Source organism: Halichoerus grypus, chromosome 15 (genome assembly GCF_964656455.1).
Source record: "Halichoerus grypus chromosome 15, mHalGry1.hap1.1, whole genome shotgun sequence".
Taxonomy (NCBI): Eukaryota; Metazoa; Chordata; class Mammalia; order Carnivora; family Phocidae; genus Halichoerus; species Halichoerus grypus.
Genome location: NC_135726.1, coordinates 50,242,329 through 50,306,952, shown reverse-complemented (window position 1 = coordinate 50,306,952; position 64,624 = coordinate 50,242,329). Strand labels below are relative to the sequence as shown.

The 64,624-nt window shown below is 41.1% G+C and overlaps 2 protein-coding genes across 9 annotated transcripts in view; both read right to left on the bottom strand.

The window, feature by feature from the left end:
• LOC118536646 (uncharacterized) overlaps positions 1-13,557 on the bottom strand; it is a 17,001-nt gene extending 3,444 nt beyond the window's left edge. The window contains exons 1-5 of one of the 4 annotated variants that reach the window (XM_036093642.2): positions 13,448-13,465; positions 9,498-9,589; positions 7,005-7,046; positions 6,709-6,835; positions 6,076-6,168 (exon numbers count right to left, since the gene is read on the bottom strand). In XM_036093642.2, the coding sequence (XP_035949535.1) occupies positions 6,076-6,168; positions 6,709-6,742 (127 nt within the window). In that variant the 5' untranslated portion in view covers positions 6,743-6,835; positions 7,005-7,046; positions 9,498-9,589; positions 13,448-13,465. Of the gene's footprint in view, positions 1-3,438; positions 3,567-6,075; positions 6,169-6,708; positions 6,836-7,004; positions 7,047-9,497; positions 9,590-13,447 lie in introns of those variants that run through there. The other 3 variants (XM_036093641.2, XM_078062616.1, XM_078062617.1) reach the window with 3 other exon arrangements.
• A 20,034-nt stretch (positions 13,558-33,591) lies between these two features.
• On the bottom strand, positions 33,592-57,537 carry LOC118536645 (uncharacterized). Of its 5 annotated transcripts, none has more exons than XM_078062594.1 (9): positions 57,325-57,537; positions 54,556-54,690; positions 53,679-53,737; positions 46,342-46,499; positions 46,182-46,250; positions 44,628-44,676; positions 40,794-40,920; positions 39,465-39,560; positions 33,592-36,178 (listed from the first exon to the last, which is right to left on the bottom strand). In XM_078062594.1, exons 6-9 carry the CDS (start codon positions 44,640-44,642, stop codon positions 34,350-34,352), a joined length of 2,067 nt encoding a protein of 688 aa, XP_077918720.1. In that variant the 5' UTR covers positions 44,643-44,676; positions 46,182-46,250; positions 46,342-46,499; positions 53,679-53,737; positions 54,556-54,690; positions 57,325-57,537; the 3' UTR covers positions 33,592-34,349. The 5 variants fall into 5 exon arrangements, with proteins under 5 accessions (XP_077918720.1, XP_077918721.1, XP_077918722.1 ...); XM_078062595.1 differs by having other exon boundaries at positions 54,619-54,690; XM_078062596.1 differs by having other exon boundaries at positions 54,623-54,690.
• Positions 57,538-64,624: the final 7,087 nt, after the last annotated feature.

Genomic DNA, 64,624 nt, shown 5'->3' with positions numbered 1-64,624 from the left:
ATTGAAAACTGCAGCCTTTTAGTCAGCTGTAAAATAAATTTAACATCATGCAATAAGCATTTAGGAAAAAGGGACAGAAACTATCAGAGCATCACCACTCACAGGAGTGGGGTGACTGCATGAATTGTCTTACAAAGTCATACATATAAATCTATATATGCATGAAATATTTCTTTTGGATACACTGAAAGATGCATTTCTTAGTAGGGCTTGTGTTCTCAAGTCTGAAAACTTAGTTCAGGAACTCAGCAGGTCTTTCATTAAACAAATTGTTCATATGGAAAGGTAAGCCCTAAGGGTGAAAACTTGGAAAATTATTAATAGGTGAGTGTGTACCTCTTGGTAGATACTACTTTATGGTTCTATTTAATAAACTATCCCTTTATAATAGTTTTCTTTGGGGCACCTGGGTAGCTCAGTCAGTTAAGCATCTGCCTTTGGCTCATGTCATGATCCCAGGGTCCTGGGATCAAGTCCCGCATTGGGTTCCCTGCTCAGCAGGGGAGTCTGTTTCTCCCTCTTCCTCTGCCCCTCTGCCTGCTTTTGCACACATGTTCTCTCTCTCAAATAAATAAATAAAAATCTTAAAAAATAATAATAATAGTAGGGGACTTTAACACCTCACTTACATCAATGCACAGATCATCTAAACAGAAAATCAACAAGGAAACAATGGCTTTGAATGACTCACTGGAACAGATGGATTTAACAGACATATTAAGAACATTCCATCCTAAAAAAATAAAGCAGACATTCAGAATACAAAATGTATAATTAAAAAAAATAAAGAACATTCCATCCTAAAACAGCCAAATACACATTCTTTTCAAGCGTACATGGAACATTCTCCAGAACAGATCACATATTAGGCCACAAAACAAGCATCAACAAGTTCAAAAAGATCAAAGTCATACCATGCATCTTTTCTGACCACAACAATATGAAACCAGAAGTCAACCACAAGAAAAAATCTGGAAAGACTACAAATACATGCAAGTTAAATAACATGCTAGTACACAATAAATGGGTCAACCAAGAAATAAAAGAAGAAATAAAAAGTACATGGAAATAAATGAAAACACAACTGTCCAAAACCTTTGGGATGCAGAAAAAGCGGTTTTTTTTTCTTTAAAGATTTATTTATTTGAGAGAGAGAGTGAGAGCACAAGAAGTGGGGAGGGGCAGAGGGAGAGGGAGAAGCAGGCTCCATGTGGAGCCCCATGTTGTACTCGATCCCAGGACCCTGGGATCACCACCTGAGCCAAAGGCAGACGCTTAACCAACTGAGCCACCCATGCGCCCAGAAAAAGCAGTTCTAAGAGGGAAGTTTATAGCCCTATAGGCTGACCTCAAGAAGCAAGAAAAATCTCAAACAACCTAACTTTACACCTTAAGGAGCTAGAAAAGGAACAACAAACAAAACCTAAAAACAGCAGACAGAAGGAAATAATAAAGACTAGAGCAGAAATAAATGATATAGAAACAATAGAACAGATTAATGAAATCAGGAACTGATTCTTTGAAAAAAAAATCAATAAAATTGATAAGCCTCTAGCTAGACTTATCAAGAGAGAAAGAGAAAGGACTCAAATAAATACAATCACAAATGAAAGAAGAGAAATAACCAATCACAGAAATACAAATAATTACAAGAGAATATTATGAAAAACTATAGGCCAACAAATTGGACAATTTAGAAGAAAGGGATAAATCCCTAGAAACATATAACTTACCAAAACTGAAATAGGAAGAAATAGAACATTCGAACAGACCAATTATCAGCAAAGAAATTGAATCAGCAATCTAAGAAGTCCCAACAAAAGTTGGGTTCCCAACAAAAGTCCAGCACCAGACGGCTTCACAGGCAAATTCTGCCAAACCAAACTATCCCAAAAAACAGAAAAGGAAGGAAAACTTCCAAATTCATTTTATGAGGACAGTATTAACCTGACACCAAAACCAGATAAAGACACCACACACCAAAAAAAAAAAAAAAAAAAAGAGAGAGAGAGAGAACTACAGGCCAATATCTTTGATGAACACAGATGCAAAAATCCTCTACAAAATATTAGCAAACTGAATCCAACAATATATTAAATAAATCATTCACCACAATCAAGTGGAATTTATTCCTGAGTTGCCAAGGTCATTCAATATTTGCAAATCAATCAACGTGGTACATCACATCAATAAGAGAAAGGATAAAAACCGTATCATCATTTGAATAGATGTGGAAAAAACATTTGACGAAGTACCACATCCACTCATGGTAAAAACCCACAACAAAGTAGGTTTAAAGGGAACACAAAGGCCATATATGAAAAACCCACAGGTAACGTCATCCTCAAAGGGAAAAAACTGAGAACTTTTTCTCTGCAGTCAGAAATAAGAGAGGAATGTCCACTCCCACCACTGTTATTTAACATAGTACTGGAAGTCCCAGCCTCAGCAAGTAACGAAAAGAAATAAAAGGCATCCAAATTGGCAAGGAAGAAGTAAAACTTTTGCTATCTGCAAATGATATGATACTATATATAGAAAACCTGAACAACTCCACTGAAAAACTGCTAGAATAAATTAATTCAGTAAAGTCACAGGATACAAAATCAATGTACAGAAATCTGTTGCATTTCTACACACCAATAATGAGGCAGCAGAATTAGAAATTAAGGAATCAATCCCATTTACAATTGCACCAAAAATAATGATACACCTAGGAATAAAGCTAACCAAAGAAGTGAAAGATCTGTACTCTGAAAATTATAAAACACTGATAAAAGAAACTGAAGATGACATAAAGAAATGGAAAGACATTCCATGCTCACAGATTGGAAGAACAAATACTGTCAAAATGTCTATACTGCCCAAAGCAATCTACACATTTAATGCAATCCCTATCAAAATACCTGTCAGAATGGCTAAAATCAAAAACACAAGAAACAAGTGTTGGTGAGGATGTGGAGAAAAAGGAACCCTAGTGCACTGTTGGTGGGAATGCAGACTGATGCAGCCACTGTGGAAAACAGTATGGAGGTTCCTGAAAAAGTTAAAAATAGAACTACCCTACAATCCAGCAATTGCACTATTGGGTATTTACCCAAAGAATATGAAAGCACGAATTCAAAGGGATACATGCATCCCTACGTTTATAGAAGCATTATTTACAATAGCCAAATTATGGAAGCAGCGCAAGTGTCCATCGACTGATGAACAGATAAAAAAGGTGTGGGGTGTGTATGTATGTACTGTGTGTGTGTGTGTGTGTGTAATGGAATATTATTCTGCCATCTAAAAGAATGAAATCTTGCCATTTGCAATGACATGAATGGATCTAGAGAGTATAATGCTAAGTAAAATAAAATAAGTCAGAGAAAGACAAATACCATATGATTTCACTCACACAGGGAATTTAAGAAAGAAGACAAATGAGTGGGGCACCTACATGGATCAGTTGTTAAGCGTCTGCCTCCACTCAGGTCATGATCCCAGGGTCCTGGGATTGAGTCCCTTGTAGGGCTCCATGCTCGGCGGGAAGCCTGCTTCTTCCTCTCCCCCCGCTTGTGTTCCTGCTCTTGCTCTCTCTCTTTCTCCGTCAAAAAAATAAATAAAATCTTAAAAAAAAAAAAGACGACGACAAATGAGCAAAGGGGGGGGAGAAAGAAAAAGAGATAAACCAAGAAACTATAGAGAACTTATGGTGACCAGAGGGGAGGTGGGGGAAGTGGGGGGGGTGAAATGGGTGATGGGGATTGAGGGCACTTGTGATGAGCATCAGGTGTTATATGGAGGTGTTGAATAACTATACTGTGCACCTAAAACTAATATAACACTGTATGTTAAATAACTGGAATTAAAATTAAAACTTAAAAAAAAAAAAAAAGTTTTTCTTCCCAGAAATGACTATGCCCCCTACAAAAGGAAAGCCTACAGGGAAAGCATGCTCCTTGGTGTGGTCACAACCACAGCGCTTGGAGGTTTCCTTGGGATCTGGGTCAAGTGCTCACACAGAAACACACAATCACACTTCAAGTCATCTAAATAAGTAAAAATTGGACAGGTAGCCATTTGAAGACAAGTAATATTCCTCAATTATCTTCAGTTCATTCTGGTTTATGGTCACTTATTAGCTGTTGCCATGAGTCATGGAGTGATTGGTGAAAAGGAAGCCTATGCCCTGGTTTCTTACAAGGCTTCTGGCCTGTTTCTTTGAAAATAGGATGGAAAAACTTTGGATATAGATAAACTTGTCTTTTGCACCAGATTTTTAAGTTGCAAACTAAAGACCTTTAGTGAGTTGTGGAATAAATTTAAAAGCCTGTAATAAGCATTCAGAAAAATAAACTATCCTGCATCACCAGCGACAAGAAATACAGTTAAATTCTCCTATCCGTTAATTCATTCGCAAAGTCAATAAATATTTACAGGTATCTGCCACATCCCTCCACTAGTCTAGGCACCAAGGACACACCAATAATCAAAACAATTAAAATTCTCCTCCTGCAGGGGCGCCTGGGTGGCTCAGTCGTTGAGCGTCTGCCTTCGGCTCAGGTCATGATCCCGGGGTCCTGGGATCGAGCCCCGCATCGGGCTCCCTGCTCAGCGGGAAGCCTGCTTCTCCCTCTCCCACTCCCCCTGCTTGTGTTCCCTCTCTCGCTGTGTCTCTGTCAAATAAATAAATAAAATCTTTAAAAAAAAAAAAATTCTCCTCCTGCAGATTATACCCACTGAGGAGAAAGAAGTGAGAAGTAAACAAAAACGTATGAGACACAACAGAAGCCAAGAGGAGTAAAGACAGCATTGTATTTTACATAGAATGGTCAGAAGGCCTGTGTCATGGTATTAAAACCCAGCAGAGACCTGAACAAAGAAGAGAAGAACCCGTAGGATTTTTGGTGAAAGACTATTTCAGGCTGAGTGAAGAAGGACTCCAAGGGAGAAGCTTCTGTAACAGACTTAATAATGGTTCCTGAAAGATGTCCATGTCCAATCCCCAGAACCTGTGAACATGTTATGTTATGTTAACTGGGTTGCAGATGCAATGGAAGGTGCTAATCAGCTGATCAGAAAAACAGGAAGATCATTCTGGATTATCTGGGAGGGAGCAATGTCATCAGAAGGGTCCTGAAAGGTAGCAGACAGAAAGGAATGCAGCCTTGTAGACACCTTGATATTATCCCCGTGAGACGTGTCAGAGTTCATACCTGAAGAACAAAAATACAATAAAAGTTTACTGCTTAGTCTGCTATATGCACAGTAATTTGATAAGGCGGCAAGAGGCAATGTACAGTATCCTTGGAAGGCCTGAGTAATAGCAGGGAGGACAACATGGGTGGAAAAATGGGAGTGAGAGTGGTGCCTGGCTGGCTCCATCTGGAGAGCATGAGACTCTTGATCTCAAGGTTGTAAGTTCAAGCCCCACGTTGGGTGTAGAGATGACTTAAAAATAAAAAAACCTTGAAAAAAATAAAAGGGGAGCAAGAAAGAGAGGACAGAAGATGTATTCAAAGGAGAGGGACTGGGGATGCAGAACAGACTCCAGGGGATTCCAAGAGCCACTTTAAGTGGTTTTAACTTTAAGGCGGGGGAAAAAAAGAAGCCATCATGGATGTTTGTTTGTTTTTTTTTTTAAGATTTTATTCACTTATTTGAGAGAGAGAGAGAGGGAGCATGAATGGCCGGGGGGGGGGGGAGGGAAGGGCAGATGGAGAGGGAGAAGCAGACTCCTCGCTGAGCAGGGAGCCCGAAGCAGGACTTGATCCCAGGACCCTGAGATCATAATCTGAGCCAAAGGCAGACGCTTAATGGACTGAGCCACCCAGGTGCCCAGACATAATGGATTTTGACCAGAGGAATGGCAATCTCAATTACATTGCCTAAGGATCACTTTGGCTGCTCTGTGGAAAACAGGTGTAGGACGGGAAGGGTGGAAGCAGGACAACCCATACAGAGGCTGTTGTAATAATCCAGGAAAGAGGTTTGGCAATTTACAACAAGGTGATGGAAATAAGCATGAAGAAATGTATGTCAAACAGACGGGAGAGTTGCCTCCAAGACTCATGGTTACTTGGTTCTTACCTGAATTGCCTTTTCTTTGGGTTGCTAACTTCACCATCCAAAACTTTTCTTCTCTTACCAAGTGGACCACATCTCGTTTAAATGGTTGATGCCCTGGGAGCACACAAAGTCATATGTTTAAAGTCAACACACTCTAGGGAAAATTCACTGGAAAATGGGGTTCCCACTACATATTCTTCAAGCAATCAGAAGCAATGTTTTTCAAACCTTTGTTTTCATGACCATTTGAAGAAATATCATTTGCCAAGTCTCCTACACATATACAGAATGAGTTAGGAAGTACTTACTCTTCTTTGATTTTTTGGAAGAGTGAGAGAAGGATTGCTATTATCTAATTTATTTATTTCATTAAAAGTTGATAACAGGACTCATTATACTGGTTTTATAACTCATGATAGGGTCAGAAATACATGAGGCAGAGCTGTATACCATCCATTTACTTTTCTTAAACAAAACAAAGATTTGCCTGTTGTTAAAAAAACAAATAATGCTCTCTGTGAGTCCCACATATATTAGGAAAATCAGATCCCCAAACTCAGAGAACCAGTTCGAGGGCCCCAAAGCCTTGAAAACCCAAGGATACGAAGCCACTCCTGGAACTAACATTCAGTAATAGAGGGCTGATGTCCTCACCCACAGAGACCAGGTTCCCGAAGTTCTCCAACATCACGTCTCGGTACAGCTTCCTCTGGGCGGGGTCCAGCAGCCCCAGCTCCTCCTCCGTGAAGACCACGGCCACGTCCTTGAACGTCACCGTCTCCTACAACACCGAGCACATGTTGTCTCAACCTTACAACCGACCTTCGCTGAGAGGGACAGCGCTAAGAGATATATCTTCTTATCTGTCACTTTTACTCAACAGAATGGCTAACATTTCTGACCCTTGGTTTCCTGTGTGAACCTGAGTAGGTTTCTTATATTTTACATACCTAAGTGGAAGATGAAATCAGGAACCCCCTTATACAGCAGCTCTAAGGAGTAAATGCAGAGACAGAACTAAGTGCATGGCAAATCCAGCAAGCCTGGATGTTTTATTTATATTATTTTTATTTATTTTTTTTAAAGATTTTATTTATTTATTTGACAGACGGAGATACAGTGAGAGAGGGAACACAAGCAGGGGGAGTGGGAGAGGGAGGAGCAGGCTTCCCGCGGAGCAGGGAACCCGATGTGGGGCTCAATCCCAGGATCATGACCTGGGCTGAAGGCAGACACTTAACGACTGAGCCACCCAGGCGCCCCTTTATTTTATTTTTTTTAAAGATTTTATTTTTATTTATTTGACAGAGAGAGAGAGAGCACAAACAGGGGGAGCGGCAGGCAGAGGGAGAAGCAGGCTCCCAACTGAGCAAGGAGCCCGATGTGGGGCTCGATCCCAGGACCCTGGGATCGTGACCTGAGCCGAAGGCAGACGCTTAACGACTGAGCCACCCAGGTGCCCCAGGCCTGGATGTTTTAAACTAAGGTTATACCTCAGTTTATAACTGGAGGCAACCAAGATGTCGCTTAGGTGGTAAATGGATAAACTGTACATCCCGACCAGAGTATAATTTAAGGAATAAAAAGGAAAAAGAGCTATCAAGCCATGAAAAGACATGGAGTTACCTTAAATTCATATGACTAAGTTAAAGAAGTCAATCTGAAAGGCTACATACTGTATGAATCCAACCATATGACATTCTGGAAAAGGTAAAACTATAGAGACTACAAACTATGGAGTCTGAGAAAAGATCAGTAGTTGGCAAGGGTTAGGGGAAGGGAAGGATAAATAGGTGAAACACAGAGGACTTTTAGGGCAGTGAAACTACTATGTAGGATACTATAATGGTGGGGCCACATCATTACAAATTTGTCCAAACCGACAGAAAGAACAACATCAAGAATGAATCCTAAAGTAATCTATGGACTCTGGGTGATAATGATGTGCTGATGGAGGTTCATCGACTGTAACAAGTGTACTACTCTGGTGGCGGATGTTGACAATGGGAGAGTCTGTGGGTGTTTGGGGGCAGGGTGGGAAATCTCTGTACTTTCTGGATTTTACTGTGAATGTTAAACTGCCCTAAAAAATAAAGTCTATGTATATACACATATACACAAACCTAAGGTTATACATTACTTTGAAAAAACTAATACATGACAGAATAAAAGCAGATCAGTAGTGACATGCAGGGGATGAATCAGATGTAAGACAGAATCTAGCTCTTCCTGTGTGAAAATCTCCAACGAGACTCGCATAAAGCAGCAGTTAGAGCCTATTGCGCTGTGGCGTATTTGAATATCTTATCTACAAAACTCTAACGTGGCATGTATCAAATGTACTTTTTCATTATTGAGCTCCTAATACATTGAGGAGAAAAAATAGGTAGCTTATTCGGAGAAGTGATTTTTTGCAGAAAAAAATTGTAGGTAGGAAAACGATCACTGCAGTGCTGCTTCAAACAATCAAACTCCTAAGCCACCTTAATGTGTAAGAGCAGTAAGCAGTTAAAAATTGAAAATCATATCAATTTAGGGGCGCCTGGGTGGCTCAGTCGTTAAGCGCCTGCCTTCGGCTCAGGTCATGATCCCAGGGTCCTGGGATCGAGCCCCGCATCGGGCTCCCTGCTCGGCGGGAAGCCTGCTTCTCCCTCTGACCCTCCCCCTGCTTGTGTTCTCTCTCTCGCTGTGTCTCTCTCTCTCTCTGTCAAATAAATAAATAAATAAAATCTTCAAAAAAAAATCATATCAATTTAATAGAAATACGATGTAACCACAAATAACGAATGTTCTATGTTAAACCAAGAAGCACAAGTCAATATTAGATGTATATCATGAATATTAATAAATCTATGAATATACATAAGAAAGTATGAGAAAATAAAAATAGTTAATGTGTCACTGGTGAAGCAAGCAGAACTGGTCATTCCTAGTAATTGGTCCACATTAATTTTTTTTAATATATATATATATTTTTTATTATGTTCAATTAGCCAACATATAATACACCATTAGTTTTTGATGCAGTGTTCAATGATTCATTAGATGCGTGTAACACCCAGTGCTCATCACCACACACGTTTATTTTTGAAATAAAATGAATAATGACAAAATTATTGCTAAAAGCAAATACAGAGTAAAGAGGTCATTTAGCTTGGTGTTCTCCTTGAGTCACCCCAAGAAATGAAAAAAATATGTAACTTTTTTTTTTGAGAGAGAGAGAGAGCTGTAGGGAGGGGCAGAGAGGGAAAGAGAGAATCCCAAGGAGGCCCCTGGCTGAGCACAGAGCCAAGGCAGGGCTCGATCTCAGGACCCTGAGACCATGACCTGAGCCGAAATCAAGAGTCAGACGCTCAACCAAAGAGCCAGCCAGGCGCCCCAATACGTAACATTCTGAGTAGTGAAATGGAATTTTAACAGCAAGAAAGGCAAGCCATATGCACCTTGAATGTGGTCATTTTTTTCTTCCTACTTCTGGAGAGGTAGATTCCTGGAATACGGAGTCCTGGCAAGGCAGACCTGGGCCTGGTCGTGTCTGGAAAGGCAGAAAAGGACATGAAAGGGTGCCCAGGGATGATGCTCGCCTACATGAATGCTTACTGTGAATTAGCCAAGGAGCCCCTTCCTTGGGATGGCTGTTGCTGTCCACAGCGCGAAGAGCAGATCATGGCTACTCCATTCCTACACAACACACACACCGCTTGTTGTGTGTTGCCTTGTGCTATCTTGCCTTGCTCCCAAGGTAGCAGTTCAGATTCTGACATGATGGAAACTGACACAACGTAATGCATCAAGCAAGAATCATCTCTGGGGCAACAATATCTGGGCTCAAATCCTACCTCAGCTTCTCAGTAATTGTATCATCTTGGATGAATTAATAACATCTCTTTTCCTCAATTTTGTCATCTGTACAACTGGGACAATAATATTTCCAACTCATGGAACTGTTGAGAGCTGGACAACACTTGGAATACACTCAGGGTTTCTTACTTTTGTAGCTCTAATAAAAAAAAAGATGACATTCTGCAATATGAAATTGCTCTTATGCATGTGATTTCTACCAAAAGACATTGTAGGATACCTGACTGAAGCTCTGACGTTGATTGTCCTGTTGTGTGAAGGTCACTTGTAACCTCTGAAAAACCAGTTAACTCTGCCTCATTGTCTTCCCTAATATTGTGTTACCTTAGTGATAATTTTTAAATTGTTGTGGACCACGGTTTTCCCAAACAACAACAACAATAACAACGGTTTCTAGTATCTATTAAGAAAACACAAGATTCTGGGGGGTGGGGTGGGTGGGGACAGTATGATGAAGCCAATCTGGAAAACAGTTTTGGCAGTTTGTCAAAAAGTTAAACCAAAAGCTACCAGTCAGCCAAGCAATTCTACTCCTCGGTATCTACCCAAGAGAAATGAAAACCCATCTCCAAACAAAAACATATACATATGTATTTATAAAACTGTTATTCATAAGAACCCCAAACTGGAAACTAAGATGTCCACCCATGGGTAAATGGACAAGTGTGGTGTGTCCACACTGAAATATTAATGGGCAATAAAAAGGAATAAAATTATGATGTATACAACATGGATGAACCCTGAAAATATCACAAGTGAAAGAAGCCAGTCACAAAAGACCACACCTTGTATGATCCCATTTAAATAAAGGGTTCACAATATAGAGACAGAGAAGAAGTTAGTGGTTGTCCGGGGTTGTTGAGAACAGACATTAACTATAAATGGTAACAAGGGGTCTTACTGGAGGAATGAAAATGTTCTAAAATTGAATTATGGCTAGAGCTGCACCCCTCAATGTTACAAAAATCACTGAATTGTACACATGCAAAGGGAAAATTCTGATACGTAAAATCGAGATCAACTAAGTTGTTTTTAAGAATTGTCTGAGAAGCAACATCTCATTTAAGTTAACAAACCTGAACTGAGTCCATATAAAATTTATATTTGACTGAATGAAAAGAAAAAGAGAGACAAAAAGGGATGCTGATCTTTACAGCAGAAAGCCCAATAATAAAACACATCTCCCCACTGGAAACTTTAATTACAAAAAGAAATATAGTAACTTCAGTGGTAAAATGGCACAGACATCCCCTTCACCAAGTGAACAAAACTGACATCACCAATATAAAAACCAAAATATGTCCTTCAGCTCCTGTTATGTTGATTGAAAAGGCCACGTCACCACTTCTGTGGAATCCCTGACAATGCATAATCTGAATCAAACTGTGAAATCTATCACATAAAATTCAAAAGATGGGCTTTCTCTGATACGACTTGCCTACACATCATGAACAAAAACATCACGAACAAAATAATGAAGGATGAGGAATCATTCTGGATTAAAGGAGACAACAGAAAACATGACAGCAAAAGGCAGCCCACAAAATTGGCTTTAATCAGGAGAAAACAGTTATAAGGATTTTAAATGAAAAACAGAACACATTTAAGTATGGACTGAGGGTCAGAGAATAGCACATTAACAATGTAATTTTCTGACTTTGATCTAGATACTGTGATTATAGAAGAGACTATCCCGATTCCTAGAAAATAAACAGTGTTTAAAAGAAAAACACAGGCCTAAAATGGCATCACTAGGCCAAGTCACCAAACTGGGGCTTAATGACTAACCTAACTGCAGTTTCAACCTCCCCCAGAAACACAGTGCTAACCAGTCACTCAGGAATTTTCTGATAAGCACCTATGAAGTTAATCTGACCACAGGCCCTCTCCATCCCTTCAAGATGAGGTAATCTGCGTAAGATCCTCTGCTCTTCCCTCCAAGGGAAAGTGGCCTTGCTTGAAACAATCCTTTCTTTCCTCTTGCTAATAACTTCCTTGTCCCACCCTCCTTCCTACAAAAACCTTGCATTTTGTACAACTCCTGAGCTGCCTTCTACTTGCTTTATGGGATGCTGCCCAGTGTATGAATCATTTAATAAAGCCAATTAAGTCTTCAAATTTAGTCAGCTGAATTTTTGTTAACAATACAAATACTTCGGGACATAGAGGTATCGTCTACAGCATAATCTCAAATTCTTCGGGGGGGAGAAAAAAGAGATGCGTGAAGGAAAAAGGGCAAGGGCAGTTGACAGCTGGAAGCAGCTAGGCCTTGGTGTTTTCACCTCATCATAAATAATTTCAAGAATATCAGCAATTTTCAGACATAACTACTTAGTGTCAACGGTGCAACAAGAAAGGCAGTCTTTTTTGACACAAAGGCCAAGGACAGAAAGGAGGCTCTGAAACACCACAATTATGTCTTTGTCCCTGAGAAATCAGGAGATACTCTGCCCCCGCCCCGCCCCTCCTCCTTTCCAGCCAGGAATGGTTTGGGAGTGTTAACCTTAAAAATAAAACTGCCAGTTATGTTACTGGAATAGCAGAAAATCGCAATCCAGGACAAGCAAGATATGGCAAAAACACTGGCAAGTCCACAGAACAAAGGAGAGGAACACTCTTTTAGAGGGTAAAGGGAGAACTTGGGAATGCTGTCATAAAGAAAAAGTCCATTGGAGCAAACGGGGGCTTGGAAGTATAGTGGCTTTTCATTGGCTGAGTTTTGACAATCTCTCATTGGCTGGGCTGACGCGGGGCGCGGGGGGGGGGGCGGGAAGCCATTCTTCCTCCCTCTGGGATAGTAACTAATAGCTAAAATAGTATCAGGTGGTCTCTTCCAAGTGGGTCTGCAATCGACAAGAGTCATGGTAGGGTATGAGCGCTTTCCCCCTGCCAGCCTCGGACTCCATTCTAAAGGAGGTTTCCCTTTATTAATTTTACACAGGAGTAACTCCTCAGAAAGGGTTCGGGACTATCAAGCTTCCTATAGGGATCAAAAAGAAGTGCCAGGACTCACTGCAGCCACGATATTCGTGGCTGTCCGGTTACTAAGCACTTAAAATTAGAGTCTAATACCAAGAGACCACCATTCACCACGCGGCAGGAAGTGTCCTTAAGACTTTTATTTATACCATCTCGTTTGATTCTCAAACCACTGGATTATAGGAAGGTAGGAATGTCATCCCAATTTCACAAAAAAACAAAAACAAACAAACAAAAAACCCACCCCCCCCAACCCCCGAGACAGAGAAATTTAAGTAAATGGCCCAATGAATGTTCAACCACGCGACAAGGGCAGAGCGAGGGAAAGGTGGGCGGCCTGGGGAGGCAGGACCGCAGGCGGAGAGTCCGGGAGACCCTCCACCAGGCCATACGCTGCTCAACCGCCTCAAACGCCAAGAGGGTCCCTGGAGGGGAACGCCACTCCAGCCCTCAAGCCACCTCTCTCGCGCGCAGCTCTCCCCCCCAAATCAATGGCCAGTGGTACTAGCACCCAGGGAAGTTCAGGAGGGTCCCGAAACCAGAACCCACTTACCACAGCGACCGGAGAGCCCGCAGCCGAGCCCGCAACGGAGCCGGGAACAACCTGGCCAACTGAGCGGAAGTGCCTGAGACCGCCCCGCCCCAAACTCCGCTGGGGATCGACTACCCAGAATTCCTCTCTCCCGGCTGCCTTGCGGAAGTACCCGTCGCTACCGAACTGGCGGACTACATTTCCCAGAAATCCGGAGAACACCGGCCCCATTCCCACCCTCCCCGGCCGGAAGTGCTTGCGAATCCTGGGAGATGGGGCTCTCTAGTTCCCACAATGGTCGTGGGGGCTGAGTTCGTGTTGTCCAGTTCTTGGGCGATAACGTGCGTTCCCATACTGGGGCTAGAGTTCACCTCTCCCGGAATCTGGCATCATAAAATATTCTGTTATTTAAGCTGCTATTAGTTTTGTCTCTACAATAATAGCAAACCTAGCTAATATATCACTGGAAATGTTAGTCTGAAACTGCAATGATGAACTTAAGATCTTCAGAAGAATGCACAAGGTCAAGGCTTAAGAAGCTGTACATTTGGAAATCTACACAGAACTGTTGAGAAAAACACTTTAAAACTGTATTACAAAATTCATGGGCCCAAGAGAGGTATGGTAATTTGGTTGATTCTTTATTACCTCTCCCACAGGAGTCTGAATCACCCAAAATCCACGAGTCACCTCCATTCTGTCAGTACACTATCACGTGATGGTCTAAAGAAATATTGTGCCACAGAGAAGCGCCTTTAACAGGAATAGCCAAGGCACCTCAACAGAACCTCATGGACACAAGTCTTGGAGTTTCCTGGGATATTTGGTAGACCACTCAGATGGAATAAAGGCCAGAGACAACGCCTGAAGGACAAACAAGATTGGACACACACGGGTCCAGATCCTGGCTCTAGGCACCCCAACTGGACAACACTCACTACCAGTAATGACCAAATTCAGGCAGCAGAGGGCAACATAAAAAAAATTGGCACTGCATAGTGTGGGCCTTCTCGAGGCACAGGGCCTGGCCCTATCTACTTGGATCTAAGAGCTATACAGTCTCCTTCATTCTAACTGACAATCTCACCTCCTTAAGCACATATAGTCTTTTATTTTTATTTAAATTCTAGTTAGTTAACATACAGTGCAATAGTGGTTTCAGGAGAATTCAGTGATTCATCACTTACATACAACACCCAGTGCTCATCGTAACAAGTGCCCTCCTTAATACCCATCACCCATCTAGCCCATCCCCCACCTATCTCCCTCCATCAACTCTCAGTTTGTTCTTTATCATTAGGAGCCTTTTATGGTTTATTTCCCTCTCTCATTTTTCCCCCTCCTGTATGTTCATCTGTTTTGTTTCTTAAATTCCACATATGAGTGAAATCACATAGTAATTTGTCTTTCTCTGACTGACTCATTTCGCTTAGAGTAATGTACTCTAGCTCCATCCACATCACTACAAATGGTAAGATTTCATTCTTTTGATGCCTGGGTAATAGTCCATTGTTTTTATTTATATACCACATCTTCTTTATCCATTCATCAGTCAATGGACATTTGGTCTCTTTCCATAATTTTGCCATTGTTGATAATGCTGCTTACAAACATCAGGGTGCATGTACCACTTTAGTACATATAGTCTTAGAAGCTGCACAGCTATGAGTATCTTCATCTATGATGTCAGCCCTAGCCTGACATCACCAAAACTGGCCTTTAAAAAGATTGGGCTTATGACAGAGAAATTCCACTCCCAATACCCAAGAGAAATTATACCCAAGAGAAATTAAAACATATGTACACACTTGTACAAAAAATATTCATAGCAGCATTATTCAGAATAGCCAAATTATAGAAACAATCCAAATGTCCAGTAACTGATGACTAGATAATAAAATGTGGTATATTTATACAATAGAATCTTATTCTGTGATTAAAATATGAAGTACTGATTCATTCGAGGGTTAACCTTGAAAACGTGCTTAGTGAAAAAAGCTAGACACAGTAAAGAATGTATTTGATGATCCCATTTATATGAAATGTGCAGAAGACATCAGTCTATACAGGAAGATAAGTTATCAGGGACTTGTCCATTGGGAGTGGAAAATGGCTGCTAATGGATGGGGGCGGGTGTTGGTGGGCTGATGAAAAAGCTCTGGAATGAGATAGTGGTGATAGTTCAAATCTTTGTGAATATACCAAAAGTCATGCAATCATACACCTTACAAGTGTGAATATTAAAGTATGTGAATTTATCTCAATTGAAAAAAAGATATTGGCCTCTTTGAAACTGTTTCCCACTGACATGTTACTATGGACTGAATTGTGCCCCTCTGCCATGCATATGTTGAAGCCCTAAACTCCAGTGTGACTTATTTGGATATAGGGTTTTTAAGAAGGCAATTAAGATTAAATAGGTCATTAGAGTGGGGCCCCAATATGATAGGATACAAACAAATGGAAAAGTATTCATGTTCATGGATTGGAAGAATTGATACTATTAAAATATCAATATTATCAAAAGTCATCTATAAATTCAATGAAATCCCTATCAAGATTCTAATGGCAATTTTTTTTACAGAAGTAGAAAAAACACTCCTAAAATTTATATGGCACCACAAAAGACCCCCAATAGCCTGAAAAAGAAGAATAAAGCAGGAGGTAACACATTTCCTGATTTCAAGCTATACTATAAAGTTATAGTCATCAAAACAGTATGGTGCTGGCATAAAAACAAATAGATCAATGGGACAGAATTGATAGCCCTAAAATAAACCCAAGCATATATGGTCAACTAATATTTGACAAGGGAGTCAAGAACATTCAATGGAGAAAAGACTTTCTTTTCAATAAATGGTGCTGGGATAATTGGATATTCACATGTAAAAGAATGAAACTGGACCCATATCTATACCACTCACGAAAATTAACTCAAAATGAATTAAAGACTTAAATGTAAGAAACTCCTAAAAGAAAACAGGAATAAAGCCTCTTAACATGGGTCTTGGTTATGATTTTTTGGATATGACACTTAAAGCACAAAGAACAAAATAAAAAATAAACAAGTGAGACTATATCAAACTAAGAAGCTTCTGCACAGCAAAAGAAACCATCAACAAAGTGAAATGACAACCTATGCAATGGGAAAAAAAAATCTACAAGCCATATATCTGGTAAGAGGTAATATCCAAAATAGATAAGAACTCATATAACTCAATATCAAAACAAATGAACAAGCCACCCCCCTCCCAAATAACCTAACTAAAAATGGGCATAGGACCTAAATAGACACTTCTCCAAAGAAGATATACAAAATACCAACAGGTACATGAAAAAACGCTCACTTTTACTAGTCATTAGTAACACCCCAATTAAAATCATAATGAGATATCATTTTGTGCATGTTAGAATGGCCATCATCAAAAAGACAAGAGATAACAAATGCTGGCATGAATGTGGAGAAAAGGGAACAGCTGTGCACTGTTGGTTAGATTGTAAATTAATACAGCCATGGTGGAAAACAGTATGGAGGATCCTTAAAAAATTAAAAATAGAGCTACTATATGATTCAGCAATTCCACTTCTGGGAATATATCCAAAGGAAATGAAAACACTAATTTGCAAAGATATCTGCACCCCCATGTTTGTAGCAGCATTATTCACAATAGCCAACACAAGGAAACAACTTAAGTTTTCATCAATGAATGAATGGATAAAGAAGTTTGGGTGTATATTTACAATGGAATATTATTCATCCATAAAAAGAAATGATCAATGCTCGCTTCAGCAGCACATATACTAAAAAAATAAATGGTGAAATCCTACCATTTGCAACAAAATGGATAGATTTTGAAGACATGCTAAGTGAAATAAGTCAGAGAAAGACAATTACTGCATGATTTCACTTATATGTGGAATCTGAAACAAAAACAAAAATCTAAAACAAAAAACAAACTCATGGAAAAAGGGAACAGATTTGTGGTTACCAAAGGCAGAGGATGGGGGGTGGGGGGAATTGGAGGAAAGTAGACAAAAGCTATAAACTTCCAGTTATAAGATAAATAAGTACTGGGGATGTAATGTATAACACGACTATACCTAACACTGTCATATAATATATAGGAAACTTCTTATGAGAGTAAATCCTAAGAGTACTCATCACAAGGAGAAAATGTTTTCCTTTCTTCTATTTATGCGAGAAGATGGATGTTAGCTAAAGCTATTGTGGTAATCATTTCACAATATAGTAAATCAAACCATCACACTGTACACCTTAAACTTATACAGTGATGTATGTCAATCATTTCTCAATAAAATTGGGGCTAAAAAGAAAATAAATATTTGGTTAATATGTATGTGAAAATATTTATAACAAAATAATGAATACTTATAACTATTAGAGTTATCATTGTTGGAACTGATGTAATAATGTTATCTACAACTATCACCTTTCACTACTCATTCCATATTCCCCTTACTCTCAGAAAACACCTCAGTTCATTGTGGTTCTTTTCCTATTCTTTTCCTAGTGGATGAACCAAATTCTCATTCTTAAAGGTTTTGAGACATTAACAGTCCTGCCTGAATTGTGCTGTTGTATTTTTCCATTGGTGTTTAATCATAAGACATGGTGCTTTTAAGAGACACCCTAAGTGATCTCTTGCATTCTGGACATACTCTTGCTTACCTCCACTGTGTTACAGCAACTCAATTCTCTCATTGTTATCAGGATCAATTACCCAGCCAGTAAAATAACCCCCTTCTTTGACTATTCATTCAGAAGTAAGAGACATCAAGTGCCCAGTTGGAAGTATCAAGTTCAAATTCAATGGAATCATTACTGTGTCTTCTGATGGATTCATTCATTCCCTTGGAAATAAGATCTCTATAGAGCTTGTTCATGGAGACAGGAAGCAAAATATTTGCTATTGGATCACTTGAAGTAATAGTGAGTGGAGCCACTCAAATTTCTACCCCTGGATTCCTGATCTTGTGAAACTTGTTTATGGGTAAAAGAGCACCATATTCTGGGCACTGATTTAAATCATATACAGCATCTATGAGGACATTGTTCCAGCCCAACAAGATACTGCCACCTACTTGGTAATGCAATTAAATTTTCAAAAGGTTAGTCCATTTTCTATCAATTCAACTACTTCAAGGTAATGGGGAACATGATAGAAACAGTGCATTCCATGAGGATGGGCTCATTGCCACACTTCATTTGCTATGAAGTAAATCCCTTATCAGAAGCAATGCTGTGTGCAGGTTCCTCAAAAAAATTAAAAATAGAACTACCAGTAATTGCACTACTGGGTATTTACCCAAAGAATATTAAAACACTAATTCAAAGAGATATATGCACCCCTGTGTTTATTGCAGCATTATTTACAATAGCCAAATTATGGAAGTAGCCCAAGTGTCCATCAATAGATGAATGGATAAAGAAGATTGATATATATATACAGTGGAATATTATTCAGCCATTTAAAAAATGAAATCTTGAGACACCTGGGTGGCTCAGTTGGTTAAGCATCTGCCTTCAGCTCAGGTCATGATCCCAGAGTCCTGGGATTGAGTCCTGCATTGGGCTCCTTGCTCAGCGGGGAGCCTGCTTCTCCCTCTGCCTGCTCTGCCTGCAGCTCTCCCTGCTTGTGCGCTCTCTCTCTCTCTCTCTGACAAATAAATAAAATCTTTTTTAAAAATAAAATAAATAAAAAAATGACATCTTGCCATTTGCAACAACATGGATGGATCTAGAGAGTATAATGCTAAGTAAAATAAGCCAGTCAGAGAAAGACAAATACTATATGATTTCACTCATATGTGGAATTTAAGAAACAAAACAAAAGAACAAAGGGGAAAAAAGAGACAAACCAAAAAACACTCTTAACTATAGAGAACAAACTGATGGTTACCAGAGGGGAGGTGGGGGATGGTTGAAATAGGTGAAGGAGATTAAGAGTACACTTATCTTGATGAGCATTGAGTAATATATGGAATTGCTGAATCACTATATTGTACATCTGAAACTAATATAACACTGTATATTAACCACACTGGAATTGAAATAAAAATAAATTTTAAAAAAAGAGAGTTAATGCTGTGTGGAATCCTACAATGGTGGAAAAGAACTGTTAGAGTACACAATTGGTAGTTTTGGCAAAAGCACTACAGGCCTGGAAGGTGAATCTATTTCCAGAGTGTCTATTCAATTCAAAACAAGGCACTGCCCCTTCCATGATGGGAATGGTCTAATGGAACCAAACTCCCGCAGGTAGTTGCAAAATCATCCTGGGGAAAGGAGCTATATAAAGGAACCAGTGTTGGTCTCTGATGCCGGCAACTGGGCACTCAGCAATGGCTATAGGCAGGATGGCCTTGGTACATGGAAGTTTAAGTTGCTGAAACTGTGGTTTAACCTCCATTCCTGCCATTATAGCCACTTGGCTCATGAGTTCACTGGGCAATGACAGAAGTAGCTGTTGACAAAAGCTAAAAGGTGGCAACACACTGGGTCAAACTACTTACTTATTAAAACCCTCCTCTACTGAAAGTACCCTATGGTGGCCATTTACATGGAGCATACTTATCTTCACATTCTTTCCCCACTCAGTGGCCTATCCAAATTACCTCTCCCTTAGGATCCTGTGCAACCAATTTTCCAATCACTTATCTTTGAAGAACCTGAAAGTCCAGCCAAACCCTTGGCCATCACCCATGAAACTATATAGACTCTTAATTCTAGCCATTTGTTTCTTCAGGCCAAATGCGCAACCAAGGTACACTGCTCAAAGTTCTGCCCACTGGAAGGATTTCCCTTCACAACTGTCCTTCAGGGATGTCTCAGAAAGAGTGTTTCAGTTGAACAATTTCAGGTCCGTGCCTACATATCACACAGAACCATCTGCAAATTGGTCAGGAGTGAGTTTTCCCTTCCTCACCTGGCTAGTCATACGGAACTTTCCGTAAAACCATAGAGGCACACTGGGAGAAAGTAATGTAGCACAAGTATGGACCATGGGCATTTGGGCCATTTACTGACGCTTTCAATGCCTCATATATACTTCCATTTACTCCTCATATATATCTCTCTTTCATTTGATAATGGAGTGCTTCTGTACATGCCCACATCTAAGCCTACATTGGTAAGATGACACCTAGTCCATGAAAGCAAGGTCAGGGTATATGGTAACTTATATGGTAACTTGGTAGCCCATGGTTAACTATTCAGCCACTACTAAAGTGCAATAGTAAAGCAAAAGCTGTTTCTTAAAGAGAAGATAGGTGTGTCTGTAGAGGATGCAGGGGTTTGTGCCAAAATTCTAAGGGTCTGTGCTATGAATCATCTATAGGAGCTGACCAAACATTAAAAACACCATTTCTGTCTGCCACTGACATTTCAAGAACCCTGGAATCTGCTGGATCATATGGCGCAAGTGGCAGAGCAGCTTATACAAGGCAGCCTAGACTTGTTGAGAGCCTTCTTCTCCTCTGGGCTCCAGTCAGAAAGTTTTCAGGTCACACAAAAGAAGAACAGAGTAGCACCCTGCAATGAGGAATATGCTTGTTCAAGAATCTGAGGGAGCACACTAGGCATGGTGACTCTCTTTTGGTTGTAGGAGGGGCCAGATGCAACATGTCCTTTACTTTAGAAGTGGTATTTCAACATGCCAACACCAATGATCCCCCTAGAAATTTTACTGAAGTGGAAGGCACCTAGATTTTTAGGGAATTTATTTCCCACCCTCTGGCATGCAGTCTTACCAATATGCCTAGGATAACAGTGACTTCCTGATCACCAGGGCCAATAAGCCTCAATCAATGTGCCAGTTCAGAACCAGGATCCAGCAATCCCAGGTAAATGGTCCCTTTGGGGGAAGCCTGGGAAAAAAGATTAAAATTGCAGTAGTTGGCAGGGTAGCAGAGTACTTACTCAGGAAGATGCAACCTTTCCTTAATTCAATAAATTCTGGGTGTTAAAACTGGCTCATGTCTGGGTGCTGTTTAAGAGGTAGTTAATCTCTGTTTTTGGTAGATGCAGTTGGACTTCTGTCCAAATGACATAGAACTATTCCATTTATACACATCAAATAAGAATTTAGTATTCTTCACACCTATTTATTTCAGGGACATTAAGGTCAATAGCCAATGTCATATTATCAGGCTATTCTGAATACCACATAGGCTCTGCTGTCCATTAGAGTATCCCTGTCCAACTTGTCTTGGGATTAAATGCCACCACTTGGCTGATATCACACTAGGATCCCATCATTTAATTTCATTTAGGGATCCCAGTTCAATGGCGTTCCCACTGTAATAACTCATCTGCAGAGAAGAACAAACCTTGAGCTCTTCAAAGATGCTGAGATTCCTCTCACAAATTCCTTCTCATGGTGAATTATGATTTCTCTATTCCTCCATGGTGGGTGAGCATGTCTAACATGATAAATCTGCTCTAACATTCAAATCTCCCTATGACTTTGATCACTTTCCTCTACATTGTACCAAAGAAATTCTGGAATTTCAACTCAACTTACCGTAGCTACATCTCCTTCCATTTTTTTCAAACTACCAACCAACTAAACAACCAAAAAAAAAAAAAACTCTTTTCAACTTATGGAGCTAAAATATTGAATCCAGAATCTCTGCTTAGTGAGCCTATTTCAGTATATTCATCTCACCCAATTTTATACTCCTTGTACATGATCCATATCCCTAAGATCCATTCCCAAACACGTTCCCAGATTTGTCTATATAAATTGAAAAATCATGAAATTCTCTTCATGTGTGGAGTGCCACCTCAGTGTCACATTTGTACCTAAGTCTTTGGTACCAGGTGTGACTTGAATCTAAGTATAGGTGTGGAAGCAAAGAAGTGTGGCAGGATTTGGTCCTGAGGAGAATCAGCAGTGTCTTTCACGGTATCTATTTCAGAGGAAACCACTGCATGTTATTCAGGCATAAAAGGGCCAATTTCCTCAGGCAGTAGTGGAATGGCTGCTTCTAGTGGCAAGGACAACTTTGCAAAATTCAGGGGTTTGAGGGTAATCACTCATGGACAAGTGTACATTTGTAGGTATTCCGTATTCCCAACAGAAAATTTCCAGCACTGTTGGAGCAATACATCTGAGAACAGATGCATTAAAGAGGATAAGAACATTTTCACTTTACCTGTGTCACATCTCCTCCAAGACAGCAGGTCTCACTGCCAAGAGAGATCCCACTGGCCTCCAATTTCTCCCATGTGGGAAAGTATGATCATGTGAGTGGGTACTCGGCTTCCCTAGCTGTGTGGGATGCTGCTCAAGAGGCTCATTTCTTTCCTGCTCTACCCAGAACACTGAGGTGATCTGCATGGTTGAAGGGTTGGGAGAGGCTGGGAGCACAGCAACCAGGGCTTGGAACTCATAAAAGGTACACAGATTCTACTAAATTCTTCACAGACTGTCAGGAAGCCTGCCCACAAGCTGCTGTTGGGGATGACTTTCCTGCAGTTCCGCAAACTGCCTATTGGCACCCCCAACCCTCCACATGCTTCATTTCCTCTACCTTGTGACTAGCTCCCTGCACCTACCCCAGCAGATGATAAGCATGAGCCTTTGCAGACCTCTAGCAAACACACATAGAAAGCCAGCCCAATTCTGCAGGATTTGGAAAAGGAACACAAACATAAGCACTTCAGGGAAAAACCATACGGGGAAAAAAGGGAGGCTCTCAACACCAATCCTGGCTTTGTGGGGTAGAGAAAAGGCATACAATCTTGTAAATGTCCCCATCAAGAGAGAAAACAAAGTGTGGAGTGGATGTATCCATAGAAAAGTTCTGAGAGGGGCGCCTGGGTGGCTCAGTTGGTTAAGAGTCTGCCTTCGGTTTGGGTCATGATCCCAGGGTTCTGGGATCATGCCCCGCATCGGGCTCCCTGCTCAGCGGAGAGCCTGCTTCTCCCTCTCCCTCTACCTGCCGCTCTGCCTACTTGTGCTCTCTCTCTGTCAAATAAATAAAATAAAATCTTAAAAAAAAAAAAAAAGAAAGAAAGAAAGAAAAGTTCTGAGAAAGCCTCAGAATCCCTAGCCAGCTGACTAGTGATAGTATTTCTCTACTGAAGCCAGTTAGTAGAGACTGGAGGAGGCGACTGCTTCTTCAAATGAAAAGACAGCAACACAAGACTTCAAGGCATATGAAAAATCAAGGAAACATGACACCACCAAAGGAACACAATATTGTTTCAGTAAGTAACCTCAAAGAAATGGAGAGTGAAGAATTGCCTGACAAAGAATTCAAAATAACTTTTAAGCAAGCTTAGTGAGGAGAACACTGATATAGACAACCCAACAAAATTAGGAAAAGAATACATCAACAACACAGGAAGTTCAGTGGAGAGACAGAAGTTAGAAAAAAAGAACTAAACTGAAATTCTGGAGCCCCCCAAAACAATGAATAAAATGAAAAGTGCAATAGAGAGCATGATCATCAGACTTGATCGAGCAGAATAAAAAATCTGTTGGTTCAAAGATGAGTCATTAGAAATTTTCAGTCAGAGGAGAAGAAAATGAAAAAGAGTGAAGAAAGCCCGGGTGAATTATGGGCTATACTAAACAATATACATATTATGGGAGTCCCAGAAAAAGAAAGAAAGGGGAAGAAAGCTTATTTTAAAAATATATAATGGCGGAAAAATCCCCCAAACTGGGGAGAGACATGCACACCCAGGTACATGAAGCTCATAGGTCCTGAAACACTGTCCACTGAAAGAGGACTTCACTGACATACACTATAATACATCTGTTAAAAAATTAAAGAGAGAGAATTTTTAAAGCAGCACAGAAAAAGAAACTCACCACCATAGGTTTTCACCAAAAACCTTGCCGGCTAGGAGAGAGATGATATATTCAAAGTGCCGAAAGCAAAAAAAACAAAAAAACAAAAAAACAAAACAAAACTGGGAACCAATACTATGCAGCAAAGCTGTCCTTCAGAAATAAAGACTTTCCCAGACAAACAAAAGCCGAGGGAGTTCATCAACCCCAGACCTGCCTTACAAAAAAATGCTAAAGGGCATTCTTCAAGCTGAAATGAAAGGATGCTAATTAGTAAAATGAACATGTAAGTATAAACCTCACCAGTAGAGAAAGGGAAGTATATTGTCAAATTCCCCTAGTTGTGTATCAATTCCTTAACTCTTGTATAAAAAAAGCATGAAAAACAACTATAGGTTCCTCAAAAAGTTAAAAATAGAACTACCCTGGGGCGCCTGGGTAGCTCAGTCAGTTAAGTGTCTGCCTTCGGCTCAGGTCATTATCTTGGGGTCCTGGGATCAAGCCCCGCATGAAGCTCCCCACTCAGCAGAGAGTCTGCTTCTCCCTCCCCTTTTGCCCGCCCCCGCTCCTTCTCTCTCTCTCTCTCTCAAATAAATAAAATCTTAAAAAAAAATCTTATCTTGAAGTTTATAGATTTAACAGAGCTTCAAAGTGCTCAAAGCAAAAACTGACAGAATTGAAAAGAGAAAAAGACAAATTCACAATTACATCTAATAACTTAAATACTCCTCTCTCAGCAATTGGTAGAATAGAAAATTAGTAAAGCTATAGAAGACCTGAACAACATTATCAATAAGCTTGATCTAATTGAGCTGATATTTATAGACTACTTTACCCAATAGCAGAATACACCTTCTTTTCAAGTACACATGGAATATTTATTAAAAGAAACCATATTCTGGGTGATAAGACAAACCTCAAGAAATTAAAAAAAAAAACAGAAATCATGTAAAATATTTGCTCTGATCACAATGAAATTAAAATAGAAATTGGGATCACATATCTGGATAATGCTCAAACATGGAAATTTAAAAACACAATTCTAAACAATCCTTGAGGGTATCTGGGGGGCTCAGTCAGTTAAGTGTCTGCCCAGTTTACTGAGATTGAGCCCCACGTTGGGTTCCCTGCTCAGCAGGGAGTCTGCTCCTCCCTCTGCCCCTCCCCCCTCTCGTGCTCTCTCTCCCCCTCACTCTCAAATAAATAAAAAATTAAAAAATCCATGCGTCAAAGAAGAACTCACAAGAAAAATTAAAATATACTTGTATGGAAGTGAAAACACAACATAAAATTTGCACCATATAGCTAAAGAGAAAAATAAATACAATTAAATGATTATATCAGAAAAGGTCTCCAATCATTGAACTAGAGCTTCTACCTTAAGAAAGTATAAGAGTGAAGTAAAATAAAAAGGCAAGCAGAACATAGTAAGAATTAAAAAATCAATAGAGAGTAGAGAAAAATCAACAAAACTAAGAGCTAGTTCTTTAAGAAGACCAATAAAATTGATAAACCTCAAACAACAATAAACAAGAAAAAAGAAGAGAAACAGTATCACCAATATCAGGAATGAAAGCAGGAACATCACTACAGGCTCCAAAGATATGAAAAGGACAAGGAAGCTCCTCCCAATTAACAAGTCTCATTACTGTCATTAATAGGCTAGACCAACACTAGGGAAGCTCCTAATTAATTAGAATAGCAACAAATGAATCTGTGTTGGATACCACCAAATACCATATTAATCCTAGAGTGGCTCAAATAAAACTTTAAATTATTGTGGTGGTTACAAAGATAAAAATAGAGTCCACCAAACAATGCTTCCTCATCAGGACTAATTCAAAAATTGGAGGGGTATATTTATTTATTTTTGTTGTTGTTTACTGGAGATTCACACACTTAGACTCCCCAATCATCTGAATCACAGAAAAGTCCAACTTAAAAATGCAAGCCTTATTCCCAACAGGCCATTCGATTACTAAGTATAAACCTCAGTCCTTCCACAGCTCCTAATATCCTTACAGATGCCCCAGCTACCATGCCACTCATTGACATACACAATGCCTCCTCCCACAGCTCAATGAATCTTTTAACCAAAACAAACCCCTTTACCAACCTCCATCAATGGCAATTATTTGCCTCTTACCCTGGTTAGGGACTAGAAGTCTTCTGTGCCCTGATCACCTCCTGGAAATTCATGCTGATATATTTCATTGGTGGGTGGTATTTTGGTCCCCATAAAATGTTCAATTTTAGGGCGCCTGGGTGGCTCAGATGGTTGAGCGTCTGCCTTCGGCTCAGGTCATGATCCTAGGGTCCTGGGATCGAGTCCCGCATCGGGCTCCCTGCTAGGTGGGGAGCCTGCTTCTCCCTCTGCCTCTGCCTCTCTCTCTCTCTGTGACTCTCATGAATGAATAAATAAATAAAACATTTAAAAAAAAATGTTCAATTTTATTAAGTATTTCATTGACCTGGGATACTGGGTTACATTGGTGCCTGGTGACCCTTCAGAGTTTAAAAAGGGAAAATCCCTCACTACAAGGAATGTCACTGGACACCAGGTCCATGGAATTCAAAAACTTATCTTTCATCACAGGCACTCATAAACTTGTGTCCCCAATGAAATTGCCCAACTCCATATTAGGTTAGATGATTTAACTAATGGACATTTATATTAACTTAAGCCCTGTGATATTGTGATAGAATAAGAAATATATATATTTGGTCTTCATCCCCAGTTCCTGGCATAGAGTTCCTAAGTCCCTTGGAATAGCCAGTGTGATAGGAGCCTCTTTTGTTCTAATGATGTGCCCCTTAATAGCTTCAGGATGGGGGCACCAGGAAGACCAAGGTATGACTCAACGGTTTGAACTCTCAGTCCAATAACCCCAACATCTGGGGAGGGGATAGGAGATGGAAATTGAGTGCAATCACTAATGATCAATGATTTAATCAATCATGCCCACATAATGAAACTTTCATAAAACTCCCCAAAGGATGGGGTTTGGAGAGCTTCTGACTTGGTGAACACATCAAAGTGCTGGGAGGGTGGTGCATCTGGAGAGGGCATGGAAGCTCCAAGCCCTTTCATCCATACTTTGCTTTATGCATCATTTCCATTTGGCTGTTCCTGATTTGTATAATATCCTGTAATATTAAGTAAACTGATTTCCTGAATTATTCTTCCTAGTGTGCTTCTGCCAACATCACCATAATAGGCCTTAAAACTTGATTAATTTCCTCTGGGCCCCCAGATATCATTGACTCTGATCAGGATACACATTAGTGCTCATTGAGTTCAGGCACAGACCTTACAAAAAAGCATCATTTGGAACATTCATTTGTCCTATCATCTACAGATAGAGAAATAATGGTCTACTGAAGGATGCCCTATTAAAATCACAAAATGGATGGCTTCCAAATGGCTCACTCTTTCGCATACTGCTTTAGTTGCCCTGAACTTTCAATCTATAGGTCCCAAGACTCTCTGCCAAAATGCCATCAGGGGACCATCCCTCTTCTTTCCAATCTCTACAATACCCAGATAGAACTCCCTTTTTCACTTAACACCCCCCGCCCCATTCTCCTGCCTCTTTTCAATTCTGGCATAATGTGTGCTGGATTGGCATCCAGTTCTAGGGCAGATACTGGAATGGGATTCACTGAGAACTGAGGGCCCATGACCCCTGAAAAGATTCTATAGTCCACAAGAAAGGTCTCTGGCAAACTTGCTTCCCTTCCCCACTAGTATAAATGTTGGCTAATGGGAGGTCCCCCTTTACAAGAAATATGTCTTGGTACCTAGTCCCACACGTAGGGACTAGGTAATTGTATATATCTTTAAATAAGAGGAAGATCTTAAATTAGTTCCCAGCACCAACTTTTTTTTTTTTTTTGAGAGAGAATGCACGTGAGCACACGTGTGTGTGAGCAGGGGCTGAGGCAGAAGGAAAGGGAGAGAGAGAATCCCAAGCAGGTTCCATGCTCAGCATGGAGCCTGACACGGGCCTTGATCTCATGACCCTGAGATCATGACCTGATCCAAAATCAAGAGTTGGACACTTAATCTACTGAGCCACCCAGGTACCCGACCCAGCACCAACATTCTTAAATAGGACACCAGCTTTGGCTTCAGCCCATTATGTAAACACTTAATGGGGGAGCCACTACAGGATCTGGGATGACAATGCCCATGACCCCCATCATAATAAACACGCACCCCCAGCATGCTGAGGCCTACACATCAAAGGCAAAAATATGTCATTGTGGGACATTATGGCCCTACTTGGCCTGACCTTATCTCATTTGGCTCATCATCTGGGCCAGGGATTCTCCCACTCCAGCTCAATGCCAAACTCCTTGGGTTTCCTTTCATCTTCACTTACTCCAGTTCAGTGCCAAACTCCTTTGTCATCTCCACTTGCTTGGGGCATTCAATTACTTCACAGCTTTACTTGATAACCAATTGTGGCAAAAGTGACAGAAGACAAAATGTGTTATCTGCATAGGTAGTGCTCTTAAGGCTACTTATATTCTATATCTGATGCCTATGAGGTCGCCTGATATTGCCAATGTGCCCCAGAGCATCCCTTGGTCTTCAGTCATTCTTGCAATAATTTCTCAACTGTAGAACTTTGCCTTGAGGTCTTGGGTGTTAGCCCCGGACTCATTAGGAGTTTCCAGCATCTACTACACAGGGTCCTTACAGGCGCTATCCACAAGTCAATCACAGAGGACAGTGAGAACAACCTTCAGCTCAGGGATGAGGATCTCAGCCCAAGAGACCAAAGCATCCCAAATGATAACTTCAGCACAACCAACAGTTCCAACTTTGATGCTGACTCAAGATATTCTATCACAATTTCATGCCACAGCCCATCAAATAAAAATCCTGACACCCACCCTGCTCCAAGTCCAACATACAGTTTCCCCAACCAACTCGTACCCCCTTTTGTGGCCACTATAACCTCCCAACTGCCCTTTTTAAAATCACTCACCTTCTGCCTTATCCCCAAAGACTCAATCTATGTAGCCTTGCTTACACTTTGTTCCTGACCTAGCCGATGCCAATATCATTGTAGGCAACTTAACTGAAGCTCCCGATTTCTCTGCTTATGTGTATCTCTGCAACCTCCATATTCTCCTCCTTTATACAATGTAGGCACACTGCAAGAAACTAAAGCTTATTGCCAGGCCCTTACCTACCTAAACACACCCAGGTCCTAATGAAGCACATGGGGACCTACTATTGCCTATTACCTACTCCAATGCATCAAGGAACACAAAGTAAATTATTTAAATTTGTGCTTGAACCATTCTTTTCCTTCTTCCTGTGTTGCCCTTTTGTTGCAAGATAGCACCCTGCAAATTAGCCAATTTATATACACTGGTGCCTCACCGCTTAATTTCACCTTTGGGTGAAATTAGCCCTATACAAGTCTAAAACTCCACCTCCTTCCATGCTTAACAGCTGGGATCTGGACATGGTAACTGCTCCCACACCACTCCCCACTATGACCACCACAACCACATCAGCTCCAATCCTTTTGTTCAACAATCCATGCTACACTCTCACTATTCCCACATCACCACACCACTTCCTACTTTCCTCCACTTGCTGGATAAGAGCTATAAAAGTTAAGATGCTACCCAAAAGATAAAACTCCCAACAGTGCTGGACTAGGCACCCCAGCTTGGGTAACCACTTATACAACTAATTCCCACCCCCTTGGAGGTCTCTGCTATCCGTATTAACCACTCACTATCCTCTTTGGTCACCCTCCAGTTCCTTTACTTCCCCCAGCACTTCCTGAACCTCAGCAGGCTCTTCCTCATTATCTTTCCCTTCACAAATCCCTTGCCCTTCCTAGCCTCTAACAATTAGTTACATACAGCTATTGAAAGTGTGCCCCCCTTATGTATACACTAATGTACCCACAACAGGGTACACACAGGCTATCTTTTAAATCTATTATAAATTAGGCCTCATTTTTTATATACCACATTTTATATATACCACAATTTTTGGTATAATAGGCACAAGTCTGGGTCTTTTCAGTTCTGTAGCACAGACTTAGCACCTAGAGGCCAGCCAAACAATGTCACAACTCCTGGCAGACCACATATATCAAAAAGCCCAAGATTTAGAAGCCTTTAATAAGAAAGTTCAGGCGCACCTGGGTGGCTCAGTTGGTTAAGCGACTGCCTTCGGCTCAGGTCATGATCCTGGAGTCCCAGGATCAATTCCCTCATCGGGCTCCCTGCTCAGCAGGGAGTCTGCTTCTCCCTCTGACCCTCCCCCCTCTCATGTGCTCTCTCTCATTCTCTCTCAAATAAATAAAATCTTTAAAAAAGAATAAGAGAGAAAGTTCTGTAGGTGCTGTTGGCATTGCATTGGCATCTCAATGCAGATCCTTGAAGGGAAACTCTGGCTGTATGTAGGTCAATAATATAGTAAAAGTCTCTAAAATAGTTCAATAGATAAAACAACAAATCAAAATAGTCAATGATTTTGCCAAGTTATTATAATACTCCAAGAGATTTCTTGAATCCCCATTGATTTCTTCTCTTGGATCCTTCCTCTACCTGGATTTTTATTATCTGGCCCCACATTATCTTTCATAAAGCTTTCATAATAATTATTGACCTAATTATTGTAGGTCAACTTTGCAAATGTGCCCTCTCAAATGCCAGTTTATTTACAGGGATACCTGGAGGTTGCCATGCTAATCCAAATGTCGGGAGTGAATTGTGAAGACCATAGGAAAGAAACTTGGACATGTGATTTAGTGTCAGCAACTTACAAGCTTCATCTCCTGCCCATGTCCACTGCCTCCTTCACAATTCTGGTAAGTTTCACCTACTACTCCCAAAGTGCAACCTCCCACCATTTTTTAAACTTGTTCAGGGAGGACTTCCTCTGTATAAAATACCTGAACACTGACCATTCTTTCTGTTCTGGGCCTTCTCCTGGACAGCTATCCCCTCTACCTTTGATCATCCCAAACGACTACCATCATGAGTTTTGTCACCCAAATCTAACGTTGGTGGGGGTGCTTCCTTACATCACAGTGAAGTTGCTGTAACATGTACATCAATTGGCATGGAAAAATAAAGCTTTTTGCAGATGACATGATTATCTACACAGAAAATCCCAAGGAATCTATACAGAATGGCAACTTTAACTAATATGCAAGTTTGGCAAAATTATAAGATACATAGAACAATCAACTGCATTTTTATATACTAGCAACAAACAATTGGAAATTGAAATTTGAAAATAGTACCATTTAGTTTAGCACCAAAAAACACAGAGTACTTAGATATAAATCTAATAAAATATGTGCAGAATCTATGTGCTGAAAACCCAAATTACTGATTAAAGAAATTAGAGGGGTCCTAAATAGGCAGATATTTTGTGTCTGTGGCTTAGAATATTCAAGATTGCTAAGATGCTAAGTCTACCTAAAGTCATCTATATATATTCAATGCAATTCCAACAAAATTTCCAGCAATGAGTTTATTTTTAAAAATCACAAAACTTATTCTAAAAATTATGTAAAAGTAAACTAATTAAAATAGCCAAAATATTTTGAAAAAGAAGAATGGAGGGGTGCCTGGGTGGATCAGTCGTTAGGCATCTGCCTTTGGCTCAGGTCATGATCCCAGAGTCCTGGGATCCAGCCCCACATCGGGCTCCCTACTCAGCAGGAAGCCTGCTTCTCCCTTTCCCACTCCCCCTGCTTGTGTTCCCTCTCTCGCTGTGTATCTCTCAAATAAATAAATAAAATGTTTAAAAAAGAAAAAAGAAAAAGAATGGAGTTGGAAGACTCATACTATCTCATTTCAAGACTTATTATATAAGGCTACATATTGGCAAAATGATAGACACATAGACTGATGGAACCAAGCAGAAGCCAGAAATAGACCCACGCGTGTCTGATCAATAGATTTTCCACAAGGGCGAACAGAAATTAAAAGGATAGTTAATCAGATGTTCACAGGCCAAAAAATATGGCCCTTGACCTCACACTTTATAAAGATGAACTCACATGGATCATAGACCTAAATGTAAAACCATTTCATAAAACTTTTAGATAAAAGGAGGAGAAAAATCTTTGTGACCTTGGATTGGTCAGAGTTCTTAGATTTGAAACCAAAAGCACAATCCATGGAAGAAGAAAACTGAACTTCATCAAAAACACAATTCCTGCTCTGTGAAAAATACTGATAACAGAATAAAAACACAAAACACACAGAGATAAAATATTTGCAAAACATGTAACTGACAAAGGACATATGTCCAGAACACATAAACTCTCAAAAATCAAGAACAAGAAAACAGTTCCCCAAAGAAAATAGATATACATACAGGATACATTCAGATATAAAAGATGCCCAACATAGTCATTAGGGAAATGCAAATTAAAATCAAAGTGAGATGCCACTATAAACCTACTGAAATGGTAAAAACAAAACAAAACCCTGACATGCATTGATGGTGGGAATGCAAACTGGTATATCCATTTTAGAGTTGTTAGCTTTCCATACAGTTAAACATACTATACAATTCCACTCTTAAGTATTTACTAACACAAAGAAAACCTGCGTTGACACACAGACCTCTTTGCAAATATTTATCCCTGTTTTCTTCATAATCACTAACAACTGGAAACTCAAATATCCTTGAATTCATAAATGGATAAACCAAACATGATACATCCATACACCAGAATACCACTCAGCAATAGAAGGAATGACTACTGTTCCACACATCAGGATTGATGAATCTCAGAAGCATAAAGTGAAAGAAGCCAGACTTGAAAGATTATATACTGTATGACTCCATTTTAGGACATTCCAGAAAAAGTAAACTATGCAGACAGAAAACAGGTAGATGGCTGCCAAAGGCAGGGAGAGGTGACAGGGAGAGTGGTTGACTACAAAAGTCCAAGGAATTTCAGGGCAGGGGGTCTTGGAAGTGTTAAACGTCTTGATTACGGTGGTGGTAATACAATAGAAAGCATTTACCAAAACACAGAATGATACATCAAAGAGTCGATTTTACTGTATACAAACTATTCCTTAATAATAATTTTACAAAGAATGTTAGCTTGTAGAATTTTCATAGATGCCTTTCATCTCACTGAGGAATTTTTATCACGAATGGACACTGAATTTTGTCAATCTTACTTTCTCTCAATCTACTAAAATGATCATAATTTGATCAAGAGAATCCAGACATAAAAGAGTACACACATTGAATCAAAGAACAGACTTAACTAATGTGAGGTATAGCAATCATACTTGTTGCCACTGGAGGTGGGAATGACTAGAAATGTACACAAGGAAACATTCTGGTTTAATAGAAATATTGTATACCTTGATTTTGGTGATGATTACGTAAGTGTATACATTTGTCAAAATTCATAAAGCTGTAAACTTGAGATTTATGCATGTTGCTGCATGCAAATTATACCTCAATAAACTATTAGCATACAAAAATGCTGGTCACAACCCACTTAAGTGATTTTGGACCTACTGGCAAGTTGATAAACACTAGTTCACAGGACCTGCAGGGTTGGGAAAATGAGCCCATGTGTCTTAACTTAAATGTCCTCCAAGCCTTACAGAATTCCTCTTCTAAGTACATTTCATAGAAATTTTTAGAGAAGAACTGAATAAAAATTTCATATATGACTGTTCTCCCTTTCACTCATTTAACATTACTGAACACCTACCATGTGTGAGGCACTGAGAAGACTGAATAGATTTGGCAGTCAACAAATCCCTACTCTCTTGGAGTTTATATTCTAGTGGAAAAGATTCTGGCACTTCCATCTCAGCCCTTCGGTTAACTTCAGATCAGATTCATCCTTCCTAAGCCTCTCCTCTGTGTAGTATTTGCTAAATGTCAAGGTTCTGAATGAAGTCCTTATGTCGCCATTCTCATGAGGCTTCTCTGCTGTGTGGTCACCCAACCACTGTGACATGTCAAGCCCTGGCTAAATACTCTTTTATAAATAAATGCTTTGTCTTCTACGAAAGGTCTGATTATTAGACTATTTCAGCACCCATTTGAGGTATTAAAACATATAATTTTATGGAGCGTCTTTCCTGTGTGAATTCTCCGGGGAGGGCAAGTCCTTATCACCCTCATCATCAGCATGCACTCGCTGATGAATTATAAGACTTGAGCTCCAACTGAAGCCCTTCCCACACTCCTCACATTTATATGGTTTTTCTCCAGTGTGAACTCTCTGATGGGCTTGAAGGTATGAGCTCCAACTGAAGACCTTACCACACTCCTCACATTTGTACGGTTTCTCTCCGGTGTGGACCCTCTGGTGGGCTTGAAGATAGGATCTCTGTCTGAAGCGTTTACCACACACATCACACCGGTATGGCTTCTCTCCTGTGTGGACTCCACGATGAGCCAGAAAATTTGACGCCCGACAGAATCCTTTCCCACACTCCTCACATTGGTATGGTTTCTCCCCAGTATGGCACCTCTGGTGGGCTTGAAGCTGTGAACCCACACTGAAGCCCTTCCCACACTCTGCACACTGATATGGTTTCTCTCCTGTGTGGACTCTTTGATGCACCTGAAGACTCGAGAACTGGCTGAAGGCCTTACCACACTTCTCACATTTATAGGGTTTCTCTCCGGTGTGGATTCTACAATGAACGTTAAGATCTGAACTCCGGCTGAAGCCCTTCCCACATGTACCACATTTGTATGGTTTTTCTCCAGTGTGGCCTCTTTGATGGGCCAGAAGATTTGAGGCCTGACTGAAGCCTTTCCCACATTCCTCACATTTATAGGGTTTCTCTCCTGTATGGACTCTGAAATGAATGTTAAAATCTGAGCTACGACTGAAGCCCTTTCCACATGCATCACACTGATATGGTTTCTCACCAGTGTGGCCTCTCTGATGGTCCAGAAGATTTGAGGCCCGACAGAAGCCCTTCCCACATTCCTCACATTTGTAAGGTTTCTCTCCAGTGTGGCTTACCTGATGGGCCTGAAGGTGTGAACCTACACTGAAGCCTTTCCCACACTCTTCACATTTATAGGGTTTCTCTCCTGTATGGATTCTACAATGAATGTTAAGGTGCGAGCTGTAACTAAAGCCCTTGCCACATGCCTCACATTTGTATGGTTTCTCTCCAGTGTGGATTCGCTGATGAGCCTGTAGTCGCGAACGCCAACTGAAGCCCTTCCCACACTCTTCACATCTATAAGGTTTCTTTCCCATGTGGACTCTCTGGTGCACTTGAAGATACGAGCTCTGACTGAAGCTCAGCCCACACTCCTCACATTTATAAGGTTTCTCTAATGTGTGGACTATCAGAGGAGCTTGACAATGTGAGCTTTTCCCAACATTCCTCCCACATTCCTCGAATTTGTGTGGATTCTCTCCAGGGGGAACTCTCTGATGATGGCGAAGATAAGACCTCTGTCTGAAACCCTTACATGACGTATCATACTTGTATGATTTCTCTCTGCTATGGACTCTCTGATGGGCTTGAAGGCTTGACAGTCGACGGAAGGTGTTTTCACATTTTTCACATTTATAGGGCTTCTCTCCTACATGGGCTGTCCGGTTAGTTTGAAGATGACAGCGCTGAATGAAACCTTTCTCACGCTCCTCCCCCTGGTAGGGTTTTCCTCCCGTGTGGTCTCTGTGGTGAACCTGAAGATGTGAACTCTGAGTAAAGCCTTTACCAAACTCTTCATCTTTATAGAGTGCATCACCTCGTTTTTCCAACTGGGAGCCAGTTCCTTGAATATTGACCATGGAATCTTGGTACTGGGTTAACTCCTTTGTAACCTGTTGCCAGATTTGCGAGCAGAACAGCTCTTCATGTGGCAGGTACTTTAATCCAATTTCCTGAAGAGTCTCCAGGTCATTTAGATTCTTGTCTCCTATAAGAATAAAGAGAATTTAGAGATGAGGCATATAAACACTTTGTTCGGAGATGTCAAGGCTATAAACCTAGGTCCATTTAGAATCATACTAAGTTTTAGGGGCACCTGGGTGGCTCAGTCATTACACGTCTGCCTTCTGCTCAGGTCATGATCCCAGGGTCCTGGGATCGAGCCCTGCATCGGGCTCCCTGCTCTGCAGGAAGCCTGCTTCTCCCTCTCCCACTCCCCCTGCTTGTGTTCCCTCTCTCGCTGTGTCTCTGTCAATTAAATAAATAAAATAAAATAAAATAAAAAAGAATCATACTAAGTTTTACACGTGAGAAACAGGTTAGAAATTTGGTGGCTGTAGATCAAGAAAAATAGTTCCTAGGGAGGCTTTACAAAGATGAAGCTGCACCTTACTAAAAGCCTTGTTTTTGCTATAGCATATGTCTGATAAATAGTTTCCACATAATTCTGCCTATTGCACACACATCTGACCAAAGGCTCAACATGTCTAGTAAGACCCTTATAGACAGATTATCAGAAGATGTCCTCAGGCAATGTTGAAAACCTTTGTTTGAAATGATTTCACTGGAAGTTTATTCCATGTTATAAGCCCTGAAGCACTGGGTTGGTTGGAAAGACGTTTGGGAGAACCTATCAAGTAAGTGCCTGAAGTTCAGGGTATAAGCAGAGAGTGGTCTTTCGCCTCCTGCTGGGAAATATTCTTCAGGACGGCAATGGGGGAAGAGGTTTACAGTACCATACATCATATCAAAAACTCATAGCAATAAAGTTCCTATATCCTCCAGGGGAAAAAAAAAAAAAGAGTGACAAATCAGAAGCTAATCTTTTATACCAGAGCAAGAACTTGTGAGGAGGAAATGAACAGGGCATGGTACAGATTCTCAAAGTCAATACTGGTCAGGAAGAGTTACGTTCTCCTTGGAACTCTGTTCCACAGCTTGCTACCTACTTCTTTTCAGACCCCTCTTCAAATAAAACCTTATCAGTGAGACCTCTTTTCCCATCCAATATCCAGCAGTAAATTCTCCCTATCCCTCGACACTCCTGGCCATCTGCCTGGCATTCGCCTTACCCTGTTTTGTTTTCACACAGCACGTATTACATCTAACAAACTATGTATGTTTATGTCATTTATTTTTTTGTTTTATGTCTTCTCCCACCTGAATGCAGTATCCACAAGGCCAAGCATTTATATCATTCACTGCTTTATCATCGCTCCCAGAACACTGTGTGACAGTGTCCAATAAATACATGTTGAAAGGATAAAGAAGTCCCCGTTTGACTTCCTTGTGAGAGTTTAAACTATGTTACAAGAGTAAAAGAGCTTTTCCAAGTAAGTTATCTAGAATAGGTAAGGGACTGGAAACAGCAATTTTGCTGGGAAGTTGAAAGGCTTCACCAGATGTTGGGCTAACCTAAGTGGATGTTGCTGATAAGAAAATTATGCTGATCACAAAATCATGGCAAGAATCACTTGAAAGGAAAAAAGGGAAAAAAAAAATAAGGCATAAAAGTAGCCATGGGGCCTAGGATTGATTACTTCTGAAATTTTTGTACTCTCTTCCTGTGTAAAATTTTTTCTTTTTCACATAGGAGTCAATATTTAGAGCCTCAGGAATAATGTCTCTGAAAGCAGGCTGTCAAACTGATGGATACAGAAACATGTTCTTGTATGGACAACACCAGTTTTCCGTTACAGGTTGGTACTCCATGAGTCTGAAATAAATTTAGTGGCTTATGACAAGCATTAACAGGACAATATTAGAGGTGCTTTGGAAGTAAAGGTTTCTCTGGATAAAATACTTGCTAGAACCATACACACACACACAGATGACGGTAGGTGATACTGTTTTCTGTAACTCTTTGGAAGAGGTGGGTGGCTGCCATGAGGAAAATCTTTGAAGGGAAAGACTAACAGGAAAGCCAGCTATTACCTGAGAATTTTTCTTTCTTGATAAAGTGTATTTATTTTCTTTAATAGGAGACCTGCCTAAAAAAAGTGGCCATCAGAATCTTCATTCTAAAAAGTCGTTCTAAAAGTTAAGACCGTATGATTCACTACTAAAGGCTGCAGAAAAGCCACAGAGGGAAAAGGATGTTCAACTTGGTTGCAAGTGCAAAGTCAAGCTTTCATTAAATGTGGGGGATTGTTTGTTTTTTTTAAGAGAGAGAGAGAATGCTCGAGAGAGCCAGCGGGGGGGGGGAGGGGGGGCAGAGCAAGAGGGAGAATCTTGAGTAGGCTCCATGCTCAGCGAGGAGTCTGATGTTGGGCTTGATCTCACAACCCTGAGATCATGACCTGAGCCGAAATCAGGAGTCGGATGCTTAACCGACTGAGCCACCCAAGCACCTCTAGATGTGGTTTAACGGATACATATCTACTTGTATCCAAAAAAGCACCTGATAAATTAGGATTAGATTAGATAATCATGGATAGGGGGTGCTGTTCTGGACTATGCCTTCATCACACGTTTCTGTTTATCACCCATTTAGTATGTCCACAACTAATGAAAAAAAGTCCATGTAAACCATTATTATCTCATTCATTCATCCAACAAGTATTTATAGCACATCTGTCCTCTGCCAAGTCTGTTTATACACTGAAGATATAGCAATAAAGAAAACAGAATTTCTTCCCTCCTGATAATTATATTCTAGCAGGAATACAGTGAGATAAACAAAAATATGTTAATATGGTGAGTGGTGATGAATGCCTAGACACCAAATCGGACAGGTGAAAAGGGAAAGGAGAACGGGGGAAGAAGAAGGGGTCATGAACAGGGTGGTCATGGGAGGTCTTTCTTATGATGTTATGATTTGAGAAGAGACCTACGTGAAGGAAGGGAAGGGCCAAGAGGATGACAGAGAGAAAGGGCACTCCTGACAGAAGGAAGAACAAATAGAGAGAGGGTGATGAGGCAGGGCCACGGGTGGCAGAGCAGAGCGGCAAAACTGGACGGGACAGACTGACATGGGGGCAAGTGATAGGTCACATGTGCGGAAGGATGGGGGAAGAGCAAGGAGCAGGCAGCTGGGGCACCAAAAGCCACTTTAAGTACTTGGCTTTTACTCTGAATCAGATAAGAAGCTACCAGAGATTCAAGCAGAGGACAGGAGTTGACAGACATACAGAACAATCACTTCGAGTGGAGAACGACTGCAAAAGAGCAAAGGAGGGGAGGGAGAGCGTGAGAAACTGCCGCAGAATTCAGAGGCGAGGCACTGCTGTGGAGGCCGACAGGAAGCATGGCCGACTCAGCCGCACAGCTTTCACCTGAGGCACAGTGGCCCTGGGTTGCTGTCTTTATCATCCGAAGCTTTTCTCCCCTCTCAAACTGGAGTATTACATCTGGGGTGAAGGGTTGATGCCCTGTCAAAAGGCAAGGACAAACATTTAGAATTACTAAAAATTACTAAAATTACTAAACTACTAAAAATGTGGTTCTCGCCATATCATCTGTAGGACATCAAAATTAGTGATTTACAAACTGTTAATTATGACCCATCAGAAGACTACGTTTGATGCAAAAATCCAGGATATGTAGGCATTCAGTGTAAATTACTGGGAAAAAAGGTCTGTTTTCTTCAGACTCTTTCCACCATTTCTCACATGATTTTCAGCAACAGGCTGTAGTTTTTGCTGCAATGTGCAGTTATTGCCAAAGGCTCTGATTATTTTCTTTTTTTTTTTTTTAAGATTTTTTATTTATTTATTTGACAGAGAGATAGCGAGAGCAGGAACACAAATAGGGTAGTGGGAGAGGGAGAAGCAGGCTTCCTGTGGAGCAGAGAGCCCGATGTGGGGCTCAATCCTAGGACGCTGGGATCATGACCTGAGCCAAAGGCAGATGCTTAACGACTGAGCCACCCAGGCGCCCCAGCTCTGATTATTTTCTACCCTATTTTATTTCATTAAAAATGCTGGTACCGGGGCGCCTGGGTGGCTCAGTCAGTTAAACATCTGCCTTCGGCTCAGGTCATGATCCCAGAGTCCTGGGATCGAGTCCCATATTGGACTCTTTGCTCAGCGGGGAGCCTGCTTCTCCCTCTGCCTGCTGTTTCCCCTGCTTGTGTTCTCTCTCTCTCTGACAAATAAATAAATAAATATATTTTTAAAAAATTTAAAAAAAATAAATAAAATATGCTGGTACCAGGGGTGCCTGGGTAGCTCAATCAATTAAGCATCCTACTCTTGATTTTGGGTCGGGTCATGATCTCAGGGTCGTGAGACTGAGCCCTGCGTCAGGCAGCATGGAGCCTGCTTGGGATTCTCTCATTCCCTCTCCCTCTGCCTCTTTCCTCATTTGCACATGCACACGTGCACTCTCTCTCTCTCAAAAAAAAAAAAAAAAAAAAAACGCTGGTACAATGCCCTAAATGTGTGTCATGACCCACTAATCAGAGATGACCACAACTTGAGAAAGGCCAAAAATGTATACACAGCAGTCATCGAGTCAATTTACGGCTCATTTACAAAACATATTTTGACCAGAGGCAAAAGACCAGAAAAATGCCATCCAGTTCAAGAGCTCCAAAGCTCCACACATCCAAGGATACAATAAACACTGCAGGGGGCTGAAGTCCACAGGGCGCCTGTGCTCACCTACAGAGAGCAGGTTCCTGAAGTTCTCCAGCATCACGTCTCCATACAGCTTCCTCTGGGCGGGGTCCAGCAGCCCCAGCTCCTCCTCCGTGAAGACCACTGCCACGTCCCTGAACGTCACAGCCTCCTACAACACCAAGCACACACAACCTCAATCTTGAGCCCAATGGCTGCTGGGAGAAAGAGCACTGAGAAAACTGGAAGGGATGTGTAGGAAGTAGCTTCAGAGAGAGCTCTTCTAAGAGACCAAAGTCAATTTTTAAGATTTTTTATTTATTTGAGAGAAAAAGAATGAGAGAGAGAGAGAGCATGAGAGGGGGAAGGGTCAGAGGGAGAAGCAGACTTCCCGCTAAGCAGGGAGCCCAATGCAGGAATTGAACCCGGGACTCCAGGATCATGACCTGAGCCAAAGGCCGTCGCTCAACCAACTGAGCCACCCAGGCGCCCAAGAACAACTTTTAAATAAATATTAGCCTCCTGTCTTAATTATTTTCTTAGAATAAGTTCTAAGAAGGAAAAATTGTAATATCGAGGATATGCCACTTCAAAATTACTATGTAGGATGGCAGGTTTCCTTTTCAACTTTTTCTGTATTTCACCCCTCCCCTGAGAGAATATAAGTAGCCCTGATTCTCCACACCACACACAACACTGAATATAACCAATGTTTTTAAGTCCTATGGAATCTGATCAGTAAAAAACAACTTATTTTTCATTTTATACTTATTTGGTAATTAAACTATCACATTTTCATATATTTACTGGCTATCTTTATTTCTTCTTTAGTACCCTGCCAGTCAATGTTCTTTGCTCATATTCCAATTGGGTTTTATTTTATCACTCTGTAAAATTTCTATTAGAGACTTTAAGCTTTTTCTTTTTTTTTAAACATACATAAGTATCATCACCCACATTTTGCTATTGTTCTTGTATAGCTTTGTGTACGGCATGGTTTCTCAACCCTGACACCACTCACATTTTGGGCCAGATAACTGTTTGTTGGGGGGGGGGGGCTGTCCCCTGCAATGTAGGATGTTTAGCAGCAGCCCTGGCTTCTATGCACCAGATGCTGAAGCCTCCCTCAAGTTCTGACACCAGAAATGTTTCCAGACATTGCCTGGGGGCAAAAATTACCCGTGATTAAGAATCGCTGGTGTACAGTACAGTCTTAACTTTTTCATATGGAAACTGTGTGTTCGTTGCAGGAGCCCTGCACATCCAGGTGCCCTGAATGAGCAACAGAGATCCTAAAGAAGGAGCCACCAAAGAGTGACCAAGAAGAGACAGTATTATATGTGGTGTCTTCCGCGAACGACAGCAACTAAGCACACACAGAAAGGGCTAAGACCCTGAGAAGAATTATTTTCCCTTGCCTCCCTCTTTATCCAAGTAAAACTCCTAGGAGTCTTTTTGGATCAGTTGGACCTTTGGTTTCCTGTGTGAACCCAAAGAGTTTTCTAAAATTCTACAATCCTGTTTCTTTGGAATTAACATGCAGAGGCGACCAAGTACTGCCTCTTAAGGTTGGTCGGAAACTAAATGCAGTAAGAAAAGCATCAGTAGGTCTGGGTGCCTGGGTGGCTCAGTTGGTTGAGCGACTGCCTTCGGCTCAGGTCATGATCCTGGAGTCCCGGGATCGAGTCCCACATCGGGCTCCCTGCTCGGCAGGGAGTCTGCTTCTCCCTCTGACCCTCTCATGCTCTGTCTCATTCTCTCTCTCAAATAAATAAATAAAATCTTTAAAAAAAAAAAAGAAAAAGAAAAAGAAAAGCATCAGTAGGTCTTCCTGTACTACTAGACTTTTAAATTTAAGAACACTATTACTTTGATAAAAATAAATCAATATGTAAACAAAAAATATAAAATCAGGGCACCTGGATGGCTTCGTTGGTTAAGCATCTGCCTTCAGCTTAAGTCATGATCTCAGGGTCCTGGGATGGAACCCCGCATCAGGCTCCCTGCTCGGTGGGGAGTCTACTTCTCCCTCTCCCTCTGCCCCTCATGCTGGCTCTCTCGCTCTCTCCCTCTTGTTCTCTCTCTCAAATAAATATTTAAAATATACACATATAAATCAGTAAATAACACATGCACATGATAGGACTCAGACACAAGTTAGAAAGAATCTAGCTTTGGGGGTGCCCGGGTGGCGCAGTTGGTTAAGCATCCGACTCTTCATTTCGGCTCGTGGTGATCTCACAGTCATGAGATCTAGCCCCTCGTCGGGCTCCCTGCTCAGTGAAGAGTCTGCTTGAGATTCTCTTTTCCTCTCCCTCTGCCCCTCCAGCTCATTTTCTCTCTAAAATAAATAAATAAATCTTTTTTTTTTTTTTAAGATTTTATTTATTTATTCATGAGAGACAGAGAGAGAGAGAGAGAGAGAGGCAGAGGGAGAAGCAGGCTCCCAAGGAGCAGGGAGCCCAATGCAGGACTCAATCCCAGGACCCTGGGATCTTGACCTGAGCCGAAGGCAGACGCTTAACCATCTGAGCCACCCAGGCACCCTAAATAAATCTTAAAAAAAAAAAAAAAGGAATCTAGTTTTCTTACGGGAAAATATGGAAGAATACTTTCTCTGTGTGATGCATCAGTTATAGCCGGCTGCACTAGGCCACATCAGAGTGTTCTATGTAGAAAATCCCCAAGGTACTGCCTATCAAGTATACTTTTTCAATTTAGATTCCTAAAACATTAAGAACAAAGAAGAGCAAACTCCTCCAAATTCCTTTTTGAGGAAAGTGGTTATGTTAGGAAAACTGTTAGTGCAATATTCTTTTTTTTTTAAGTATATCAAAATCAGAATTTATTATAATTTCACTTTCCTGGTCTTATTTTTTTTTTTAAGCTTTTATTTAAATTCCAGTTAGTTAATATACAGTGTAATATTAGTTTCAGGTGTACGGTTTAGTGGTTCAACACTTCCATATAATACCCGGTGCTCATCACAACAGTGTTCTTTAACATAATAAAAATTCTAGGGACGCCTGGGTGGCTCAGTCAGTTAAGCGTCTGCCTTCGGCTCAGGTCATGATTCCAGGGTCCTGGGATCAAGCCCGCACTGGGCTCCCTGCTCAGCAGAGAGCCTGCTTCTCCCTCTCTCTCTGTCCCTCTCCCTGCTCGTTCTGTCTCAAATAAATAAAATCTTAAAAAAAAAATTCTAAACTACCTAAATGTCCATGAATGGGACAAAAGTTGTGAGACAAACACAGAGTACATCAATTTAAGGAAATATGATGCAGCCATTAAAAATGTACGGAATATAATATCAATTAATTAGAAAAGGCATAATTTGAGGGGTGCCTGGGTGGCTCAGTCATTAAGTGTCTGCCTTCGGCTCAGGTCATGATCCCAGGGTCCTGGGATCGAGCCCCGCATCAGGCTCCCTGCACAGTGGGAAGCCTGCTTCTCCCTCTCCCACTCCCCCTGCTTGTGTTCCCTCTCTCGCTGTGTCTTTCTATCAAATAAATAAATAAAATCTTAAAAAAAAAAAGAAAGAAAAGGCATAATTTGAAAATTTTAACTATGTAACGATTACAAATATACAGTTATGAATGCATATGAGGAAAAAAACATGGGGAAATGAAAACAGTTTTTATAAGGAAAATAGCAGTAAAGTGGGGGGGTTCACTGCTATTGACTTTTCTATTTTATTTGTGAAATTATAAAAGGGTAAATTAAAACAACAAAAATTAAACTACACTAAAATAAAAAGCAGTGATCCTCTGGCACAGAAGAGGTTTTGAAATGCCTGCTATTCTGTTTAATTGTTTCAAGAAAGCATCTAATCACTGAGAAATGAGACAATGGTTTAAAATCTAGAAAGGAAGCCCAACTCACCTTGAACTTGGTCATTTTATCCTTGGTCCTTCTAAGAAAGGGCTGAGTCCTGAGAAGGCACAAAAGGGGAAGGAGAAAAAAAAGCCATCGGAGTCTGGCCAAGACTGCCCTTAACCCATATGGCTAACATCACTACCCGTATTTCACGCTTTACATCAAATAGAAATGGTGTCCTTTCCTCAGGGGGCTTGATGAGCAGAGTGTGAGCTGGATTCCTGAAACCACTGACTCCTTCAGCCGAGAGCCCCTGCACAATGAACCACCTGCTCAACCACACACGGTGCCCCTAACACAAGTTCTCCTTATAGCTTTTAGGGTATGAATCTGATTCTAGGGAGCGTGGACATCGAGAGTAAAGCACCCAGGTTGAGAGAGTAATCGCTGGGGCCAAATGTTTTAGGTCTATGGTACTGCTACTTATCAGCTGTGAAATCTTCGACAAATTATTAATGTCTCTGTGCCTCAATTCTTTAATCTGTAAAAATGGAGGGATTAACAGTGCCTATTTCATAGGATTGTTTTAAGAATTAAATCAGCAGGTGCAAGCACACGGAACACTTTCAGGGTATCTTATTTCTTAGTAGCTGTAGAAGAGCAGGTAATATTCACTAATGTAAAACCTGTCCTCATAAATGGTTTCTATCAACGGAGCCTTTAGAGGATGTCACTCTGTCATATGAAAATCCCCTTTAACCTCTGAAATATATTATTCTCTCATGGTCTGTCATACTTAATGGGATATCTTTGCAATAACGTGTGAGATTACATGGATGACTTGTTTTCCTGTGTAAAATGAACATAACATAAAATTTACCCTTTTAGGGGCACCTGGGTGGCTCAGTCGTTAAGCGTCTGCCTTCAGCTCGGGTCGTGATCCCAGGGTCCTGGGATCGAGCCCCCACATTGGGCTCCCTGATCGGCAGGAAGCCTGCTTCTCCCTCTCCCACTCCCCCGATTGTGTTCCTGCTCTCATTATCTCTCTGTCAAATAAATAAAATCTTTAAAAAAAAAATTTACCCTTTTAACCATTTTTAAGCATACAGTTTAAGTGCATTCCTACTGCTGTGCAATCATCACCACCACCCATTTCCAGAACTTTTTCACCATCCTCAACTAAAACTCTTGTACCCATAAAACAACAGCTCCCCACCAGCCCGCCCCTCGGCCCCTAGTAACCACTACTCTACTTTCTGTGAATTTGACTATATGGAAAACTGTGGGCTTTTTTATTTTGTTTTTTTTTTTTACAGATGACTGTTTTTTTAAAGATATGAGACGTTGCCAAATTTACTCTTGTTAACAGCAGGGCCTTGAAAAGACTCCATCATGAAGATGAAGAAAAATTAATAAAAACCTGTGACTGCAAGATTTATTTACCCATAAGTTAGGTAACCACTGTCATTATGTCATTCAAACTAACGAGGTACAATAATCGTGGCAAATGATTAAAAACAACAAAAACAGCAATGGGTGGCGTTAACTGAGCACCAAGCACATGTTGGGGACCTTATGAAGCACCTGGCACACAGTTTCGTGAAGGTACCGCCTACATACCTGTGACGAAGCTATGTCACACTAGTGTGACTTCGGTCCAATCGCCTACACCTCTGTGCCCGTCCTCAGCTATAACAAGGAGATAAAAATGGAATTTCAGTCAGAGGATTATTGTGCGGGAATAAATGAGTTAATCCATGCAATTCCCCTGGCACTGTACCTGGCATTTTAGGAAGTTCTCAATCAGTGATGATGAGGACTGTGGCTTCTATTTAACAGACGAGGAAGCTGAGGCTTGATGAGGTCAAGACACATGGGCGGAACTGGACTCCAGCTCACACCAGAACTGGTATTCTAGATCTTGCCTCTCTGCTACTTCTGAAGACAAAAATATGCACATGGAACTCCAAGGTCTCACAGAAAGAGAAACGAGAGCTGAGAGCTAGGGATGACAGACACGGAAACAGGGAGAGGACTCTGAAGCCAAAGGATGTGCTTGAGGGAGAAGAGAACAACGCAGTGAAGGGTGTAGGCTCTGGAATCAGACCACCAGTATGTGAATACTGCATCCCCAACTTGCTATCACTTTGTGTCTCAAAGCCCAAGCTAAAATTGGAGATAATAATAATGTCAACAATAATATTACCAACCTCAGGGGAAGGGTAGTGGGTCTAAGTGACTATACGTCAGACATTCGGAACAGCGTCTTGCGGCTTAAACATTCAATACAAGTTTCTCGTATGGCTGCTTTACATGGAACAGCCAAGGAACCCCTTCCTCGGGGCAGCTGCATGCAGAGCGTGGGTTAGATTCCCGAGACCAAGCTCCTTCCAGCTGAGCGCCCCTGGGCAGTGAACGACCTGCCCAACCACACTGGTGGCCTGAATACAAGTTTTCCTTATCGTTCTCGGTAGGATTCCGATGCTGAGGAGGGTGGAAACTGAACATACAATACTCAGGTTAAGAGATGGTTAACTTGGTTAATTTATTACTTATTAGTTAATTACTATTAGTTATTCCTCCATCTTCAGATACAAGAACCCTAGTATGGAAAAGGGCAATGGAAAACTTCCCAATCTTGGAAGAAATACGCTTTTGGGATCTGTGATTCACTTTGTTCTGACTCTGTTTGTCCAACAACTTCTGCTCAGTAAGAGCGTTCTGCAGGGAGAACTTTCCGTCACCTCTGGGGGAAAGGGGATAATTGGTAAACCGATCTTGTAATTAATACCTACTCAGCTTTATATCTCAAGCACCTGAAACAGTGCTTGTAACAGAAACTGCTCAGGAGACACTGAGCAGTCAGTGTCAATGTCTTGATGAATGAACATACCATCAGGGAGACAGGCAGAGGCATATGGAAAGAGCAGACTAGTTGGTCTAAGATTTCCTTGAGTTGTAAAAAAAATTTTCTTTTGAGAGGGAGGAAGAGAGAGGGAGAGAATCTTAAGCAGGCTCCACACTCAGCATGGAGCTTGACGTGGGGTTCACCTCACAACCCTGAGATCATGACCTGAGCAGAAATTAAGAGTTGGACAGTTAACCGACTGAGCCACCAGGCACCCCTGAATTGTAAAATTTTGAGGCTGATCCCAACTGGAAGGATTTGGAGAGCAGGGGTTTTATTTGCAAGTTTTTTCTCCAAGTCTTTCACAATATTTGCAAGATCAAGATCATCTTTGGGAGGAAAAGAGCCTCTGGATTTTTTTTTCTAAGATTTTATTTATTTATTTTAGAGAGAGATAGAGAGCACAAGTGGGAGGAGGTACAGAGGGAGAGGGAGAGAGAGAATCCCAAGCAGACTACACGCCAAGCCCAATGCAGGGCTCAATCCCAGGACCCCGAGATCATGACCTGAGCCATAATCAAGAACTGGACACTTAACCGACTGAGCCACCCAGGTGCCCCCTTTTCTTTTTTAAAGATTTTACTTATTTATTTTAGAGAGAGAGCATGAGCGGGTGGAGGGGCAGAGGGAGGAGAAGAGAGAGAAGAGCCTCTGGATTTTTAAAACTACCATCTTAGGAAGGTGATTTCTGCTTTTCAAACTCAGTGCCTACATGGACTCCTGTTACAAAATCCACACAATATGTCCATCAAAATATTCAGAATAACAACTAGCTCACTGCCTACATAATTAGCATTAGACAGGCTAATTTATAAATTCTTCATTAAATAAATGAGTTTATTAATTCATTGAACACTTATGGAAAACTCACTAAGAGAGATACAATTGGGGCGCCTGGGTGGCTCAGTAGGTTAAGTGTCTGCCTTCGGCTCAGGTCATGATCCCAGGGTCCTGGGATCAAGCCCTGCATCGGGCTCCCTGCTCAGCAGGAAGTCTGCTTCTCCCTCTCTGCCCCTCACCCTGTTCATGCTCTCTCATGCTCTCTCTCTCAAATAAATAAATAAAATTTAAAAAAGAGAGATACAATTACCCAGTCCCAACTTGCTCACAGTCTGGTGATTACACATTGCTACCTGGCAGAGTAGGGTACAGGGTCGTCCTCTGGGTCCCCCAAGGCCCACAGAGCAGGTTCTACATAAACATGGCTTTTGCTGAACTGTGGGGGATGACTGAGTTCTACTAGTCCAAGAGAAGCAGAATCACAGGAAAACCTCAAGAGAATAAATGCCATGATGGGAGTGAATACAAATAAGAGGCAGCAACCGATAAGCAGGTGGGCAGGATTCAACCTATGGTGACGTGAGTCCCAGTTTTATCTGCAAGTCAACAGGAAAGCAGCAAAGGCCTTGAGGAAGGGAGGGCGAGAAGATCCCTTTTGTCTTGGAAACAGATTACTCTCTCAGCAGAGAGATTTGAGGGGGAAGTGGCTGGGGTCAGAGAGGACTGTTAGGAGGGTGACATCAAGAATCACTTCCTTCTTGGAGACAGGGGAAGATAGTGGCAAGAGTAGGAGGACCCCAAGCTCGCCTCCTCCCACGAATACAACTGGATAACTATGAAATCATCCTAAATACCCCAGAAATCAACCTGAACACAACCTGTCGAACAGCTCAAACTCCACAAGTAAAGGTAGAGAAGAGACCCCCCCCCGATGAAGTCAGGAAGTGTGGAGATTCGGTTTTGGAGAGAAACAGATCGTGGCCTCAGTGGGGAAGAGGGAGCCATGGTTGTGGAGAAGTGTGAGAGACAGATTAGCACACAGGGAGCACAGGGGGGAAACGAATCCCCGAGGCCATGGGCTCGGAAAGAGCCATTGCCATAGCCGTCGCCCTCCCCCGCCTGGGGGGGGCACACGCAGAGCCACCTGTAGGAACCAGCGAGGCACTGACAGCTGCTGACACCAAGCAGAGCACACACAGCACACACAGGAGACACTCCCTGAAGCACCACGCACTGGGGGACAGAGGACACTACACGGCAGGACACCACAGGACCTCTTCACAAGGCCATTACCGTCAGAAAAGGAGATGTTGCTGACTTTCCAAACACAGAGAAGCAAGCACAGACTTAGACAAAATGAGAAGACGGACGAACTTGTCCCAAATGAAAGAACAGGACAAGGCCACGGCCAGAGATCTCAGTGAAATAGATCTAACTAACATGCCTGGTTGGGAATTTAAAGTAATGGCCACAAAGATACTCGCTGGACCTGAGAAAAGAGTGGAGGACATCAGTAAGGCCACTAACACAGAAATAAAAGAATAACAGAGATAAAGGGCTCAATAAACAAAATGAGAAACACACTCAATGGAATGAACAGCAGGCTCGAAGAAGCAGGGAAATGAATTAATGACCTAGAAGACAGTAATGGAAAGTAATCAAGCTGGACAAAAGAGAGAAAAAAAGAATTCTGCAAAACAAGAACAGACAGGGAATTCAGTGACTCCATCAAACATAGTAACATTCATAGTATAGGGATCCCAGAAGAAGAAGAGAGAGAAAAGGGGGCAGAAAAGTTATCTTGAGAAATAATAGCTGAAAACTTCCCTAATCTGGGAAGGAAACAGTATCTAGATCTAGGAAGCACAGAGAACCCCCAACAAAATCAACAAAAGCAGATCCACACCAAGACATATTGTAATTAAAATGGCAAAAATGTAGTGAAAAAGAAAAAAATTTAAAAAGCAGCAAGACAAAAGAAGACAATTTCTGCAAGCACTTGGTAGGAATCAGCAAAGACCTGCAGAATGACTGCTGTAATGAACAGCTGACAGATACAGATCAGAGCTTTATTGTTTAACTCCTGAATCATCTGCTCAACATGTAATTATTGGGAGCCTACTCTATATGCCAGCCAAGGATCCGAGACATGAAAGACACGGCAGTGAATGAAGCAGCTAGGACCATGATCTCATGCGGCTGATATTATAACGGGGACAAGGACAATAGCAAACGGATAATACAGTGAGAGGTACTTTCAAGAACAAGAAGGCAGGGTCAGGGCACCTGGGTGGCTCAGTCGGTTAAGCATCCGACTCTTGATTTCAGCTCATGATCTCAGGGTCATGAGATCAAGCCCCATGTTGGGCTCTGCACTGGGCATAGAGCCTGCCTGGGTTTCTCTCTCTCCCTTTCCCTCTGCCCCTCCGCTCCTGAGCTCGCTCTCTCTCTAAAAAAAAAAGAAAGAAAGAAAGAAAGAACAATAAGGCAGGGTAAAGAGATAAGAAGAAATGGAAGGAGTGGCTGTTGCAGAATAAGTTTTTGTCATGGAGGCTTCTCCCACATTTGACCAGAGACCTGAACCAAGGGAGAGCACGTCATGCAGATATCTGGTATTGGAAGGATGTGGAATTCAGCCAGAGAGAAACAGAAAGTATCTTTTGTTAAAAAGCCACAAGTCTGTTCTACCAGTGCTTCTCAAATTTTAATGTTCCATGAATCAACTGGGGACCCTGGAAAGGTAGACACCTGTGTCTCACCCCCAGAAATTCTAAATCAGAACATCAAGGATGGAGACTAAGAATCTACATTTTTAACAACATCCCAGATGATGCTGACACTGTTGGTTTCTGGGTCACTATGTGAGTAGCATCAGGCAAAACAACTCTCCAGGTATTCTCAGACGGACTAAAGACTTGAGGTTTTCACCTTCAACTCTTCTACCCACAACAGAACAAAGAAGTTAGAGAAAGTAAATACATTGCAACCTTCTCTTTCTCTCTGGTTCTAAAAATGGTATTAGAATCAAGGTTTGTTAGGATCAGCAAGAATACCAAGAGCAACTCTAAGCACCTAATTTGACCCACAAGGAAACCCAGGCCATTCAGAAAATACTCCCATTAATAGTTCCAGCAGCTGACAGTTGTAACAACTGACTTAGTACCTACCATGGCACCATTTCCATGAATGTTGTACATGTGCTATCTTACTTGATCTTCACAAGTCTAGAGACTGAGACAACAATCATCCCCATTTTACAGGTAAAGAAAATGGAGCACAGAGAAGTAGCTCGGTTCATGATCAACCAGTCGCCAATAGAAAAGTCAAGATTTTCACCCAGAGCCTTATCTACTAGGACCGTAGTTCTCAACTCGGACAGCACATCAGACTCACAAGGGAACTTTAAAAAAAAGGGGGGGGGGTTTCAGACCTCATCCACAACTAATCAAATCCGGTCTGTGGAGGTGGGTGGCTGACATGTGCATTTCTACACCCCTCCCGCTGCCCCTGGCCACAATCTCATTGTCCAGTCAGGACACTGCACCAGGCACTAATGAACCTAGGCAATATGGCGCCCAGGCCCAAGCCCTTGTCCTATACTCAGTGGTTGTCAACGCTTGTGCTCATCATTATTGTAAGGCCTGAAATTCCACGTGCTGCCTGAACATGGTTGAGCCACACAGGCCCAAAGGCCTAGCCATGAGTTCCTCTGCTCTCTCCAGATACGGCCTTGACCCTGGGGTTGAAAGGCTCCCCACCCAGCTACTTCCTCTGCATATGAACCAGGGTTTTCGATTCAATTACTGGCTCTTTGACATCTGTTATTCCAACCTCTCCATGAGTCTGCTCAATCACAAAGCCAGTCTGTCAACCAAAGCCAGCTTCCTGAGAGCACTCAAGAGTCATAATTCCCCTGACCACTGACCCCAACCTGCCTCTTTTCACCAGGACCCAATACAGGTGTCTCCACCTAGTTACTTCCTGCCACTCTAGTCATAAAGGCATACCCCAGTTCCTCTCTCTGCTTCCCAACCCTGCATGTGATAGGCTTCATGTGGTCCTGTATAGCAGGCTATGCCTCTTGATTCTGGGGAACGATTAAGTATTAAAAACCTTCTTTCTCAATGGCGTGAACCTCTCCCATGTTGCCCCTTGATCACCTTTGTAACTTAAGACCCGACAAAATTCACCCTACCAACTGGACCAGCTGCACCCCACTCAGTCCTCAACCTAACAGGCTTTACCTCCCTGCCAGCTTGTGAAATTATTCAGACAAGCTAATCACATCTTCCTTCGGGAGCCAAGGGTCACTGTACTTTCTTGTCCCTATAAAACCCACCTACCATAGCCCCTGCTGGTTTATCTATTCCTGGGTGCAACCCCCACACGGCCCTGCATGGCATGTAATGTCCTCCTCCCACGGGCTGTGGGTAAGCTGCTGCCAATCACACCCTGCCCAGTGTCAGGTGTCCTGCATTCAGCCACCTCACACTACTAAGAACAAGGATTCTCCTTCCTACACAGGGTGAGTAGGAGGTGATCAGAACAGCCTCAGAATCACCCAGAAAGCTAATAAAGAACATAAAAGGCCAGGCTCATTGATATAGTAAAACTCCTAGGTCTTTATAGTCTCTCCATTTTTTACCAAATTCCCTAAAGTGATTTTGATATGACCCAAATTTGAGAACCACCGTGTTATTCTATTCTGCCTCTCAAGGAGTTATCTGAACTGCTGAAGGACACCCAAAAAGACAAGGGCAGGGTCAGACCTGGCACTCAGGTCTCCTAATTCCCAACTTCCTGCTTCTCTCCATTGTAAGATGCCTTTGGAGGCCTCAGGAGCAAGAGTGACTTGTGAATGTCCCTGGAGGCAAATCCAGGGAGTGAACACAGAGCTTCCATTAAGACCAGTGCCATCCAACAGAAATATAATGCAAGTTCCATAGTGTAATTTAAACGTTTCTAGTAGCCACATTAAAAAATGTAAGAATGTAAGAAGCAGCAAGTGAGCTCAATCTTAACACTATATTTTATTTAACCCAATATATCCAAAATATTACCAATTCAACCTGCAATCAACATAAGAATTACTGAGACATTTTACATCCCTTTTTTTCATACTAGTCTTTGAAATCCATTGTGTGTCTTACACTTACAGCACATCCCAATTAGCACTAGCCATATTTCAAGTGCTCAGTTATCTATCACATGTACCTGACGGCTACCATATTGGATAGTGACGACTTGAACCTTTTTAAAGCAACAGAGACCAAATAACCATCCCCCAGGGACTCTCTGGGTTCAAAAGACAGCAAATTAGTGTTAGTTATAAGTTTAACCAATGGCTTTTACAGAAACTCTTCATTTTTGTTCAACTGAATGACAGAACTGAAGTAGTGAAAACGGCAGGCAGGTGAAAAAAAGAATACCTTAAAATCCCCTTTTGCCCTTTCGATAACTTGCTGCATTTTTCATGTTGCATAGCCACCTATAATAGGAAAAAGACAACTTTAATCTGTAATATCTTGAGGATTTACAACGTGCCAGGTGCTATTTCAAGCATTTTACATAGCATATCTCTTTTAATATTCACAAAAACTTTAGGAGGTGCATACTGCGAACCCTATTTGGACAGGTAAGAAAACAGAGGCACAGAGCAGTTAAATACTTTGCCCAAGGTTATCCAGTCAGAGAGTGCTAGAGCTAGGTTTTAAACCTAGCTGCTCAAGTTTGATCTTGTCCTGCCCTCTGCTGACTGTGCCACTAGGTCATTTATTCAATAGTCTCTGCCTGTCTCTTCATTTTTAAAAGGCGAATAATAATAGCATTGTTATGAAAAATAAGTGAATTAGTACATGCAAAGCATTGGAACTTCTCCAAGTTGTTAGAAGTGCCCAACAAGTTAGCTATTCTAATCATACCCATTATGATCTCTGCGCAATAAGCAAAAAATGAAACATTAGGGGCACCTGGCTGACTCAGTCTGCTAAGCGTCTACCTTCAGCTTGGGTCATGATCCCAGGGTCCTGGGATCAAGCCCTGCGTTGGGCTCCCTGCTCAGCGGGGAGCCTGCTTCTCCCTGTCCCTCTGCTATTCCCCCTGCTTGTTCTCTCTCTCTTTCTGTCAAATAAATAAAATCTTAAAAAAAAAAACATTAGCATCAACTTGTTTCTAAGGAAATTTGTTTTAGACCGTGACATACTGTACATAATGGTACATCAACTTCGGAATACTCTGAAAAAGCTGGTGGTATTCCGCAGCCCACCACAAGTGAGATCAAAGACAAGGAATGTGAATATAGATTACCTATTTTGTTTCCTAATCCCAGGCTGGGGCTTCCCTTTGGATAGCTACATGAGTCACACTTACTCACTGAATAACTCTGCTCTGCCAACCTCTAGGTTGCTGCTAGGCACTCTGAGGTCCAGGAAACAGTGGTCCCTGCAGCCAGCAAGAGAGAGAAAAGAAATCAAAGTTATATGCCAGTAGCAAGAGCAACCTCAAAGGAGCAAAGACAACCCATCATCTTTCCTAACTGCAACTCCTTCTAACTTTCTCCTGTAAGTAACATTCTCCTCGTTGCCAAGAGTGAAAACCTTAGAGTTGCTGTCAATATCTCTATGATGGACTGAATTTTGACCCCCTAAAACTCTTATGTTAAAGTTCTAAACCCCAGTTCCTCAGAATGTGATTATATTTGGAGATAGGGCATTTAAAGAGGTGATTAACTTAAAATGAGTTCTTTAGGGTGGGCCCTAAGCCAACCTGACTGATGTCCGAGTAAGAGGAAATCTAGACACACAAAGGGACAGGAGAAGGATTTGCACAGAGTAAAGGCCATGTGAGGACACAGCAAGAAGGCAGCCATCTATAAGACGAGGAGAGAGGCCTCAGAAGAAACTAAACCTGCCAACACCCTGATCTATGACTTCTAGCTCCAGAACTGTGACAAAATAAATTTCTGTTGCTTAAGCCACCCAGTCTAAGGTATTTTGTTACACCAGTCCTGGTGCCTTGCTTCCATTGGTCTTCACATATAAACAATGTGTGATACTTAGTTTTTCAGTCCCACCGACTCAACATCCGGGTTTGCTTTAAAATACTCAAGGAGAGGGGTGCCTGGGTGGCTCAGTCAGTTAAGTATCTGACTCGGTTTCTGCTCAAGTCATGATCTCAGGGTCCTGCGATCAAGTCCCGAGTCAGGCTCTGCTGGAGATTCTCTCTCTCTCTCCCTCTGCTCCTTCTCCTGCTCTCTCTCAAATAAATAAAATCTTTTAAAATACTCAAGTAGGGGGCGCCTGCGTGGCTCAGTCGGTTAAGCATCTACCTTTGGCTCAGGTCATGATCCCAGGGTCCTGGGATGGAGCCCCGCGTCAGGCTCCCTGCTCTGCGGGAAGCCTGCTTCTCCCTCTCCCACTCCCCCTGCTTGTGTTCCCTCTCCCGCTGTGTCTCTCTCTGTCAAAAAAATAAATAAAATATTAAAAAAAAAAATACTCAAGGAGAAAAAAATATGTGTGTGGAAAGCAGAGAAGCAACAAAATTAGGAAGGATTGAATTAGGGTGATTGTTACATAGGAGTTCATTACATTATATTTTGGGTATGCTTGGAAACTTCCATAGCAAAGAGTTAAGGGAGTAACTATGAATATGGGGATTACAATTTCATAAAATAAATAAATACACATTTAAAAACCGCTAAACAGAAATGCACTAAGATGTCAAAAAAACTGTCTATATTCTAGTATTAGGAGTTATTCTTAATGCTTTTCTTTATATATTTTCTGAATTCTCTACTATGAGTGTGCCTATCTTCCATAATGAGAACATGAATTATAAATACTGTCTGAAATAAAATTAAATGAGAAAGCTTCCAAAATTTCATAAAGAAGTCCAGACTCACGAATCCTGCTTTCAAAATACTCGACAATAAAACTCCAACCTACTTCCATAACTTGATCCCAAATGACTTCTCTGCAGCCAGTTTCCTATGGTTAAATATTTATATAGCTTATTTTTCTATTTTGTTTCCTAATTCCCATTTGCGGACTTTCAACTTCGGGACCAAGAACAGCCACACACATAAGAAACACACACCCTGGATTCAAATCCACTTCACCCACTAGCAGTGTGACACAGGGTAAGTAACAGGCTCCTCCGCCTCCGTTTCCTCACCTGTAGAACAGAGGCAGTAACAGTATTCTCCTCATAGAGCTTTGTGACGACTATCTGTGTTACTTTTTATAAAGCCCTCAGGAGGACGCTTAGCACTCAAGGTGTAACCATTATGACTACCACTCATGTCCTGTACATGTTCTACCTATTTTCCCAATTATTTAACGGTTGCTAATGAATGAAATACCTTCTACCACCGCAGAAAAAGAAGACGAAAGCTAAGTACGGTCACAGTGGGGCTCTGCTGCCCTCTTTCAAAAGTCAGGACAGCGGAAAGGAGGCCGAGATACTACAATCTTGTCTGTGGCCCTGGAAAAACCGCAGATATTTGTGGGTGACGCTCTCTTTCTAAAAAACGAGTCAGAAGTAGTCCGGGCACAGCCTCCTTTCCTGCATGGATAAGAAGAGCAGTAGCACTTGGAAGAGCTTCCAGAGAGGCAACTTTTCTGACTATTAGAGTGTTTATATTCACAGCTAACACCTTGCCACACGTCCGACTGCTCCAAACACTTCACTTGTACTATACACCATGAATTCTCAAGACAAATGTATAAGGTAGGTAATATCCCCGTTTCCAGAAAAGGAAACTGAGGCACAGAAAGATTAAGTTCTAGGAGGTGACAGAGCGTGTGGAAGGGGAGGGGAAGGCGAGCTGGGCAGCGGGGAGCCCGGAGGCCCTCGAACCCTGCGGAGCCGCGTCCGCCTCCAAGCCGGACACCCGCCAACTGCTCCAAACGCAGAGGCTCCGGCGAGGGGCAGGCAAGCGGCCGCCCCCGTCCCTCAACCTCGCTCTCTGCCACTGGCCGAGGCTTTTCCTCCCTCAGACCCAGCGCCCGGCGCGGCTGATCCCACAACCAGGTCAAAAACTTAAAAGAGGTCGCGGAGTTCTGGGGAATCACTCACCTCCCAGAGAGAAACGAAGGCCGCGATCTTAACCTCCCGCAGCGGAAATACCTCCAGCTACGCGGAGCTCCTGGACTACATTTCCCAGCATTCCCGAGAGGAACCCGAGCCGCTGTCCCTCTCCCGCGTGAGGAGGGAAAGTCCGCTCCCACACGAACTGCCTGAATCCAATTTCCCGGAGTCCACGAAAGGAGAGGGCTTCGCATTCTTGCCCTCCGGTAGCGAAAATACCTCCGAACACGCAGAGCACTGTATTATACGCTCCCACTTCTCAAGCGGAGCAAATAGTTTTGCGCTCTCCTGGAGCGGAAGTGCCCCAATCCCAGAAAGCGTCTGGACTACACATCCCAGAATGCTCTGCAGGCCTGAGCTTCCCGCCTACCTGAAATTTCTCTTTTGAATTAGCAGGTGGAGTCTAAATAAGCCCTGGGGTGCTGTAGAACTAGGCTTGCCTTTTTTCCTCACTGCTCCCTTTCATACGTGACATAGTTGGAAATTGGAAAAACAAAAGGGAAATAATTAGAAAGGCTGCTTTGTGTTAGGTAAAAATAGAGATCATAAAAGGGACACGCTGAGCTGCACTGAACAAGCCTTCTTTATTACATGGGCCTGGATTCACCTGTGACCAAGAACCCATTAAAAAAGAGATGCAACCAGGAACGACAGGGTGGCTCAGTCGGTTGAGCGTCTGACTTGGTTACGACTCAGGTCATGGTCTCAGGGTCTTGGGATCAGGCCCCCACCTCAGCGTGGAGTCTACTTGAGATTCTCTTCTCCCTCTCCCCCTTCCCCTGGTCACGCACTCTAAAATTTTTTTAAAAAATATTTTTTAAAAGGAGATGCAACCATCCAGCAGGATATAAAACAGAAGGAGAAAAATTCCCCGCTTTTCCTTCACTTTAGGAATTTTTTCTTGCATTGGCAGGGAATTGGAGAAAATAAGAGTATAGAATAGGGTCCACCCTATACAGTATCTTTTAAAAAAATCTTCTTGAGGGGCACCTGGGTGGCTCTTTCGGTTAAGCATCTGCTCAGGTCATGATCTCAGGGTCCTGGGATCAAGCCCCGAGTCAGGCTCCCTAATCAGCAGAGAGTCTGCTTCTCCCTCTCCCTCTCCCCGCCCCCCCCACTCTCTCTCACTCTCTCTGTCTCAAATAAATAAATAAGATCTTTAAAAAATCTTCTTGGAGTTCAAATTAAGGAATCATATATAACTTTTGCTCTTTTTAGTTGAAATATAATTGACTTATATATTGTATAAATTTAAGGTGTACAACATGTTAATTTGATACATTTACATATTCCAATATGATTACCATCTTAGCCTCAGGTAACACTACTATCACCTCCCTTAATCATTTCTTTTTTTTGTGGTGAAAACAGGATCTAGTCTTTTAGCAACTTTGAAGTTTATAGTATTGTTGACTATAATATGCTATGCATTAGCTCTATAGAATTTATTAATTTACTATTTGTACCCTTAAACAGCATATCCCCAATTTCCCCCCCACCCTGTAGTAACCATCATGCTATTCTCTGCTTTTAAGAGTTTGCCTTTTTTAGATTCCACATATGAGATATTATACAATATTTGTCTTTCTCTGGTCTATCTCACTTAGCATAATGCCCTCAAGGTTGCCATCCATGTTGTCCCAAACAGCAGCATTTCCTTCTTTCTCATGGTTGAATAATGTTCCACTGTATATATACCACAAATTCTTCATTCATTCATTTGTTGACAGACACATAGATTGTTTCCATATCTTGGTTATTGTAAATAATGCTGCAATAAACATGGGAGTACATGTATCTCTTCAAACTCCTATTTTCATTTCCTTTGGTTATATCTCCAGATATAGTAGAATTGCTGTATCATATGATAATTCTATTTTTAAATTTTTTTAGGAACCTCTATACTGTTTTCCATAGTGGCTGAACCAATTTACATTCTCACCAACAGTGTACGAAGGTTCCTTTACTTCCACATCTTTACCAACACTTGTTATCTCCTGCCTTCTTTGTGGTAGTCATTCTAACAGGTGTGAGGTGATATCTCACTATGGTTTTGGTTTGGATTTCCCTGATAATTAGCCATGTTGAGCACCTTTTTATGTACCTGTTGGCCATTTGAATATCTTCTTTGGAAAAATGTCTGTTTGTTCCTCTGCCCATTTTTAAAAATTGCATTATTTGGTTTTTGTTGTTGTTATTGAGTTGTAGGCATTCTTTATATATTTTGGGTATTGACTCCTTATCTGATACATGGTTTCCAAATATTTTCTCCCATTCCATAGTTGCCTTTTCATTAAAAAAAAATTATTTCTTTTGCTGTGCAGAAGCTTTTAAATTTTTTTCCAAGTTTTTATTTAAATTCCAAGTAACATACTGTATAATATTAGTTTCAAGTATAGAATTTAGTGATTCATCGCTTACATACAACACCCAGTGCTCATCACAAGTGCCCTCCGTAATACCCATCACCTATTTAACCCATCCCTCCTGCCCACCTCCCCTCTAGCAAACATCAGTTTGTTCTCTATAGTTAAGAGTTTGTTTCTTGGTTTGGTTCTCCCCCCACCATGTTCATTTGTTTTGTTTCTTAAATCCCACATATGAGTGAAATCATATGGTATTTGCCTTTCGCTGATGTGCAGAGACTTTTTAGTTTGACGTAATCCCACTTGTTGATTTTTGCTTTTGTTGCCTGTGCTTTTGGTGTCATATCCAAAAAATCATTGCCCATTCCAATGTCAAGGAATTTCTTCCCTATGTTATTTCCTAGGAGTTTTATGGTATCAGGTTTTATGTTTGTTCTTAATCCATTGTGAGTTAATTTTTGTGAGTGGTGCATAATAGAGGTCCAATTTCATTTTTCTGCATGTGTTTATCCAGTTTTCCCAACACCATTTTTTGAAGAGACTTTCCTTTCCCAATTGAGAGCTCTTCACTCCTTTGTTAAATATTAGTTGACTATATATGCAGGGGGTTATTTCTGGGCTCTCAATTTTGTTCCATTTTATCTACTTTTATGTCAGGATCATTCTGTTTTAATTACTTATAACTTTGTAGGATAGTTTAAAATTAGGAAGTGTGATGCCTCCAGCTTTGTTCTTCTTTCTTCTAATTGCTCTGGCTATTAGGCATCTTTTGTGCTTCAATACAAAATTTTAGGATTATTTATTTCTATTTCTGTGAAACATGCCACTGGAATTTTGACTGGGCTTGCAATGAATCTATAGATGTCTTTGGGTAGTAGGAACATTTTAACAATATTAATTCTATTTCATATATACAAGATATCTTTCCATCTATTTCTGTCTTCAATTTTTACCTCCTTGTTTAAATTTATTCCTAAGTATTTTTATTTTTGATGTTATTGTGAATGGAATTCCTTTCTTTCTTTTTTAGATATCCCTTTTTTAGTGTATAGAAACCCAATTTATTTCTATATGTTGATCCTTCAACATGCAACCCTACTGAATTCACTGATTAGTTCTAACTATTTTTTGGTGGGGTCTTCAGGATTTTCTGTATATAAGATCATATCATCTGCAAACAAAGACAAACTTCTTCTCCGATCTGGTGTCTTTTATTTCTTTATCTTACCTGAATGTTCCAGCATTATGTTGAATAGGAATGGTGAGAGTGGGTACATTGTTTTATTCCTCATCTTAGAGGATAAGCTTTAAACCTTTCACCATTGAGTATGGTAGCTGTGGGTTTGAGGTATATGGCCTCTATTATATTGAGGTATATTCCATCTATATGTGATTTGTTGAGAGCTTTTATCATGAAAGGATGTTGTATTTTTTCTAAAGTTTTTTGATCCTCTGTTCAGATGATCGTGTGATTTTTCTTTTTCATTCTATTCATGTGGTGTATCACATTTATCGATTGGCATGTGTTGAATCATCTGTGCATCCCAGGGATAAATCCCACTTAGTCATGGTGTATAATCTTTATAAAGTGCTGTTGAAGTTGGTTTGCTGATATTTTGTTGAGAATTTTTGCATCCATATTCATCAATAACATTTGTCTGTAGTTTTCTGTGATTGTAGTGTCCCTATCTGGCTTTGGAATCAGGGTAGTGCTGGCCTTCCCTATAAAATGAGTTTGGAAGTGATCCTCTCTCTTCAACTTTTGGAAGAGTTTGAGAAGGATTAGTGTTAATTCTTCATTAAATGTTTGTTAGACATTACTAGTGAAACCATCTGGTCCTGAGCTGTGTTGGATTTGGGGGGAGAGGGTTGTTGTTGTTTTTTTTCCTTTTTTCCCCTTATTTGTTATTGGTTTGTTTAGATTTTCTATTTCTTTCTGATTCAGTCTTGGTAGGTTGTATGTTTCTAGAAATTTATCCCTTTCTTCTTGGGATATCTAATTTGTTTGCATGTAATTGGTCATACTAGTTACTTATGATTCTATGAATTTCTGTGGTATCAGTTGTAATGTCTCCTCTTTCCTTTTTGACTTTAGATCAGTATTTTTTTCTTAATCTAAAGATTTGTCAATTTTATCTTTTTAAAAAAACAGCTCTTAGTTTCACTGATATTTTCTATTGTTTTTCTGGTCTCTATTTCACTTATTTATGCTCTAATCTTTGTTTTCTCCTCCTTTTTTCTACTTTGGGCTTAGTTTCTTCTTCTTTTTCTAGTTCCTTCAGGTGTGAAGTTAGGTTGTGTGAGATCTTTTTATTTTCTTAATCTAGAGGTTTGTTGCTATAAGCTTCCCTCTTTAAACTGCTTTTGTAGCATCCCATAGGTTTTGGTATGCTGTGTTTCTATTTTCACTTGTTTCAAGATATATTTTGATTCCCTTTTGATTTCTTCTTTGACCCATTAGTTGTTCAAGAGTAGTTTAATTTCCACATATTTGTAGATCTTCCAGCTTTCCACCTGTTACTGATTTCCAGTTTCATACTATTGTGGTCAGAAGAGATACTTGATATGATTTCACTTTTATTAAACTTACTAAGACTTATTTTGTGGTCTATCATATGAACTATTTTGGAGAATGTTCTATGTGTGCCTGAGAAGAATGTGTATTCTGCTACAGCTGGATGGAATGTTCTATTTATATCAGCTAAGGCCATTTGGCCTAACATATGATTCAAATCCAACATTTCCTTGTTGATATTCTGTCAGCATAATCTATCCATTGTTGCACTGTTACCTATTTCTCTCTCCAGATCTTATTTGCTTAATATAGTTAGGTGCTCCAATGTTTGGTGTGTAGATATTTATGACTGTTATATCTTCTTGATGAATTGACCCCTTTTTCATTATATAATGACCTTATTTCTCTCTTGTTCGCGTTTTGGCTTAAAATCCATTTTGTCTGATATAAGTATAGCTACCCCTGCTCTTTTGGTTTCAACTTACATGGAATATCTTTTTCCAGCCATCACTTTGATCCTATGTGTGTCCTTAAAGCTGAAGTGAGTCTCCTACACAGCATGTTGTTTGATCATTTAAAAAAAAAAAAATCCGGGCGCCTGGGTGGCTCAGTTGGTTAAGCGACTGCCTTCGGCTCAGGTCATGATCCTGGAGCCCCTGGATCAAGTCCCGCATCGGGCTCCCTGCTCGGCAGGGAGTCTGTTTCTCCCTCTGGCCCTCCCCCCTCTCTCTCATTCTCTCTCTCTCAAATAAATAAATAAAATCTTCAAAAAAATAAAAAATAAAATAAAAATAAAAAAATAAAAAAAAATCCATCTGGCCTCTCTAGGCCTTCTGATTGGATAATTCAATCCATTTACATCTAGAGTAATTATTGATAGGATAAGGACTTACTAATGCCATTTTATTGTTTCTGGTTATTTTGTAGTGGGCTATTCCTTTCTTCCTCTTTTGCTACCTTCTTTCAAGAATTGGTGATTTTTCTGTAGTGGTATGTTCTGATTCCTTTTTTATCTTTTGCAAATCAACTATAGACTTTTGCTTTGTGGTTACTATTAGGCTTACATAAAACATCTTAGAACAGTCTATATTAAACAGATAACAACTTAACTTTGATCATATTCAAATACTCAACCCTTCCCCCCACTTTTATGTTTTAATGTCACAATTTACCTCTTATATTTTGTATTCATTAACAAATTATAGTATCTACAGTTATTCTTATACTCTTGTCCTTTAACCTTTATACTATAGTTAAGGGGTTAACACACCACCATGCTAAGATATTGGAGTATTCTGAATTTGACTATACATTTACCTTTGCCAGTGTGTTGTATATTTTCATATTTTTTCATATGTTACTAGGTAGCATCATTTTATTTCAGCTTGAAGAACTCTTTTTAGCATTTTTTTTTAAAGATTTTATTTACTTATTTGACAGAGAGACAGCAAGAGAGGGAACACAAGCAGGGGGAGAGGGAGAGGGAGAAGCAGGCTTCCCGCAGAGCAGGGAGCCCGATGCGGGGCTCGATCCCAGGACCCTGGGATCATGACCTGAGCCGAAGGCAGACGCTTAACGACTGAGCCACCCAGGCGCCTCCTCTTTTTAGCATTTTTAAGGCAGGTCTAATGGTGATGAATTCCTTCAGTCTTTGTTTGTCTGGGAAAGTCTTTCTCTTTCATTTCTGAAGGATATCCTTGTCAGATAAAGTATTCTTGGTTGGCAGGGTTTTTTTTTCTTCTTTCAGCCTATCCAGAAGTAAAATGCCTCTTTATCACATCATAGCAAGGATGTACAATCAACATGATTTATGACTATTTTTTTTAAAAGATTTTATTTATTTATTTGAGAGAGAGAGAATGAGAGACAGAGAGCACAAGAGGGAAGAGGATCAGAGGGAGAAGCAGACCCCCCGCTGAGCAGGGAGCCCGATGTGGGACTCGATCCCGGGACTCCAGGATCATGACCTGAGCTGATGGCAGTCACTTAACCAACTGAGCCACCCAGGCACCCTATGACTTATGACTATTAATGTTGACCTTGATCATCCAGATGAGGTAGGGTTTGTCAGGTTTCCCCATTATAAAGTTTCTCTTCTTTCCCCCTTTCCATATTGTACTCTTTGGAAGGGAAGTCACTGTGTACCCCAAACTGAGAAAATGGGGTGTTATGCCCACCCCCTTGTGGGCAGAGTAGCTACATAATTTTTTGTGAATATTTCATTTTTAAAAAATTGTTTATTTAAATTCAATTTAGTTAACATATAGTGTATTGTTACTTTCAGGGGTAGAATTTAGTGATTCATCAGTTGCATATAACACCCAGTGCTCATTACATCAAGTGCCCTCCTTGATGTCCATCATCCACTTACCCCATCCCCCCATCCACCTCAACTCCAGCAACCCTC

Excerpts from the sequence above, each read along its gene's own strand:
- LOC118536645 (XM_078062594.1), bottom strand. Across the intron at positions 39,561-40,793 it reads CAGGAACCTGCTCTCTGTAG|GGCATCAACCCTTCACCCCA; the intron begins GTGAGCACAGGC and ends GCCTTTTGACAG. Across the intron at positions 36,179-39,464 it reads CCAGGGCCACTGTGCCTCAG|GAGACAAGAATCTAAATGAC; the intron begins GTGAAAGCTGTG and ends TTATTCTTATAG.